The sequence below is a fragment of the Perca fluviatilis genome, chromosome 8 (assembly GCF_010015445.1).
Source record: "Perca fluviatilis chromosome 8, GENO_Pfluv_1.0, whole genome shotgun sequence".
In the NCBI taxonomy this organism is placed as follows: domain Eukaryota; kingdom Metazoa; phylum Chordata; class Actinopteri; order Perciformes; family Percidae; genus Perca; species Perca fluviatilis.
Window position 1 is genome coordinate 33,017,736 of NC_053119.1, and position 67,898 is coordinate 33,085,633.

Consider the following 67,898-nt stretch of genomic DNA (forward strand, 5'->3'; position numbering starts at 1 on the left):
TGCCCCTTAACAAAAACTAAATGTGCCATTACATCTTTGTGCCAGGAGCATTCAGTTACTGAACAGATCAGACACAGGCACATAGACATTTTATAATGTGCACTATTGATTATTTATTTAATTATTTATTGATTCATCTTAGCTATTGGACTGATGATTGCATATCACCACCATTGCTGTGTTGTGTTGTTGTTTATGTTCTGTTTTCGGTATCCTCTACGTCATCAGTGTTGTTGGATGTTTGGTGTGGTTTTTACTGTTATTGTTATTTACTGTTGTCTGCGCTTAATGTTCAACGTGGCTCCCTTGAGTGCAAAACAAATTCCCCTCAGGGCAATAAAGGTTTCATTCATTCAGCTCTTGGGGGGTGTCAACTCCACTTAGTGTCTCTCTGAAATTACAACACCATAAACCAGTTCAACTGGTTTGGGGAGTACCTCTTGCTACTGTGCTGTATTGATGGATGGTACTTCGTTGTTGTTTTAAATGCAGAGTGTATGCCATAGACTCGCCCAGGGTCCGTCATGTGGAGTGGAATGAAGCGTAGCCTACTGTAGAGAGGAGTAGTGCCTCATTCCGCCGCTAGGGGGCGGAAAAGGACAAAAGTGATGCAGACCTAGCCTATTGGTGAGGAGACGCCGACCCAAAGCAGGGGCTGGCCTTTACGGAGGAGGGACATCATGTCAATTTCAATAGTTTCTTCGTAAGCGGATGGAGTAGGGATACGAGAAAACACGCTGCTCTGACTCAAGCCAACAGACACACCGCGGACTCCTCGTGGTTGAGCCCGGCCGGCATCAGACCACACACCGGAGCGACACAGAGAAGAAGAAGAAGAAGAAGAGAACAAGAGAGAACAAGAGCCGGCAAAGCGGGAAGCTTTTTGTCCCCGAGTGAGTAAAAAGAAAAAAAGGAAACTCAGCCAACGATGTCAGGGTTGAAAAAGAGAAACTCAAATTCCTCGGCAGACAGGGATGAGGAGGACAAGCAGGCAAAGGAAAGGATGCTGTCCGGCGTGGAGAAGGTGGATTTCAACCTGGGTGGAGCACCGGGGAGCGACCCCGACAGCCCTAACAACAACGCCACCAGAGGAGACGAAGGGGGAGAAGGGGTCGCCCTGAAGAGGACCATCACCCTGTTGAACGGCGTGGCCATCATCGTGGGCACCATCATAGGCTCGGGCATCTTCGTCACACCCACCGGCGTGGTAAAGGAGGCCGGCTCGGTGGGTCTGTCCCTGGTAATATGGACGGTATGCGGGGTGTTCTCCACGGTGGGAGCCCTCTGCTACGCGGAGCTGGGGACCACCATCAGTAAGTCCGGCGGGGACTATGCCTACATCCTGGAGGTGTACGGCTCCCTGCCGGCTTTCCTCAAACTCTGGATCGAGTTGCTCATCATCCGGCCGTCCTCCCAGTACATCGTCGCCTACGTTTTCGCCACCTACGTTCTCAAGCCAGTGTTCCCTGAGTGTCCGGTGCCGGAGAACGGGGCCAAGATAGTGGCCTGCCTCTGCATCCGTGAGTACCAAAGCCGAGCCGAGCCATGCTGCCTGCTGATGCAACTTTAGGCGTTGTTGTGTTGTTGTGCCAGCAGTACAATATAAGTTACACTTCCTGGTATTTGTACGGACAGACGGACCTACTGACTCAACTCCCAGGCCTACATACAGTTTACATGGGCAGCATCGGTGCGAAATCCGGCCGACGTGAGATGCAATTGAAAGGCACACGCACACACATACACAAATGTATACCTATCCACGCGCGCAGCCTCAAACAATGGTGAAAAATGCTGCCTTATTACATCAGCTCCGGTGATGATAAAGGATGCTCGCGCGCATTATTAACTTGTCTCATAACGTGACACCCATTAGAAGCAATTTATGGCAATTAACGTTACTTATATTTATTACTTCTACGTGTTCTCGTTTACTTATTCATATTTAGTGATATGTTTTTTTTTCCGCGTGATTTTTCTCCTTTTTATAATAATGATTCTGTCTGTGACTTTCAAAACTGAGAAACGACGACGTTAAGAGCATCTTTAAGCCGAGAGGCTTAACTATGCTAGCTAACGTTAATATTTTGAAAACCTTTCTGGATTTGACAGAATTAAAAAGGCCACAAAAGTAAAATGTATTCAAAAATATCGTTGATGAACTTAATTAAAGTGAATTCGGTGGGCCTACACAGCACATTTGTTTGATGTAATAAGTTACATATTCAAATTTAACAAAAACCCTATTTCCATTAATAGTTATTATTTAATTGTCACCGGGTAGTTTGAGTTCCTATTACCTGAGACCACACTCCGTAGGCTACTTAATTATCTTATTGCATCTTTCTCTACATTTGAGGATAACTTGGGATATTTACAAAAACGAAAAGAAAAAAAAAATTTATTATAATATGTACGTGTAAGATACCAAAACAATTATAAGAATTCAACCAGGCTAAATGTGATGGAACAAACATATTTAACATATGTTTATTTTCACCCAAAGCAGTCCGTTAAACCTCAATTATAATGCTGTATTAGGGTCAGCACATTTTTAGCCTGTAGACAATAGCTTCACAGTTCAGCGTTGGCTAAAAGAAAATGCTGGTAAATTTCATTGCAACTTGTTTTCTATGGAGTCTTAACAAGATTAACTCTGGATTATTTGCTGCTTTAACTCGTTTGCACCAGTCTCTGGTTGTACATGTTTTCATTGACCGCCACACACAAGTATCCCCCCTTTCATCTCACACACTGCATATCTATCTGAATATATGGTTACACAGACATTGTGTATACATGTATATTAATACGTTTGTGTGTGTGAGTGTATGTGGTGCCAGCTAGTAACCCTAGAACCTAATCTTCAGATTGACTGAAGGCTAAATCCTGACTGAGACCACATGACAAAGCCGTAGACTGAGAGGCTCAGTTATCTGTGTGTGTGTGTGTGTGTGTGTGTGTGTGTTTCACGAGGATTGCTCGCTTCGGTGTGCATGCCTGCCATGTAGGTAGTGGGGTGGTCAGGGTCACTGTGGGGCTGAGAGCCAAATCTCCACACACACACACATTCATCTACAGCTCTGTAGTTCTATTTTAGTGAGAGGTATAGTTCCATTTGACCGGTTTCTGTGGGAATTATTTGTAGTTGAAATCAGTGTGTTTACTTGCAAACATGCTTACGTTTGTGCATACATGTATAAATCTATGGTTGCACACATACTGTATATGCCCAAGTTAGCCAGTGTGTGTGTGTGTGTGTGTGTGTGTGTGTGTGTGCTTGTGTGAATTTGGATGCCAGCCTCTGTGTGTATGCGTGCGTAAGGAAGTGTGTGTCCATCCCTGTACTGTACTCAGGCTCCCTCCCTCTTTGGCCTTGGTCTCTTTAACAGAGAGCCTCATTGTGCTCTGTCTCGTTTTCTGGTGTGGCCCCGACCTGATTTAGGAGCTTTGAAGGGACCTGCTTCTATAGTTAATCACTTTTAATGGCCTTCTGGGTTAGTGTTTGGTGTGTGTGTGTGTGTGTGTGTGTGTGTGTGTGTGTTGTGTGTTGTGTGTGTGTGTGGTGTGTGTTGTGTGTGTGTGTGTGTGTGTGTGTGTGTGTGTGTGTGTGTCAGTGTCACAGTCACAGGAGGAGGTGGTTACCATCACTGTACATGTGCGGGTAAAAAAAAAGAGGGGTATAGTGGAAAGCATTTTATTCCAGCAAGAATCTCTGTGAATTCTTCTCTATCTCCCAGCATGCTTTGAGAGCTGCAAATACACACATATGCATGCACACACACAAACGCCTACGTTACCTCAAATTTTAGTGAATGGTTTAAAGAGAAGTTAGTTCTTTGTGTGCCCCATAAGAAATCCTGTATTGCACACATTATCCAGCAGACTGAGTAAAGATGCCATGGTGGGATTCGGTGCATACACTTTGAGTCAAATAGTGTAAGGGGCCCTTTAATTCATGGTAGAGGCAAGAGAAACTAAAGTGCTGCTTCCTAAGGATGCCCCCCACTTAGTCTTTCTCTCTCTTCTTCTCTGTTTTTGTCACTCTCTCTCTGCAGTCTTGTTGACCTTTGTGAACTGCTACAGTGTGAAGGCGGCTACTAGAGTGCAGGACTTCTTTGCAGCGGCCAAGCTCCTGGCACTTGGAATGATCATCATCCTCGGCTTTGTCAAGATTGGCCAAGGTACTTCACACAAGCTCATATACACCTCCATATACATAAAAACACACACACACACACACACACACACACACACACACACACACACACACACACACACACACACACACACACACACACACACACACACACACACACACACACACATTTACAAGGTTCCATCCAAGGGTCATGAATGTCTTTAATGCCCCCTTGCTTCACCACTATTGACAACTAAGCAACCTATAAGATTTGTGCATCAGCCCTACAATAAAAAAAATCATGTTGAATTCACTGTTATCGGTTTTCAGCAGATTGACATTGTGATGATATGAAAAATTTCAATTTCAGTTCAATTTAATTATTTTAAATAAGTTGTAATAAAAAAAAGTGTGATCTGTATTAATATGCAGTTTGATTTCTGTATTCTGGCAACATTATTAATGAATCAGTCAATAATCAGCATTTTATCATTAAATTAGCATACCAGGTCTTACAGCCAAGTACTCTTATTAGGGGTTAATCCTCTTTGCAAATTGTTTGTTGTTTGTTTAAGCACATACCAGTCAAATGACAGTTGTCTTAAAGTACTGTTAGCACACAGTCAATAGATAAGGAGTGTATGCAGCATATGATTATGGAGCATACCATCGTTAACTGTGTAGTCTGTGCCACATGGCTTGAAACAGGAAGTGGTTTATTTGACTTAACGGTTCTATTTCTTTCTATGAAGTCTTCCCTGCTGTGTGTGCTTATCTCCTCCTCTGACAGACAGACAGCATCATGCTCTAATAGGGAATGCTTAACTAAAGTTAGTTTTATTAAAAGAGGCTGTTGAATTTTTTGTTTTGGCAATGTGTTTCTGTGAAGCTAATTTAACCATGACAACAATAATCTCATGTGCAAAACACAATTGCTTCAAAGTCAATATGAAAGATAATTTTTATTTTTTTCTTTAGCTAAGGAGATTTTATATATTCCAGGAGGCTATGATCGCACTTTTTTTCTCTATTTGAACACCTGTCACCCCAAATTTGTGTTTCACCGCTTCTGACTAGGGCTTTGACTTTTGCCCAAAATCATATTCGAAGTTTGTTTGTTTATTAATATTAATATTCAAATATATTTGAATATTTATTAATAATATTTTGACCATTAAATGCCTTCAGTAAGACCTATATTGGTATCAACTTAAGTTGTAGATGTTCTGTACACCAGAGGGCAGTGTATCAGTCAATGTCAATAGACAGGCAATGATGTTTTCAGAAGAAAAACACACTGCCACGACTGTTTTTAAAAAAAATTTAAAGTCAGACCCTGGATTAAACACAAACAGTATGCTTTTGACAGGAAGTTCGGAGCTTTCACCATAGCCTACGTAAGTGGTATGATGTTTATACTTGTGTGCTGGTGTGTGCGTCGAGCCGGTGTGTGTGTGTGTGTTAGAGTGAGAGAGTGACAGTGATTACCGGTAGCTTCAGAGTGAGTAGCGACTCTAGAGTCATAGTGAGAGGAACAAAGCGTCTCCCCTGTTCTTTCTGACCACGGTGAGACATCTGTAGCAGGAAAAGTTAACCCTCTCCTTGATTTCACGTTCTTTATGGAAATGCAAGCCACGGCCGAGCGACATGCGTCGCCGCGATGTGTAGTTACATTTTGAAATGTGTGAAAAAATTGAAAACGTTTACAAGCAAACACATTTACAAAAAATAATGCCCATAACAGGTTCAAATATTAAGGGCTGCCTAATATTCGTTTCAAATATTATTATTTTTTTAAATATTCGAATTATATTCGAATAACGAAGTTCGGAGTCAAAGCCCTACTTCTGACAATAGCTAAGTTTCCATCCACTTGTCAATCGAATTATCTGAAGTTCGGTAAAAAAACTCATGCCAATAAAGCTGGTGAAAGTGTGTTTCCATCCAATGGCTTTAAAGCGAATAAAAACCTGTGCGTAATGACGTCACATGCTGTTTTGCAGTCAAATTGGTATATGGAATTGATTTGTGACATTTTAAGGTGTTTCCATTCATTTGCGCACTGAATCGCACAACAATCAAAACATTTGCGAACAAAGTTTTGCTAGACAAAATTAATCGTGCCATCTAGCAACAAATTATCAATATTGCACAAGTTGTAATAGTGATTATGTGCCAGCTGATAGCGAAATATCAAGCTATAATAAGAAAACAACGACGCTATCAACACATTGCTATGATGATGCACATGCACGTAAATGCCCGACGACAACGGAGGCGGCCTGTGGTATGGGAAGGATACAGTTCTCCGATTAGATCCCCTGCTGAAGGCTACAGGGATTTTGTCAATAGTACTACAGGCTGTGGTAGATGATCGTTAAATTCAAAAAGTCTCTCGTCTCCTCGTTCGTCCACTTAGATCTGTCCTTGTTGACACCTGCCATGTGTGCAAACAGAGCGGAAATACTGGGCGGAAATGAACTAAAACTTCTTTTTTTCGTTTTGTGGCGGGTTGCAACCATAAAATGACCTAAATAAAACGCAAAAAATGATCGCAAAAAAAACTCGCAATTCATTATTTATTCGGAAAATAACGTTTCCATCAGCGTTTATCGCATAAGCCGTATATCGATCAAGATAAAATCCGATGAGATCGAACGTATTTCCTTTGAGTCGATATTCATGAAATTCAATCGAATTTTACTATTTCCATAAGGCATTTTTCATTTGATATCACTTCATTTGGATAAAAACGTGTGGATGGAAATTTAGCTACTATCTGATCAAATTCCAGCAGTGTAATCCCATTCTGGCCAAAGTAAATCTCAACCAGGCCTGTTGGATGTGAGCAGTGAATCTGTGGAAGTGGAGTAACTGGTGTTTAGCTTCCTGGAGCGGGGCCGACCCCTCATTAAGGACACAGGATTTTGTGAAGTGTAGCCAAGGATGGCAGGACAGCACAGAGACCAGACAATGGCTCTTAAGCAGAACACAGCTCCTTTCATTGGAAATCCACTTATTAGCTGCAAAACGTCTGAGTCACACAAACACTCGCCTGTCTCAATAGTCTGTTTGAAGCAAGCAAGGACTTGTGTCCATTCACTATAGGTCAACAGAACATTGAATGTTTTGTTACGAAGATATATATGTGTGTGTGTGTGTGTGTATATATATATATATATATATATATATTTTTTTTTTATTATTATTATGACAAACGCAGGCAGCAAGTGAGCTCAGGAAAACAAACTGCCATCTAGAGGAAGGCAGTGCAACTCATCTTATCATTTGATCTGGCTCATGTCATAGCAGTCTCGCTTTGCCAGACCTTCCTCCACAGTGCTGCGAAGGAGGGTCTGGTTAGTCCACACAGCACTTCGGGATGGGAAAAAAACATGCTCTGGTTTTATTATATATTATTTGTGTGTTTGCTGCCAAACCCTGTTGTGCTGCTATGGCTGGCTCTCTTTCTGGCTGCGGCGAAGTTGTGGGTTGCTGTCCTCCTCTGAGAGAACCACAGGGGTAGATAGGAAACAGGGGTACGGGGAAACACAATAAATGGGAAGTCAGTAAGCATGTGTGTTGAATGTGAATGAGTCTGTGTGAGCTGCAGACCAAGTCTTGCAAATTGAATATAATCACAAAGCAAATTGTGTTATAGATAAGGAGGGGGAAGCTGAGAAAAGTCTCCGGTTTTGTCAGATTTGTACTCAGTTGCAAAGAAAGATGCCTTTTGAGGAAAAAAACAGTTTGAACAGAAGTGGAGTTGAGACAGACTGAGGGGGGATTGTGGAGCTCAGCTGTGAGTTTACTCTGTCTGGAGCACTGAGCTTACCTATGACCTCTTGGCCTTTGTCCTCACACCTGACATGAACCACAGCCATTCAGCTTTGAAAATCAGCACTTTTCTCACTTGAACTCAAACTGCAACACCAAAGCTACAGTTTAAAGGTTAAAGCATCTGAGAAAATCTACAAAAATGCACGCACGCACAAGCACAAGCATAGTGGGTTATTTGTGCACAGGTCACAGGTCACAGATCTCAGACCAGCTGACTAGTGGGCAAACAGGCCCTCAACACTGACTGGAATTGTTCAGAAGGGAACCAGAAAGAGATGGAGCTGAGGGAGGAGGTTGGGAGGGAGGTTAGAGAGAGGGAAGGAGAGAGAGAGAGAGAAAAAAAAAGTCTTTTGAATTTATTTGATTTTAATGTGGACATCGGTCCCACATGATCAGAATGTGGCTAACTGACATACTTTTTTTTCTCTCTCTCTCTCTCTCTCTCTCTCTCTCTCTCTCTCTCTCTCTCTCTCTCTTACTTATTTATTGTCAAACCAACATATGTTATTCACATTAGACTGTTGTAAAATTGTGTTAATTTAACAGATTATTTTTCCGTTACAGTAATGTGAATTTATTGTGTAATGTTAAGTAATTTCATCATGTCCAAGATATCTGATTTTAGACTGTAACTGCAACTTGATTTCTTAAAGCTAGTATTACGTAACTTCAAGGCAATTTCATCATGTCCCTGGTACCCGAGTGGGGTCTCTAAATCTAACATGATTTGTTAAAGTTAACTCTATCCAAATGTATTGTAGCCATTGGTTTCTTGGTGTGTGTGTGTGTGTGTGTGTGTGTGTGTGTGTGTGTGTGTGTGTGTGTGTGTGCGTGCGTGTGTGTGTGAATAAAGTTGTATGTTGAAATGATTTGCAGTGACAAAAAAGGCAGAGTCAGAGTTCTGTACTCAAAATTGTTTTTCACAAACTCTTAAAATTGTTTTCATAATGGCTTCACAAGGGATGCCTGTTGGCCGGTTGGTTTATCGTTGACAGCTCAGTCTTTACTAAAGGAGCCTTTTTTCTAAAGAGCAAACTTTTGCTTTGTTTGCAAAAGGTTATTTCCATGCAGTTCAGTGCAAATCCTGTCCAGTTAATTCAAACAAACAAAACTAGTCCAAATGGTTTGCCATACCAACGATGCCTTTAGGGACAACTACACCGTTTAGCTGACGGCGCAGTCTCTCGGACCCTTTCACTGGAAGAGCCTGTTTTTTTTTTTTTTAGAGCAAATGCTTTGTTGGAAAGTTTCCCTCCATCAAGTTCCATGAAAATCATTTGGATTATTAGTGTTCATTTTTAATTTAGTCTTAGTCTTGTGCCAAATATCCTTGTTAGTTTTAGTCATTCACACATCTTTTTTTGTTAGTCAAGTTTTAGTCGACTAAAGGTCTCGTCATTTTAGTCTAGTTTTAGTCAAAAAAGAACTCAATATATCTTAGTCAAGTTTTAGTCAAAACATTTTAGTCTTTTTTTAAATTAAATTATTTCTGAGATTATTTCTGATAACCATTTCAGTCAAATAGTTATATAAAAATAAATTATATAGTTATATAAATATTGAGCCTCTTCCTTATTAAACGACAAAAACAACCACTGAATAGGAAAAGGGTATTTTACAATACACTGAGAGCACGAGAAGCGCAGGCATTTAAGTGGCACCGAAATCCGCGTTGCTATTCGGTCCGGTACATAACGGTCATTAAGGCACCGGTCGGTGCCGTATTAGCATTGGGTCTCGGTACCCAACCCTAGTAACAGTTGAATATTCTTTTTCATGATGGAAAAGTAGAGACGATTGGAGACGAAAATGAAGAGAGATTTTATCTTAGTTTTTATTTTATGCAAAACATTTTAGTCTTCGTCCAATCAGCTGCCGGTTTTTGGGCGACAATACAGAGTAGTGCCACCTGCTGTTATGGAGACGTATTACGTCTCGCGCGCGCAGAACGCATGCTCAAGTCGCCGTCGCTTCGGTGTGTTCTGAGGCACTTTTTGGATCTCGATTGATCAGTCCGACGTGCGGGCGTAACAAGCTCGCTGACTCGCTGTCTCTCTTTCACAGGGTTGCATTAGGGCGCATAGAACAGCACCCGGGCCATTTTCAGCCCAACCAATGTTACATACCCTATTTGGAGACCTTAAGGAACATTGTGAAATACCCTATATAACCATTCTATCACCCCTTTAAGAATTATGACCGTGTTATTGAAAAACATTAAGATTTTAGAATTGTTGGAATACTCTTAGAGAAATATGTACCCATATGACAGTATACACCGATAGTTGACTTCAAAATGAAGCAAAGCACTGTTCGGATTTATGTTCTTAAAGAACATGCTTCAAGTGATGAATCAGAGGACAATCAAAATTGTCCTTGAAGGCACAAAGGTGTTGGAAAATCTTGATAATGTAGCATTAGCTGTTGCTGTTCGGACTAATGTATGCCCTGAACTTCAGCTACCCTGCTGACCTTTTGTTATACCTTTGAGGTAATCCAAAAGATTTTCATGGAACTTGATGGAGGGAAACTTTCCAATAAAGCATTTGCTCTAAAAAAACAGGCTCTTCCAGTGAAAGGGTCCGAGAGACTGCGCCGTCAGCTAAACGGTGTAGTTGTCCCTAAAGGCATCGTTGGTATGGCTATACCGTTTGGACTAGTTTTGTTTGTTTGAATTAACTGGACAGGATTTGCATTGAACTGCATGGAAATAACCTTTTGCAAACAAAGCAAAAGTTTGCTCTCTAGAAAAAAGGCTCCTTTAGTAAAGACTGAGCTGTCAACGATAAACCAACAGGCCAACGGTCATCCCTTGTGAAGCCATTATGAAAACAATTTTAAGAGTTTGTGAAAAAAATTTCTCTTTGTGTTTATTCCTCAGGATTTTTTTTTTTTTACAGACAATTTTGAGTACTGAACTCTGACTCTGCCTTTTTTGTCAATGCAAATCATTTCAACATACAACTGTGTACACACACACACACACACACACACACACACACACACACACACACACACACACACACACACACACACACACACACTCTGTCGGGAAACACAATTATACATGCTAAACTAAGTAGTAAGCTAGTGGTGGTATTAGCTAGCTAACCTTAACTATTAGCAAACCAATTTATTTATATTTATAACGTAATGCCCAAACAACTCAACAGACTTTTTTAATTGTTACATAAAGTAACGTTACAACAGCATCAATGTAATGGAAATGTTGCAAACAAAACCCAACTACTTTACTAACATTCATTCTCCCCGAGGTGGAGGCGGAGGATCAAGCTTGGGGAAATTGAGGCTGACTGGCTCCTCTTCACCGGCTGCCATTACCGTTACGTTAGCTACATTGAAATACCATTGTTAGGAGCGGGACCGTCAGGGGTGTCGGGGGGGTGGGGGTTGATCAGCAGAGAAACACAATTATTAATGCTAAACTAAGTAGTTAGTGATGGTATAGAGCTCAACAATCCTGCCCCTCCTCTGAGAGACCTTGGGTTCCGGAAGTAAATTTCCCATTAATTTCTCCCATTGACATCTGGAAAAATCCGTACATAAAGAGTTTTAGACCATGCCCTAGGCTAACCAGATGGTACATGACTCATAAGCATACAACGTACCATTTCGAGTGAAAAAACGAACAGAAAATCCCAAAAAAGTCAAAGGTACAAGACTGTGTACATATCGTCATTTCAGAGCGAAGGAACTACTCATCCCATAAACCACCGCGCACCACTGAATAAAGGAAGCTACGTTAGTTTAGCTAACAGCTAATTTGGCTAACCGCTAGCTGAGACAGCATGTGATAACTTTAAAAGACCCTCAAAATAAAACCTGAAAATAACCGGTAAAATATAACGGCTGTTACATCAGCTGTAGCCTGCTTTCCCCAGTGTTTATTTTGAGTTAACGTTATTTTAGACTGACTCAAGCTGTCAGCTAGCGGTTAGCCGAATTAGCTGTTAGCTAAACTAACGTTAGCTTCCCGGCGGAGACTAACGGCAGAAGCGTGGAACAGATCACGATTCGTGCAGTGTCGTAAATCCTTGTGACGGATCGTGCAGGCAGCTCCCCGTTCTCCCCCTCCTCACCAGCATGAGTTCCACCAATCGGAGGCATCACTGTGGGATTGTGGGATTGTTCACTGTTGTGGGTAATTAAGTACTTATCCTAGACATCGCGAATAAAAGACGTTTATCTCAAAACAATTGATTTTTGGCGTCTATATGAGCATATAGAATCGCTTAGTCACGTCGGCATGCTGGTTTTGAGTCTACCATCGACGGTTACCATTTTATGGCTTATACTCCAATTTGTCAATGGAGAAATTGCATTGTATTTTTACTTCTGGAACCCGCTGTGGTTGGGACTGTTGAGCTCTATTAGCTAACTTAGTTATAAGAAAACCAATATATTTATCTAAATTTATGCATAAGTTGAAGGACTTTTGTAACTGCTACATGCAGTACAAAAAAACATAAATTTAATGAAAATGTCGCTTTTATAAACATGAACAAAAATTATTTTGATTGATGTTAACTTACTTTTTCGTGTCGGAGACAACACATGGCTGCTGTAGAATGAATTTAAAATGTTCAATTCAATCAATTTAAATCAACGCAAAAGGAATCCACACAGTTAACATTCTTCAAAAACAACTGAAGTCTACGTGATTGAACCATGTTCTTGAAAGGAATATAAATGAATTGTGTAGCATATTCTAAATTCATTTTTGTAAATTCAAAGACCTGCTAATTCACATTTTTTTCTGTGTAGTTTTCCCATTGATAAACTGCACTCAAGCAGTCGTATACTTCATGTTAAACATAAATATATACTGATTTGATTACAGCAAAGACAACATCGGCAGTATTGACGGCAAAATAGGCTACAGAATATTTTGTTCTGTATTGACAGGTGCAATATTTGAAAATTGATAATTATTTATTATTTTTAAATTACATTTATATCTGCATTTACCTGTATGTCAAAACCTAGAGACTTTCAAACATAAAAATGTCATTTATTTAATATATATTCGTGTCAAAATGACATATAAACGTCTTTTCCTATTCTATTTTTCAGCAGTGTGAAACATGCTGTTGGTGAGGGCTCAAGTTAGGAATTGGAATCAAACAGATAGCTGGACATTGTATGTTGACTTTTTTAATTCATTAATGCTACAACCAAACAATAAGGCCTTGAACATTATTAAGTATTTAAACAAAACAACAAAGTTTAGACAAAAGTAACCTTTGGTTATTTAAAATGTTTAAATGTACCTCATAGCTAATGTCTGAGGCCACAACACACCACTAACAGTGGACTGGTAGAGTGTAGCGTAGCAAAACCATCTAATTAAGTTCATTAGGGTTTCTTAAGATCACATTTGATTAATTTACAGTCATCCTCAGGCCAATGTACATCATATCAGTGACTGTAGAAATTAAAATGAACTTGAACTAATTTGTTGATTTTTTTTTTGTTAAATTGAGTACTTATTTATTTCTGAAACAGGCACATGAAATTCGCACCACTGTGTCCCAAATCTGTAGAGGGATCACCCTTTCCCATGATAAATTGCTATTAACTTTGTTTTTCAAAAATGTTCTTTTGTCTGTCCTCCCTCAATTCTAGCATCAAGCTGGAGCCCATCTCAACTAACTGATCCTTCTCCATTTTTTTTTTCAGTAGAAGCAGAGACTGTATCCACCTTTTTATTCTTTAAATCATCTTAATCCACATAAATTGAATGCAAACCCTGACTGCCTAATACCTGTTTAGGTGTATAGCTGCCTGGAGCATGAAGAGTAAATCTACTCATTTGTAATTCTAGGCCTTTAGTGTGCTATTTCAAAAGTGAGCTTTTCTAACATCTTTAGCCTCATGGCATTCCTAAATCTTTCACAACAATCTTTGTCATGATAGTGCCTCTAATAGCTGTTTATCCGAGACACCTCAGATTATCTAGCTTTAAACAAAGACTGGGTGCGTGGCTGTGATTACATCAACAGACTCACCTGACCGGTTGTCTTCCCTGCATTGCTGCCGTCCTCTCTGGCTGCTCCTTAGCAGTTGGAGTGGAGGGTTTTGAGTGGTTCATAGTTCTGTTTTAGAGTATTTATTGTTTAATCAGCCATGTGATTCAGAAGAAAGATATAACACAGGCTGTTTACTAGTTATTGAATATCTGAAATAAGTTCATCATTTGGAGTGTTGTTTCTAGACCGGAAAAGTTGGGGAATTTAATCAATGGGTTACATTACAGGAATAATCCTTTAAAAAAACATCATATCCATAATGTTACAATGTCGGATGTTCATATTAAATGTTGCCAAAGCTTAGAATAATGAGGTAAACATATTTTAAAAACCAAAAACCTCAGATTTCCCACTTTTCTGAACTCTCACTTTTCAATTTTTTCTAATATGACGTCACACATAGCGGCTTTATGGTCATCTTCTCCAGTCTTGTTGACAGTTTTAGGCCCCATTTTTACCTGATTGGAATCTGATCTGTGTGATCCAATCACATGTGGGCAGTTCTAAGTACAGTGTGATTGTACCCAGGATGCATTGGGGACGCATTGAGATCCGATCACTCACACCACATTATGTACGTGTTTATTTGCAAACAGAGCAGGGAAGTGAGATCTAATCAAAGTGCTTACTCAAGACTCATTTGGAGTCACGTTCTACTGCCAGGTGTGAACACACTTACAGCTGTCCACTCTAAGAGCTGGGAAAAGTTAGCTCAAGTTTACTTGCAAATCGGTTTGGCATTTTGGCGACAGTACAATCCTACGTTTAGCTAATTTAAAGTTTGTCTGGAGTCAGTGGGCCAAGCCGGTTCATTCAGCAAACGCTAGCCTATTTTTGTCCTCTGTTCTATTTTCAGTCCATGATCGCAGTTAAAATAAATGGCAGGTTTCTTACCTTTGTTAACTCCTGTGTTGATTGACAGCCAAAGCATGCACTGGCATACAATTGGCAACGGGTTTGACTGAACCAACTCAAAGGTTGGTCCAAAAATGTGTGAATTTTACTTTTTTGTCAGTTGCTAATAATTGTAAAATGATCATTGATGTACACTGCTGAAATATAATCACCTGATTGCGGGGACTGTATGACAATAAGTTTATTTTTAAAAAGACAAAGTGTAGTAGCAAAACTATAACTTTGCTCCCCCTTATTGAATAATGGGGATGCGTGCGTGCGTGCGTGCGTGCGTGCGTGTGTGTGTGTGTGTGTGTGTGTGTGTGTGTGTGTGTGTGTGTGTGTGTGTGTGTGTGTGTGTGTGTGTGTGTGTGTGTGTGTGTGTGTGTGTGTGTGTGTGTGTGTGTGTGTGTGTGTGTGTGTGTGTGTGTGTGTGTGTGTGTGTGTGTGTGTGTGTGTGTGTTGTGTTGTTTTTTTTTTTTTTTTTTTTCACGGAGCTCATAAGGTCAGAGTCTGCTGGTGTCTCAGATTAGAGAACAGTGTTATCTGATTAGCCTAGCTGCAGTAAACCCCTACCTTCTTAATCGGGCACTTGCCCACACTGTTTGGAAGTGAAACACTCACAGAGACTGAGCTTGTTGACCAGCCATGTAAACTTACCCCTGATTTACTTCAGTTTCTTCTCGTCACAGTCTATCTGTGATGCAGGAATTTGGTTCTCATTATTCTTTATCTATCTGATACTTACATGGTTTATTTGATAAAACGCACACATACACAGTTATACTTACAGAATATTTTCTGCCCCATGTAAAAGTTCTGTGCTTGTTCAGTGGGTCTGAAACGTGGAGAACTCCATTCATTTCAGTCTTAAGAGTAGTCCATGTAATGCCTTTGCCTTTACCTGATCTACGATCTCTTTGAACGGAATGTTAACTCAGTCATTGCCAAGCACCCCAACAGCCTTTGATTTGCTGTTGACTGAGCCTAATCCACATAAAGTGAGTTTCTTGTCCATATTCCCCATGTACACCCAATATCTTTAAAACATGAAGGGTAGTCATTTGTTATTCTAGCCCATTTCCTTTGTTTTTGCAGCAAGTAGGGAATTAGGGCTATGAGTAATCCTCTAAATGGTTTTCTTAGCTCAGCACAACCAATCACTGCTTCTCAATGCTACAAATGACGCAACCTTTCTTATCCTTTAAACTGTACATGTGATTTTTGTTTAGGTTCTGCTCTGTCCACATTTCTATTAAACCCTTTCCATCCAGGTATTTTCACTGTAATTCATAGGTGAATATTACTTTCACATGCTCAACATGGCTATACCTCTGGGACTGAGGCCATGACCATTCTATGCAAAGATGACAAAAATGAAAACACATTAGGAGAATGAGATATTGTTTGTTTAATAGAATAGTTAGGACATTTCGCGATTTCTTTTTCTGAGAGTCAGATGAGAAGATAAAACCACTCTCACGTCAGTAAGCATGAAGCGAGAGAAACAAGCCGATTAGCCCAGTTTAGCATACACACTGGAAGTGGGGGGAAGGGGCTAGCCTGGCTCACTTAAAAATTGTTTAAAAATACACCTCCCTGAACCTCGAGCTTACTATTTAACAAAATGTAAATGTATATTTAATTTCTACACGAACAGAAACTCTGAAGGAGTTAGAGGGATACAACTGTTGTTTGCCAAGAGATAGATAGAGCAGGAAAACCACAAATCATTATTCACATTCCGTTTCACTTTGGACAGACCTAGGCTAGCTGTTTTCAGTCCTTATGCTAAGCAAAGCTAATCGCCTCCCAGCTCTTGCTTTAATACTTATTGCACATCCATTAGGGTGGTGTTGATCTTCCCATCTGGAAAATATATAAAATTAATAAATAAAATATACAGGCTTGTACCTGTTGTGCCATTGTCATTATGTTCCATGCATTGTCCTCGATACAATCTGCCACTTTCTGGAACAGCTTGGGCAACCGAGACTTGTGCTTATGCATATTTAATTGTGTGTGTGTGTGTGTGTGTGTGTGTGTGTGTGTGTGTGTGTGTGTGTGTGTGTGTGTGTGTGTGTGTGTGTGTGTGTGTGTGTGTGTGTGTGTGTGTGTGTGTGTGTGTGTGTCTCACTTTCGCTGCCTGGCACTGGTATCATGTGACCTGTTCATCGCAGCTCTGAGTGTTTCCTGACCAATGTTGTGGAAAGTGATCTAGGAGTAACCGAAGAAGGAATAAAGCAGTAAATTGCAGTGCAAGCGTAAAGTTGACAAAAAGATGATTGGAGGATGACATAGTTGTGATTGTCTACCAGACATTATTTTCTAATACAGAGTCCTCCTCTTACAAAATAAAGGCTGGGCAGAACAGGGTTGAAGGAGGAATACAAGCATGAGTCAGCGATGACTCAGACTGTACCACCAAAAAAAAGCTATAAAGGTTAGGAACCAATCAGGCTCAAGCCTCACAGAGGTGAGGTGAGCTTTAAGTTTGGAGGCAGACAGCCCTGAACAATAGTTGTGTGTATATGTGTGTAAAGAAATGGGCAACCAAGGCATATTCATACTGAAGTGTACTATCATACACTTCAGTATGATAGTCACATGAGATCTTAAACAAACTTTATAAATCGTCACATACACAGTACAGTGTAGTGAAATTCTGTTGCTGCATTTTAACCCATCCTAAGTACTGTATTAGAAGCAGTGAACAGCTATTTTTACAGCATCTGGGGGGCAACTTGGGGTTCAGTGTCTTGCTCAGGGACACTTTGACATGTGGCCGGAGGAGCCTGGGATCGAACCGCCAATCTTGTGGTTTTAAGACGACCATTCTAACACATTCTAGTCACATGTCACCCCTTAGATAAACCTGCAGTGTGGGAAACAACTTCGATATTTGAATGAGACATCTAAACTATAAAATGATGTGAGTGCTTCTGTCAAACAGACGGTATAGGTATCGCAAATTTATTAACAATACCCAGCACTATTCATAAGTGTTTAGAGAGTATGTAGAGTTAAAACATTCAGAACATTAATCTGATATTTTGATAATTAATTAATTAATTAATTAATTAATTAATTGTCAAAGAATATTTTTTTTCCAGCAGAAAGGCCAAACATTCATTGGTTCCAGCTTCTCTGTTGGACTGTTGGTTAGACAAAACAAGACTTTTAGTATGAAGAAAACACCTTGGACTTTAGGATACTGTGACGATATCGCTCAATATTTTATTGACATTTGATAACAACAGATTAGCCAATAATAGCAGACACCCAACAACTCGCACTAATCTGGCCTTTGAAAAAATCTTTTTTTACATTGAGGAAGACGCCTTAATTACTTCAACGTAACTGATGGAAACCTTTTTGTGCTTGTATTAACAAGTTGAAACAACCATACGGAACCTCAGCTATAGAGAGAACACTTGTTGAATGATTTTATTTAATGTGCTGTTGGCCAATCAAGAATTGAGTCAGTGCTTGATGCTTTTTTTTTTTTTTTACATGTTTTTGACACTTTTTTTCCTCGCGTCTTTTCAACACATCTTTTTAATTTATTTTTTTACGCTTCTTTTTCGAAGTTTGACATTTTTTCAGATTTTTTTTTTGACGTGTTTTTTTTTTTTTTTTTTTGAAAAAAGAAATCAAAACCCATCCCATTCTGTAAAAGGCCCAGTAAAAACTGACTTTGGGCAAGTACAATTTTTACGTTGAACACCGTTAGAGATGGTACAGACCAGGACCCAGAGACCCCCAGCACAGCTCCCGTCAGGCTGGTATGTAGAGCAGCACTGACCGGGTGTGGCAACGTCATTTTAGGATGCTGTCGTCACACATCAGCCTGTTTGTTGTAGGAGGGCAGTTAGTAACACGGACAGTGCAGTAATTGGGCGCTTCCCACGCTACACACTGGCTTAGGGCTAACCCTCCCAGTAACAACATGGCCCCAGGCTGTTGGTTTAGCAACCGTTGCTGTGTCTGAGAATGTGTGCGCTTGTTGTGGGGAGCAGCTCCGTCAGGAATGTGGCACAGATCCCCCTAAAACCAGCAGCAATCTGGAGGTCAGCTAAGAGGGGCTGTGGCCAAAATGTCATAAATCAGCTGATAAATTAGTAGTCAAATAGTAATACTGTCCCATCCCTCGACTACTGTTGCTCTGCCCTTTTAAGCAAGGCAATAAAACTTGTATGTGTCTCTTTCTCTTTTTTGTAGTCCCTTTTGTTTGTCTGTTGTGTGCATGCCTCAGGTCAATCCGCAGAGCCGCGCCACAGTCTGGGTCACTTATTGAGCGTCTCAGTCTTACCTCCATTACATTCTGCAGTCCTTCCCTGATCCACATACCGAGACAGATTTAAGCTGAACGTTATCCCTCCCCTCCAAATGCTTTTTATTGTGTGTTGGGCAACTACAGATCTTTGTGTCCTTTATTGTTCCACATTTTGGGTTCTCCAGACTGACTGGTAAACTTGCCTGCAGAGCAATAATGCAGATAGATGGTTTTGGGGACTTTTGTTGTTTTCTTAACCGATTTTTTTCTCTCCCTGTTTTTCTCCAGGTAACACGGACCGACTTCTTCCAGAAAATTCCTTCAAGGGGTCCAAATATGAGTTTGGCAGCATCGGCCTGGCACTCTACAGCGGTCTGTTTGCCTACGGTGGCTGGTGAGTTAACACATCGACCTACCTGTGTGATCAGGTTGTAAGCCACTGCGCTGCTTGTTCACTATCCAGTTTCCAATATAGGCGTATACAAATGTTAGTCCTGCTGAGTTAGTGACCCCTCATGGTGGAATTATGGAAATGGACAAATGTAACCATTGATCATTACTTGACTACACCATTCTGTTAATCAATAACATAACAATATTCATTTATTTATAAACAATAATAAAGGACATTATCATCAAGGTAGGACTCCACTGAATGTCCATTAGCCATAATAATGAATTTTCACCCAGCCTGCTTCCTAGTATTTTTGCCTTCTTCCATCTTTCTTGTCTTTTCACTGTAAAAAAAAAACTGGATTGCTCCAACTAAGTTTCGTTGTGTAAATGTAATGACAATAAAGATTTATCTGTTTATCTAAAAATAGCTTTCTTTGTCTAAATAAAGTATAATTTTCTTGTTTTTAATGCAGTTTGGGAAAATTCAACTTATCTGCCATACTTTTCCACTCATAGATTAATATACAGTATACACTACATACGTTATATTTGCACAGTGGGCATTATGTAAGGGTTAATGCCCAACGATGTCCATTATCAGGAATTAATGGACGACGGGGAGGCCTGAACTGTCCGCCACGCAGTGTTGCGTCCGCCTGAGTCCATTAATTACCTAAAAGTGGACACCTTGAATGGCATTAACCCCCTTATAAAAATAAAAATGTTTTTTCCAACAATAATTCTGTTTCCCTGGTAACCCCTGAGGGTTTGACTATTACCGGGAACATTCATTCCCATCCTATAAGGTTCTGATGCAATGGAAACGTTGTTCACGACTCCAGTAGATAGGATGGACCTTAGATACGATCTGGCAACGGGAGATATTTCTGGTCCGCTCAGCTCATAGAACCCTTTGGCTCAGCTGCGAGCCAGAAAGCTAACGTTATGCTTGCAAGATTTAAAGTCACCAATCATTCACCATTTAATGTAGCGCATTCATTTTGAACGGTAAACAATCAGTTTCACCGGAACTCCTTAGTAGGTGTCCTATATCACTGTTCAATGCACACCCTGCAGCCAATCACAATAGAGTATTCACTCAGACCATGGTATAAATCTGTTTTGATACGTACTATGTCTCTGATTGTTGCGTCTTCTGCTTACAGGAACTACTTGAATTTTGTCACAGAGGAGATGATTGAGCCTTACAAGTGAGTATTAATGAGTGACTTTTATTTCTTTTATAATAAAATACAGACTTGTTTGCAGAAGAGTGATTGATTGAAAGTCTGTCATTGTAATCTGAGTTGTAACTAAGAATGTTTGTGCATCTTCCTCAGAAACCTTCCCCGTGCCATCATCATCTCTCTGCCCATAGTGACAATAGTGTACGTTCTGACCAACCTGGCATATTTCACCACCCTCTCCCCTGAGCAGATGCTCGGCTCCGAGGCTGTGGCTGTGGTGAGTGCACACACTTACTTTCTGCGACTACTACTTTCTTTGTATGAAGGCTGCCAAATGCAGTCGATAGATTTGTGCTGTTTTCTAACCTTTTGAAGTTTAAAACACAGACCCAGATATTGTAAATGCGTTCCTGGAACATCATTGATCAGTTACTTAAATCACAAGATCAGATGAACTTTTATTGATCCCTAGTGGGGAAATGCAATTGTTGCAGCAGCACAAAGACAGCAATTGTACAGGTAAATAAGGAAAGTAATATAAATCAAAATAGCTATATATATATATACAGCGTTTCCCACAGGTTGAGAATTTACTTGTGGTGGTGGGTGGCACAGGATGTGACGGCGTGGCGCGATTGCTGTGTTCAGTAAAAACTAGTCAAACGAAGGTATATGAACTATTTATTGAAAACAATGATAGGCTACATAACATCAAAAGATACTTTCGAAATAAATAACTATTTACATATTAAACATATCAGACTAAAAGGTGATACAGATGAAGTGTAGCCCTGATGTGCTTTTTCAATTAAATCTAATTGGTTTGTCAAATGTTATGGTTCAGCAGATTAAATACCTGAATACCTGGAGCCCAAATAGGCTATTATATGTAACTTAACCTTAATACCATGATCCATATAAAAAGTTACGTTAATAAAAATCTCAACACTGTCTCCTCCCAATTCCTGTTAAATTATATATGACTAAGGCTATCTAAAGTTCCTTTTTTTTGTTAGAGCTTTGTTCATTTTTTAAAGTGTTTTAATCAGTGTTTTGGGATCGTAAACACACTGTTTTGTAGGCTACTATAGCTATGTCCTTGTTGCATTCTTTAAGATCTAATCTGAAGATTTCTGTCATTCAAACAACTCTGAGTTGTAGTTTAAAACTTTTACAGCCAACTTAGTAAAATCTCGGGTTTTATTCGGGCTCAAGTCCATAAATACATGGATTCAGGCACGGAGAATGGGAACTGAAGGCTCAGTTAGCGACGATTAGCTCCATTATAAAGCTATAGAGTGGAGGAGACTACCGCGGACAGGGGTAACAACCGAACTCTGATAAATGACGTTCAGGGAGCTTTCACAGCAGTGTGACCGCGGCATTTCTACGACTTCATAAGGGGTTAGGGGCTGGAGGCCGCTGGTCTGGGTGCGCTGTAAAAAATACATTGTTGATTGGGAAAAAAAATTTAATTAGGATGTTATCTACCTGGGAGGTGCACCCAAGTAAAACCTATGTATGGGAAAAAACTGACAGAAAAAAAAACTGGGCGTTTTACTTGCCCTGGGCCATCGCGCAACCTTTATTGTTGAACCCTGCTTTTATTTAACACTCCTCTGTCTGAGTATAAGTCTTTCCACAGAAGAGCAATATTCTGTTGCAGTTACTAGACAGAAGTCGATGGGACAAATACTTATTTTGAATAAACTGTGTGAACCTGGAGTTGATGAATTTTGGTGTGCCACTTCCTGGTGTGACTGGACCTACTTTGTTGCTTAACTTGACTTAAGAGGTTTCACAGAGCTTTCCACTTGTGATCCAGTCACTCAGGACGGATGTTAATGCCAGATAAGAATTGGGCTGTAATGACATGTTGCAGGATTTTGGGAACTACCACCTGGGTCCGATGGCATGGATCATCCCGGTGTTTGTAGGTCTGTCCTGCTTTGGATCTGTCAACGGCTCCTTGTTCACATCATCCAGGTAACACACACTGCTAAACAACACAATCCAACCACAATTGTTTTGTGGTTCGTATCCTATCATCTACTGGCTTGTCCTCTGTGAGTTGATTCTGAAAAGCAGTGGCTAGCTCGGAAAACAAAGTGACACAAAGCAGGGTTCATTTAACAATGTTTTAAAGGTTTAATGAGACACACAAGGATATATACATTTTCTTTTTTTTTTATTGGCACATTCAGACATACAAAACAAATTCCACAACGTGTAACAGGCAATAGCAGATGGTGCACAGAACAGATAAACACAGATTGAACAAGAACAAAAACCCTCTCCCACCCCCCACCCTCTGCGGTCTCAAGAAAAAAAGAAAGAAAAACAAACAAACAGAAATCACACCTTGCCTAATCACTCTCCTCTAATTCTTGTGTAAGACTGAGGTCACTAAATCTGATATTTGCGCTGCTGCGCTTTTCCATAGGTTGATAGTTGATGATTTGGCTTTGTTAATCCTTGCTGTAGAGAGCTCAAGCATAACTATGTCTAGAAAATACGCCAACCACAGTTTTATACAAAGTGAGTGGGGGGAGGGGGGAGCCAGCATTGAGCTATCATTTTCTTGGTTGCAGTTGAGCCGGCTAGCCAGATTTTCCTCTGTCTCCCAAGCAGGTGTAATTTAGAGTCCTCATTAAGCAACAAAACAGTCGGGTCAGTAGGGATTAGATATCCTATCACATCAGATATTATTGATGTTGTTTTATTCCAGAACTCATGCACCTGTTCACACTCCCAGACCATGTGTAGGAAAGTTCCAGTTTGTTCAGGTTGACCGAACGTACAATAGGGAGTGGGAATGGCTTTCGAGATGCATCTCTTCTGAAGAGTCCAATATGTCCTATGACCTATGTTGAAGTGGATATACTGGTGGTTTGTGTTCTTGGAACAGTGGAAAATATTGTCCCAAACTGTCTCCCAATTAATTGCGTTCCCCTCACGGCTCAGCTCTCCTTCCCATTTCTTTACTATTGGGAGTTCTCCTATGGATACTTGCATCAGTTTAGCATAAATCTTGGACACTGATCCTCTCATAGGGAAATCAAAAAACCATTTAATGACTGGTTGCGCCTCAAGTCTGTTTCCCCATGGCACTCTATAACATTTTAGGGCTGATCTTAAACAAAGATACAAGTAGAAGGATGTCCTGGGGACCTCAAAATTAGCTCTCAGGTCTTCAAAACTCAACATACATTTCTCATTGAATAGCTGGTCTAAAGTATAAATACAGTGCCTTGAAAGTATTCCCCCTTGAACTTTTCGACCTTTTGCCACATTTCAGGCCTCAAACATAAAGATATAAACTGTAATTTTTGTGAAGAATCAACAACAAGTGGGACACAATCATGAAGTGGAACGAATTATTGGATATTTCAAACCTTTTAAACAAATAAAAACTGAAATATGAGTGCAAAATTATTCAGCCCCCTTAGTTAATACTTTGTAGCGCCACCTTTTGCTGCGATTACAGCTGTAAATTCGCTTGGGGTATGTCTCTATCAGTTTTGCACATCGAGAGACTGACATTTTGCCCATTCCTCCTTGCAAAACAGCTCCGGAGCTCAGTGAGGTTGGAGACTTTGTGAACACAGTAGTTCTCCACAGATTCTCGATTGATCAGTCACTTTACTTGGCCATTCTAACACCTGGATGTGTTATTGTGAACCATTCCATTGTAGATTTTGCTTTATGTTTGATCATTGTCTTGTTGGAAGACAAATCTACGTCCATCCAGGTCTGCAGACTCCACATTTCTCCAGAATGTCCTGTATTTGGCTCCATCCATCCCCATCAATTTTAACCATTCTCCTCTGAAGAAAAGCAGGCCCAAACCATGATGCAGCCACCACCATGTTTGACAGTGGGAGGTGTGTTCAGGGTGATGAGCGGTGTTGCTTTTACCCAAACATAACGTTTTGCATTGTTGCCCAAAAGTTCGATTTTGGTTTCATCTGACCACAGCACCTTCTTCCACATGTTTGGTGTGTCTCCCAGGTGGCTTTTGGCAAACTTTAAACGACACTTTTATGGATATCTTTAAAAATGGCTTTCTTCTTGCCACTCCCATAATGGCCAGATTTGTGCAGTATCACTGATTGTTGTCCTATGGACAGAGTCTCCACCTCACTGTAGATCTCTGCAGTTCATCCAGAGTGATCATGGGCCTCTTGGCTGCATCCCTGATCAGTCTCTCCTTGTATGAGCTGAAAGTTTAGAGGGACGGCGGGTCCCGTGATGTATTGGTCTGATACTCCTCCACAATATTATCGCTTGCACAGTGCTCCTTGGGATGTAAAGCTGGGAAATCTTTTGTATCCAACCGGCTAAACTTCTCCACAACAGTATCTCGGACCTGCTGGTGTGTTCCTTGTTCTTCATGATCTCTCTCGCTTTACACGCCTCTGAACTATCACAGAGCAGATGATTTATCGAACTTGATTACACACACTGGATTCTATTATCATCATTAGTATTTAGGTCAACATTGATCATCAGAGATCCTCACTGAACTCTGGAGAGAGTTTGCTGCACTGAAAGTAAAGGCTGAATAATTTTGCACCCACCTTTCATTTTATTTGTTAAAAAGTTTGAAATAGCCAATGAATTTTGTTCCACTTCATAATTGGGACCCACTTGTTGTTGATTCTTCACAAAAATTACAGTTTTATATCTTTATGTTTGAGGCCTGAAATGTGGCAAAAGGTCAAAACGTTCAGGGGCGAATACTTTCAAGGCACTGTACCTCTGTTACTCCACTGGTTACAAGCAAAGGGTTTTCTTACCAGACATTAAGTGTGCATTGTGCCATATTGGGATATTCAGATGTCACTTATTAGTGTAGCGTAGTTGCTCCTCCACCTGTTTAAAGTTGGTCAATGGGTTGGTGATAATAGGGCCATAGGCTAGCATACATTTTTTTGGACGCACACCTGCAAAGGCAAGATCTTGCAGTCTTAGACTTCCAGTGAGGTTTTGCTCTATTTCTCTCCATGGAACTGTAGATGAGGGATCCATCCACACTCTGAGGTCCTGTAGCTGAAAGGCTCTGTGATACATTTGATATATGCACATCTTCTAACAATCGCTCCATTCACTTCTTAAGACCTGAGAGTAGAACGATAAGAAAGAGGCTCCAGAGGAAAGGAGGGTTCCTCACAAAGGAAAACAATGTTACAATTTAAGATACAAAGTTATGATACCAATTGAAACACATGAGAGAGGCTTTGTCCAGGGTTTTTACTGAATGGAATGTGACACACACACACACAAACACACACACACACACACACACACACACACACACACACACACACACACACACACACACACACAAACACCCAAACGAAAAACCCAGAAACATTTAAGTATATGTAGACTATTTGACTAGGTTTTTGAAAAGATTGAGAGCTCAAAAACATCCATGTCCTTCCTTCCCTCTCAGGTTATTCTTCGTTGGTTCCCGGGAGGGTCACCTGCCCAGTCTGCTGTCAATGATCCACCCCACCCTGCTGACACCGCTGCCCTCACTCATATTCACTGTATGTACTATTTCTTTTCAAATTCAATCTACGCTAAAACACAGACATCTTACACTATGAGTCAAGCTAATTAAATAAATGTCTATTGAGTCTTTAAATCAGAAGGGTACCACTGCACTGGTATACAGTGATTATGAATTACTGAGACCAATTTATGCTCCTGCTGTGGGTAGGTACGTGGAGATACGGACCCTACGCCGTAGCCTGACGTGCACCTCTCAAAAATGTAACCACACGTTGCGGCGACGCAGACTGCAACAACTGCGATTGGTCCGCTTGGCCGTGGCTTGGTAGCACCACATTTCTCCTTCTCCATAAACAACAGAAAATCAAGGAGAGGGTCAACTTTTCCTGCTACAGGGGACAGTCGGTACTTGCTCCGAAGCTAATTCCCGTCACTCTAACACACACACACACACACACACACACACACACACACACACACCGGCCCTGCTATTCTCTTAAAGAGACGCTAGAATGACGCAGGCCACTTACGTAGGTTACGGCGAAAGCTCTGTGTAAAGCCCCCGCAGAAGCATAAATCCACCTTTAGGGCAATGCTGCTGTGGGATAGGGTAGATGTAAACATTGTACTGCACTGTAAACAAATAACTGTTTTGCTGCTGGGTCACACACAACAGTGATAAGTGGTTTTATTGCACTGCACACCTAATTGCTTCTCTTCTATTATCTCCAGTGCTTGATGACGCTGCTCTACGCCTTCTCCAACGACATCTTCTCCGTCATAAACTTCTTCAGCTTCTTCAACTGGCTGTGCATCGCCATGGCAATCATTGGGATGATGTGGCTCCGTTATAAGAAGCCGGAGCTGGAGCGACCAATCAAGGTGAGCCAAACGTGATGCAATCAATCAATCGGAACACGAGAAAAAGGATGAATATGTTTCTTTTCTACTGACTTTCTGATGATGTTCATAGAGGGACATGAACGGCCAGTTGAGTCCAAGGCGACATCAAAGTCTCACTTAGTGTTTGTCACCATCCACTTCTGGTCGAGTTAGCTTCGGCAGCAGGACATGTTTCTACTTTGTCTCATGCGGCCAACAAAGATCCATTCAGCAGAGCTCAGATGAATAGAGACTGATCAAAGATTAAAGGACAGAAGCGAAGCTGGATGCTTGTCAGCTGGTGTTGAGGCCTGCTTGTGTGTGTGTCTGTGTCATACAAGAGGAAGCGCACTATTCCTCCTGACTAGACCAGTTGCTGCAGGACTTCCCAAAACAGAATTGTGCCATTGTTGCACGTTGTTTGTGCATGTGAGTGTGTGAGCTCTCGTGTGTGTGATACTGTGTGTGTGTCTGTGTCCCATATTACGCATCTACTCGCTGGCACAACATTGTGTGTCAGAGGCGGAGTCTATCAGGACAGTGAAAGAGGCAGATATATCTATTGGCCCAGCAGTGTGTGTGTGTGTGTGTGTGTGTGTGTGTGTGTGTGTGTGTGTGTGTGTGTGTGTGTGTGTGTGTGTGTGTGGGGGCTGACTGGTGGGACAGTGGTGGCACTGTCTCTCTAATGACCTCTATCTCTCTTTCACTCTCCCTCTCTTTCACTCTGCCTCTCTATTTCTTTCTCCTTTCTTTGTCTGTCACATTCCTGCTGTTCAACAGATCTGAAGCAGAGCTGCCAGTGAATCACACGATTAGATTTACTAATTCATATCTTTGTTTAAGAGATTCTGTTCATCATTAACCTGGTAGATTCATAACCTCTTCAGTTCACGTTAGGTCTGCATAGCCAAAAGTATGTGGTCACCTGACCATACCACTCATTGGTGATTGTTGGTGGGCATTAGTCTGCTGCTATTGGACAGCAGCCCATTGGAACCTGGCTGCAGGGTTTTGCTACAGAGCAGTGGTGAGGTCCAAACACCAATACTGGGCAATAAGGCTTGGCTCACAGTCGGCATTCCAATTCATCCATGGCTGTAATGGGTTTGAAGTCAAGTTCTTCCACACAAAAGTCTGAAAACCATTTCTTTATAGGCTTAGCTTTGTGCATGGGGACAAATTCATGGTGACACAGGAAAGGGCCTTTCCCAAACTGTTGCCACAAACTTGAAAGCACACTATTGTCTAAGATATCATGGTATGCTTTAGCATTAAGATGTACCCTCATTGGATCTAACAGGTCTAGTCTAAACCATTTAAAACTGCCTCAAAAACATGTTGACACAGTACTTAAAGCAGCTATAATCAATATTATTATAATAAAAACATTTTTAATGTGTGTAATGCAGGCGCCTGGGTAGCTCACCTGGCAGAGCGTGCGCCCACATGCAGAGGCTCAGTCCTCGGCACAGCAGGCACGGGTTTGGTTCCGAACTGCGGCCCTTTCCTGCATTTCATTCCCCCTCTCTCTCACCTTTCAAGTCTAAGCTGTCCTATCAACAAGAAAGGCCTAAAACTGCCACACACAAAAAAAAGTGTGTAACGTGAACGGGATCGATCTTGGTGCCTTTCTAGTCATTGTTTGGGTTTTCTAGCGTGCAACTTTACTATTTTGCTTCACTTTTCATTGTGTCATTTTTGGCCCACTGCACACTACCTGCCTAGCCCCGAACAGCAGACAGAGAAGGTTAGCGACTACCTGTGGAACACAGTGGAGCATTTAGCTGCTAAAGATCCAGGTATTTCCCTCTGGAGTTGGAGGAGACCAAAAATGGAGCCAAAAGAAGACTTAATATTGGACATTCATCAGGTGGCATAACATAACTCCAAATTAATGCTAATGTTGCTCCTTGCTGGCTTATGATCGTATCAACGTTTGACATTTCTACACCTGTTTCCAATCACATTAAATTCAAATTTGTTCTTTTTTGCACTCTAAATAGCTTTTTCTTTAAAGAGCCTTGGGTTAGTCAGTTGTGACTTGGGGGCTTTTGTTGGGTGGGGTGTTAAGTAGCTGTTTTATCTCATTATAGTGTGCTAAGGCAAAGATAAACCTGTGTCAAGGGAGAACAGGATAGAACACCTTTTATGGCCTGTTTCAACAGAGGAAAATAAATTGTACAGTATATGAACAACTCCATCAGTGTTTTCTACAGGTTGAGAATACACTTGTGGTGGGTGGCGCAGGATGTGACGGCACGGCGGTGATGGCTGGGTTCAGTAATAAACTAGTCAAACAAAGGTTTATGAACAATTTATTGAAAACCATGACTACATGACATTAACAGATAATTTGGAAAGAAATTCCTATTTACATATTAAACAAATCAGACTGATACAGATGAAGTGTAGCCATGATGTGCTTTGTCAATTAAATCTGGTTGGTTTGTCAAATGTTGTCTGTTATGGTTCAGCAGATACAATACCTGATTACTTTGAGCCCAAATGTCTTAACAACTTAACCCATGAATCAAACAATCCCTTAAAACACCAAAGTGTAAAAACAACAAATTGTGGTTTTACGGGAGGTTATGTGCAAGAGTCCATAGTATCGGTCTTCTCATATAACTCCCAGCAAGAAGGTGATTAAGCTCATTCCCCCAAAATGTAGCGCTGTTCCTTTTTAAGAAAGGGGAGCTGTGGAACTCCTCGCCTTGTCTGATGATTCTGAATCTTTTAGAGTTTCTGTTTAAAAATCTCTTTTTCTTCTCGCTGCAGGTGAATATTCTGCTGCCGGTGAGTTTCGTGCTCGCTTGCCTCTTCCTCATCATCGTCTCCTTCTGGAAGACTCCAGTGGAGTGTGCGATTGGCTTCGGCATCATCGCTACCGGAGTTCCTTTCTACTTAATCGGCGTGTGGTGGAAGGGCAAACCCAAGTGGATGCTGCAGGGAATCTGTGAGTACAACACCTGTCTCCTTGCATGTTTGACTTTCTGAAACTGTAACTTTACTTGACATCGTGGGTAATCACCCCTCGTTTGTGTGTGTGTGTGTCTGTGTGTGTGTTGTGTGTGTGTGTGTGTGTGTGTGTGTTTTGCAGCCTCGACCACAGCCTTGTGTCAGAAGGTGATGGAGGTGGTGCCTCAGGCGACCTAAAAGGCCCTGCCCTTTACTTACAGCCGGGGACCAATCGGGTTGCACCAACATTGATCTCTGGGCTCTGACATCGGATGAAGCTTGATCTCTGTTGACCCCTCTCACCCCACTCTCTCTCTCTCTCACACACACACACACACACACACACACACACACACACACACACACACACACACACACACACACACACACACACACACACACACACACACTCTGCGGGGTGCGGTTAGGAACCTGATGAAGTATGGACAATGCTTAGTCACTAACTACTATATTGTAGGTTGTTATGCTTTGTTATTGGTTTTTTTACAATGAATTTCAATTGTTTTTTGTGAACAAATTAATGTAAAATATCATCCCTCATCAGAAACCTATTGAATTTTGCAAGTTGTGCCTTACTTAATGAAGGAGTAACTGTCAGCTGTAGCAGTATTTGTCGGTGGTGTCTGAGTCGGCTGTCAGCCTTGGCATTGACCTGCAAACAGCTGTAAACCAAGTCTAAACCTCTGCAACCAGGAGTTTTTTTTTTTATAATCCTGCAAGATTCCACTTTTAATCTCCTGGAACCAACTGTTGAGTGAAAGTTGGAGTTGTCGCAACCAGATTAGTTTTGTCAGATATTCATTAAGCTATGTATTGGAAACCTTTGGTCCTGCAGTCATTACAAAACTTTCGCACTTTTAGGTAAAAGTCTTGTGTTGTCTGTTGTTGTTCGTTGGTCGGCGGTGTGGCATATGGCACACTACTCAGTGTGTGTCGACTTTCAGCCCTGCTCTCTGTTGTTTTTGTGACCCAGTGTGGTTTTAAAGTCATCTATGCTGCTGTAGGATGTGAGTGAAGTTGATTGAAGATATTGGTGTGTTAGAGGTGTTTTTGTGTTTCTCATTTTTACAGTAAAACTAAAAGAACTAAATCCCTCAGAGAAAGGAGGAAGAACTATACATATAAGTTCCATTTTTCTGTTCAGGCATGTACTTGCATTACATGTTTATGTCTAAAGCAGAACAGACCAGCCGTGGTGGGAAACTTGATGTTCTTTTGTGTTTGTGTTTGTGTGTGTGTGTGTGTGTGTGTGTGTGTGTGTGTGTGTGTGTCAGTTTCTCATGTGTTCTTCTTAGACACAGACAGATGAAGCTTAACTGCCTGGACTAACAGGCACCTGTGACATTTACCTTTTAATGTTTCACTGTTCAGCACGTCGATCTTCCGTTATGTTCTGTCACATTTTGTGATATTTGTGTGTGGGTTTGGCAGTCAATGTGGGTGGAGGTAGGTGGGGATTAATAAGCAGACAGACAGACAATATGCTTCAGTCTATGGAGAGAGATGCTACAGAGGAAATGGGAAATAGGACATTTTTGTTTGTTTTTAAATGTGGGCGTGTATGTTGGTGAAGTACAGAAGGAGCACATGTGCAGATCACAGTCAGAACTGCTAGTGTCTATTTTTCATCCTCAGTTTTTTTTTTTCACACACAAAAATGAGTGCTGCATTATTAAGGTTGAGCCTCCTCCCGGCAACGGACCAAAAGTACACGTTACAGTGGCAATGCTGTTTCTGTATAGACAGCGTGACAGCTGTAGAGCCTGGCGGAGTTGTTGCCATAGAGACAGCGCTGGTGGATGCAGGAGGAGTTAATATGTCTGTTTTAGAGGTAGAACCTTTCTAACACTCCAGCCATCGCACAAAGCAGATGGGAAACTAACCTAAATAGGACTGTAGAAAGTTAATTTATTTATTTTTAGCAAACTTATTGTTTATTGTTAACAGTCCCTCTAACATGTTTACAGGGCATTTTGTGGAAAGTGCTTTACAAATAAATCTTGATTTTTTTTTTCCACTCGTTTTGTGTTGTTTGGTTTTGTCTCCTTTGTTCTCCTTCATTTCCTTTTTTTTTTTATTTAATTATTTTCAAGTGTGGCTAAATACCAGCTAAAGTCACAGCAACATGAGTAAATGCCAAAGAATAGTATACTACATAGTGATGGATTTGACTTTGGTTTATTTAAGCTGCTATAATCAATATTTTAACATTAAGAATGGATAAAATGAGTATGTGTAATGTGAAAGATGTCACTGGTAGTGACAAACGCAGAGAAAACGAGCAACCCAACTCTTCAGTTCCCTTCAACTACAGAGTGTTATAGCATCTTTTAGCTCATTGTTTTGGTTTCAAGGCTGCAAATTTACGGTTTAAGTTTAGGCTCATGTTAGCCTTGTTTTCAGTAAAACGGTTCTTATAAACCCACTATATGCTACCTGAACAGCACCAAACAGCATACTGATAAAGTTAGCAACTAGCAGCTAAAAAGCCAGATGTTTCCTTAAGGAACATAACTAAAACAGAACTAAAAGTAGAGTGAATATTGGACTTTTGATATTGATCAGGTGGCCAGAAACAGGACTCCAAATGAATGCTAATGTTGTGTTTAAATAGGTAATTGTTTGTTAACAAGTTAGCCATTAAAGCTTTACAAGCTTATTATACATACAGTACTGTATGTCAATGTTGTGTTGTACAGCTGGTTGCACTGTCCCACAAGTGTCCAGAAAAAAAAATTATACAATTAATACAACTTGTTCTTGATTTGACAGCCTCAGTGTGTACAAAAATGTTGTCTACAATGAATTTCATTGAAATAAGTAGGAAAATACAATGACTGCACCAAATGTTACGGACATAATATCGAGTTGCGGCTTCTTACAGACTTTCTTGGATTCTTACATTGTCCTTCAAGCTTAAAACTGTTATTTATCTCCCACTCTTTTAAGGCTTTAACCCATTTAATAAGCAATATCATCAAGGACTGATATTCTAGACCCACCTCACCAGTGTTTTTGGAATACCACATGTAGTAGGTCCTCTGCAGGATTTATTGTGTATCAAATCACCCTTGGAGTTACTTTAGTGAACAGGCACAATGAAAGACAGACAAGACACACCCTGCACAATATACAGTAGTTTCTTACAAAACAAGCTATGAAATGAATTTAAACCCAGTTATATCTACATTGTGACAGCCTCATGAAGTATATACACTCACCTAAAGGATTAATAGGAACACCCTACTAAGACCGTGTTTGATCCCCTTTCGCCTTCAGAACTGCCTTAATTCTTCGTGGCATTGATTCAACACTGTGCTGGAAGCATTCTTTAGAAATGTTGGCCCATATTGAGAGGATAGCATCTTGCAGTTGATTGAGATTAGTGGAATGCACATCCAGGGCACGAAGCTCCCGTTCCACTACATTCCAAAGATGTCCTATTGGGTTGAGATCTGGTGACTGTGGGGGCCATTTTAGTACAGCGAACTCATTGACATGTTCAAGAAACCAATTTCAAATGATTTGAGCTTTGTGACATGGTGCATTATCCTGCTGGAAGTAGCCATCAGAGGATGGGCACATGTTGGTCACAAAGGGATGGACATGGTCAGAAACAATGCTCAGGTAGGCTGTGGCATTTAAACGATGCCCAATTGGTACTAAGGGGCCTAAAGTGTGCCAAGAAAACATTCCCCACACCATTACACCACCACCAGCCTGCCCAGTGGTAACAAGGCATGACAGCACCATGTTCTCATTCTGTTTACGCCAAATTCTGACTCTACCATCTAAATGTCTCAACAGAAATCGAGACTCCTCAGGCTGGGCAACATTTTTACAGTCTTCAACTGTCCAATTTTGGTGAGCTTGTTCAAATTGTAGCCCCTTTTTCCTACTTTTAGTGGCAATGAGTGGTACCCGGGGGGGGTCTTCTGCTGGTGTAGCCCATCCGCCTCAAGGTTGTGCGTGTTGTGGCTTCACAAATGCTTTGCTGCATACCTCGGTTGTAACAAGTGGTTATTTGAGTCAAAGTTTATCTTTTATCAGCTGGAATCAGTTGGCCAATTCTCCTCTGACCTCTAGCATCAACAAGGCATTTTCGCCCCCCCAGGACTGCAGCATACTAGATGTTTTTACTTTTTCAGACCATTCTTTGTAAACCCTAGAAATGGTTGTAGGTGAGAATCCCAGTAACAGTGCAGATTGTGAAATACTCAGACCAGCCCGTCTGGCACCAACAACCATGCCACGTTCAAAGTTGCTTAGATCACCTTTCGTTCCCATTCTGACGTTCAGTTTGGAGTTCAGGGGCCTCATTTATAAAACTGTGCGTAAGATTTTAACACAATACTGAGCAGGACCCTGTAACATTGGTTGCTGAGATGACACACAGCTGATGAATGTTCAAGATTCAAGATTCTATTCTGAAAGATTTCGTGCGCAAAAAAGTCAGAATTTTCGTACGCAAAAACAATATTATGATTTATAACACCTTGGCGGCACCAACCGCACGCGCACTCTTTCTCGTTATAAATACGCCGAGCGCGTAACCTTATGCGCGGTCGCACGAGCCTCCAGCTCCCTCCCAAGGTCGTCCCATATTTGTCCTAATAAGGTCCTTGTTAATCAATCAATGAATATTCCAGCCTTGAAAGGAGCCCTTGATCACCAATCACGAAACGGAAAAATGGGGGAAAAAAACACGATTCAGTGATTGTGAGATCGATGTGCTCCTAACAGAGGTAGAACATCGAAACAAAATCCTCTTTGGAAGCCGTAACCCTTGTATAGTGTTCATATTGTTGTTACGCAGCCTTAATACTTAACAGATTTAGCTCAATTACCAATGATATACATCATTTATTGTTAATATTTGCCATTTACCTCTGTGAGATCACATTTATGATCATATAATTTTCGTTTTTTGTGAGAAAGGAAATTCAATTATTAAAAAGGTAAAAAATAGAAACAAGATTTTGGATCATTATTGGTGCAAAACCGGTGAAAGTGGTAATTTGGTAACTTGTATGGTAACTGTGTGGGAATAGCAGGTGCAGAAAGACAACATTCCCACACACAGACACCTACAATCAGACACGACCACATAAACACGCGCGCACACACACACACACACACACACACACACACACACACACACACACACACACACACACACACACACACACACACACACACACACACACACACACACACACACACCATTTCCCGGGGAGAGGCAGGGGAGAGCAGCGGAGGAAAAGCGCATTTCCTCCGCTGCACGGTGTGGGAGGAGCCCCTGCCTCTCCGCCGTTGCTGGCAGCCCCTCGCCGGGCGCCACGACGGCCTCACGCAACTTTTTCTTGCGTAACAGGTTTTATAAATGAGGCCCCAGGAGATTGTCTAGACCTGGACCACACCCCTAAATGCATTGAAGCAGCTGCCATGTGATTGGTTGATTAGATAATTGCATTAACGAGAAATCAGGTGTTCCTAATCAGTGTTCGAACTATACCGTGGCCTTCGGGGGAGCCCACTTTTTTTCCACGCGGGGGGGTCGTGCGCTTGCAACTTACAATGACTTACAAAGATACATAACAGCTACAAGTGTATGCACTACAGGATTTACCCTATCATACTTTATCGACAGGAATAGATAGGGCAAACAGCCAGCCACAAATATATAAACAAAGCATCAGGCTGTTTTTGAGATTTCACATGAACAACGGTGAAAGTTACTCAGGCTACCGAAGAATACCAGAATTCCTCCGTTCAATTAGACCTTAGCGACGCACCCCAAGCTTCCATCCTTAACAAACAGCCATGTATATGGGCTCTTCCAGGCTCTCCACTGCTGGCTGTTCCAATTTAACGGGAGAGAGGAGCGAGAGGGGTTAGGATCATCTTCAGCCAGAGACGACATTATTTCTTCAGCTTCTTCTTGCGTTGTCACCCCGGTGGGAGGTGTGCTAACAGGGCTTGCAGCAGGTGAATTAGTCGTGCTATTAACGTCATCGCTACACAGTTTCTTAGTAAAACCAAAATTAATTATACTGCCTTGTTTTCTTTTTGCCATGGCTATATGATGCTTACTGCCGAATGGATTTCAAGGACTTTGCGCACCGATTAATGGCCTCCAATGTTTATATTTTTTCTACGAATCTTTGAGTTAACATGTAGCCTACTAAACATGAGTTGGATTTGCACCGCAGCGCCGCCACGCCTTGATGCTCATAACAAGAATAGCATGCATAGTTTTCTTTATTGAAGTGAATTGGGTTTAAATCACCATCACGCATGGATTATATTTTTGAAGTTTTACACATTATAATCCACGATGATCACATTACACAAAACTGAAATTGCACGTCAAAATGACACATTGTCAATATTTTTAGAGACCCCCCAAAATTTCACAAATCACGTTTTCAGGGGAGCCCATGTCTTATTAAGGGGAGCCGAGCTCCCCCTAGCTCCCCCGTAGTTCGCACCCTGTTCCTAATAATCTTTAAGGCGAGTGAATAATGTACTGGATGGCAAAAGCTGCACTACAGGAGTTGAAACAATAGGGCCTGTGCCTACTTTCTTTTTAATAGAACTTTCCCTAGTGCCAAAAATAACACGCACACCTGTACAGCACTAAAGTGACTACAGCATTACATGTGTAAAAAGAAGAGGTTAGGTATCTTTTGGCAGATGTACTGTGATTTACTTTTGAAAGCTTGAGTGATGATACTGATATTAGGTTTTATTTATTTATTTTTCCAGGTGGAATAATACATTTTCAAATCAATGGCTGCAAATATAAAGCTTTAATTTCTCTTTTTGCGGCCAGTCTTGACACCAATTTCATTTTACACATTACTGTGACCATCAGTCTGCTCTGTGCCTTCATATACATGTGTGTAGCTGTAACTGTGTTGCCGTTGTACCTGTGTTAAACTGCCTCTCATCTTGCTCTGTAGCCTCTACAACACAGACAGGACGGATGCGTGTCTGACTTATCTTTTTAAGTCTTTCAGGGCGAAGTTGACCCGAGAGGAACAAAGGGTTAGGTTGTCAGATGTCCCCCACTACGCTGTGTATATGCCAAGTGCTTTTCTGTTCTCCTTCAAGCCTTCACATACTCTTCTCACACTCCTCCGAGCTCCAGATAGGAAAGTGCTGATGTTTGGGTACTTTAGTATCCATCAAAGACTCGCAGGCAGTCGCATATTCCTGCATCCCATTTCTGTTCCCACTTGTTGGTTACAACTCAATGGATGTGGAATGCCAAATCCTCTGAATTGCCTTGTCCTCAAAACTTGTACTGTGCAGATGTACCAGCAGTCTCAGATGCAGCCATGGTAACCGTGACATTTTCCTGTAACCCTATGGCACAATAGAAGCTAAGAGATTACTGCAAACACTGCTTGTTTTGGATCATTGTGTGTTTTGTGGTACAATATGACAATTTAAATCCATGTAAAAGTAACTTTTGACTTGTGCTGTTGACTCACAATTTAAAATGATGCTGTGAAGTCAGTTGCTCTCGGAGTAGACTGCACTGAGCCAGACTAAAACTGTGACGAGAGCATGAGAAGATGGCAACATTTAACCACTGTGCTGCTTTTATCTTTCTTTCATCTTGCTCATTGTAAGACTTTTTTGTTTTTATTCTGGAGAATAGAAATCAAGACTGAAATAAAACCAAACTGTGTTTCTCTCCCACTCTACATTAAGAAAGATTTTAACACAATACTGAGCAGGACCCTGTAACGTTGGTTGCTGAGATGACACACAGCTGATGAATGTTCATAGAACCAAACAAACTAATCATCTCAAGTATTCAGAGCATCCAGTGCAGCCAGGGTCAGTTTAACAGCCGCATGGTAAAGTTAAGAGGAAAAGAAAAGTTGAACCCCGAAAAACAAAAAGAATATGTTACATGAACTAAAAAGGCCTGATACAGGCTTTTGGACTTTTACTTGAACATATTGGATATTTCCATTTCCGTTTCCATTAAACAGTTGTGTCTCAGGCGCCTGGGTAGCTCACCTGGTAGAGCGTGTGCCCATTTAAAGAGGTTCACTACTTGACGCAGCGGCCGCTTTTAATTACACTATTAGAAAAGTCCGTAGAAATACAGGCTTATACGCTGTGTTAATATGAAGGAATTTTCTGTAATTAGATTTTTTGGATTAACAGAAATGTCCGTTAAAAGGTACAGAGGATATACTTCAAATCTACAAAAGTTTCAGTTTTTGGATTAACAGAAATGTCCGGAAATGTAACGGAAAAAGTACTGATAATTTTCTGCCATGACGTTTTTATTACAGTGGATATTGTGTGATCTTCATAATCAGATGAAGTTTGCAACACTGATTTTGAGCCAACAAATTAGCAGTTGGTATGATGAACAGTGGCATTATAGTACCAATAAAGGTAGTAGAACTATGAATACAAATAATAGTAGTAGCAGTGCAGGGCGTAGCAGGGCATCGAGCAGGACCACAGCAGCAGCTGCAACCAGGGTCCGAAGTTAACAGTCGCCAAATGCGGGTACATTTTTCGTTTGGCGAGTAAATCTCAGAGGGTTATCTGCCACATGGCAAGTGTTGGCAAATGTTTGTACCAAAATAGTTCTGTTTTTCAGTCTTTATTTTTGGGAAGCTGCAGCTATTTTCTTCTGTTCCTCTGCTGTCTGCAGGTTGGAGCTTCGCGGGGGCGGGCCGACACACAGACACACACAACACCGGCGCACACACAAGACGCTAGCCACCACGTCAATTTTGTTTACTGATAGACAGCGTTTACCTCAGGCTAATTAATTAGCTAGTAAGTGGCGATTTTTGGCAGCCAATCCGAAACTGAAATGGAGTCTCAGTTCACCCGTCCGAGAGGCTCTGACACACTTTCCGCACTTCGTGTCAGCGGACAGCTGCAGGCTTGTATCGGTGTTGATGTTCTGTGCATTGTGGTGGACACAGGCAGCCGCTTTCCTGAAACCGCATGCGTGACCAACACAAGCACACAGCGGCCTGCAGCATGTATGTCTGAGCCCGTCTTCCAACGCATTCCACCTGCAGGTTGTCAGCTGTGTGTCTGCCTGGTATAGCCTACTCTCGGACAGCCGATTTAACTCGCTGGTCCTCATCAATATACACTCAATAAAATTATAAATGCAACACTTTTGTTTTTGCTCCCATTTTTTATGAGCTGAACTCAAAGATCTAAGACTTTTTCTACGTACACAAAAGGCCTATTTCTCTCAAATATTGTTCACAAATCTGTCTAAATCTGTGTTAGTGATGTTAAATCCATCCATCTCACAGGTGTGGCATATCAAGCTGGCCACAATAAAAGGCCACTCCAAAATGTGCAGTTTTACTCTATTGGGGGAGTCCGGGGGGGTCCAAAAACCAGTCAGTTAAAAAAATATTTAAAAAGTTGCTGGATATTGGCAGGACCTGGAACATGCTGTCGTATACGCCGATCCAGAGCATCCCAAACAGGCTCAATGGGTGACGTGTCCTGTGAGAATGCTGGCCATGCAAGAACTGGGATGTTTTCAGCTTCCAGGAATTGTGTACAGATCCTTGCAACATGGGGCCGTGCATTATCATGCTACAACATGAGGTGATAGTGGTGGATGAATGGCACAACAATGGGCCTCAGGATATCGTCACGGTATCTCTGCATTCAAAATGCCATCAATAAAATGAACATGTGTTCGTTGTCCATAACATACGCCTGCCCATACCATAACCCCACCGCCACCATGGGCCACTCGATCCACAACGTTGACATCAGCAAACCTCTCACCCACATGAAGGACCGCAGGTTTCGGGGTGGGGATGGAGGAGGTCGGAGAGGTACTGTGGGGCCTGGGCATGGAGGGATTTGTAGGTGAGAAGGAGGGTTTTAAATGTGATGCAGGACTTAATTTGGAGCCAGTGAAGGTGGATGAGGGTTGGGGTGATGTGCTGCCAAGTCTTGGTGTGGGTGAGGACCCTGGCAGCATCCTTGTAGCTGGACTTTATTAATCCCAAATTTGTTCAGCAAGTTACAAGTAACCAAGGACATACACAAATACTACCTCACACACGTACAGAAAATACAAGAAATATAGTAGAAATAAGATAAAAAAAAAAATAAGATTACATAAAAGATAAAAAAAAAAATAAAAATGCCAGAACTACTGAACTACACTTAGGATGAATTTTTTTATTTTTGTCAGTTTCTCTTGACTCACTACTGAGAGATAGATCTTTATCATTGTGCTCAGAGTACAATGAAAATCAGTTCAGCAGCTCGTCAGCAGTGTGCATAAAAAGTAAATGACTAAAATAATAAGTTATCTTAAATACTAAAACACAAGTGTTAAAATGTGACCTTAAAAACAGTGGTAATGTTAGTTAGCAGCATAAAAATGGATTGTGCAAAACAGCGATTCAAGTTGACAAGCAAAAAGTCAATGACAAACAAAAGGAAACAGGATACACACTCGTACAACCGTGATGCTTGTCAGGAATTGCGAGGCTTGGAACCAAAATGCAGAGTTGAGGTAATTTATTAAACAAAAGACTTACAAAATACGGTGTCCTGAGGAAGGCAGGAAGGCAGGCACAAACAAAGATAACCAAAAGACATGACAGGGGAAAAACAACCAGGAAGGAGCGACGCAGGCAAAAACCAGGAAGGAAAGACAAGGAGGGAATACAATGAACCGACTCGAGATAAAGACAGCACACAGACTAAATACACAAGGTAACGAGGTTGAAACAAGGGACAGGTGACACGAGGGGTCAGGAACAGGTGAAACACATCAGGTCGGGGCAGACAACACGAGGCAGGAAGTAAAACAAGACATAGCAGGGGAAAAAAAAAAAAAAAAAAAAAAAAAAAAAAAAAAAAAAAAAAAAAAAAAAAAAAAAAAGAGAGAGAGAGAGAGAAAGAAAAAAAAAAAAAAAAAAAAAAAAAGAAAAAAAAAAGTACTACAAAATAAAACTACAACAGAAACCCACAATCATGACATGACCCCCTTAAGGGATGGCTACCAGACGGCCCACAAAAAACGTCCACAGAATAAGGCAAAAAGCCCAGGGAGGGCGAAGGGAGGACAAAAACGGGAGCGAAACAGGCGACAGTGGGGCTCAGGAACTGAGGACAGTTGGACCCGGGGACCAGAGGGCTGCGGGCAGCTAGGCTCGGGGACAAGGGGCTGCGGGCAGCGGTGAAGGCGGAAACCCTCTTGCGACAGGCGGCGAAGGCGTAACCCCTCTGGCGACTGGTGCTGAAAGCAGAACCACCCTGGCGGCTGGCGGCGAAAGCGGAACCCCTCTGGCGGCTGAGCAGGATGGCGGAACCCCTCTGGTGGCCGAGCACGACGCTTGTTTGTTATCTTGTTAGCTTGCAACTGGCAGTGGCTAACAGCTACGATGTGTGTGTTTTTCGCTCTCTGTGCTGACAATCCGCTCTGTGCTGGAGGTTTCAGGTTTCTTTGTTTGCTTATTGTGAATTAGACAGCAATTGGTTTACAGATTAGTGACGTACCTAATCAAGCCTGCTCAGGATACACTTAAATAAAAAATTTCAGGGAGGTCCACAGATATCTCCACCTTCAGGAGAGGCATGTGAAAACACATCTCTTGTGACAAACTTTGCACTTTGTGCTTTAAAAAGAACTTGCTGGTAATGTCATCAAAGAATCATTAAATCCCTCTACCACACACCAATGAGGAGTTGAAACTACATAACAGCCAAAAACTATGTAACTTTGAAGGAGTGTTTTAGGAAATTGCAGTATAGTGGAGGTTGCTGCAGGTTGCTGCAACATTTCACGGATAGGCCTCAACTACCTGTCTCTCAGAGTTTTCTTCGAACAGCCTTGGACATGCATGAGTGTGAGCTGATCATGAGACTGTTGTTGGAGGAATACTTTCATGTGTATGTGTTTTTGTAGGTACAGTATAGAGTGTGAAGTCCAGTAAGCGTACCAGAAAGTGTAAAACGGGGTGTTGTGGAAACTCCGTAAGCATTGCGTACTGCTGGACGGAGCTGACGTCACTCCTTGGACTCACACGATTTGGCGACATAGCGCAATTCAGCCATTTCCCTTTTGTAGTTCGCTGCAGACACGAGTACAGCTGCTCCTGAAGTTGCACGTTGCTTATATAACATTCTGTTGTGTTGCCGCGGTGCGTTATTGAGAACGTAAGTGCACAATTTTACAGAAAAAACTGGTTGTGCCACATCTAATTATCTTAAACGTTACAACCCCACGTATACCAGACAGACAAACAGACAGACAGAAAGAACATGGCAAAAAGAGCACTTTTTAGCAGCCAGGGGCAGCTTTTTGTAGCTTAAGGCCCTGTGACCACAAAAGCATTTTTTTCCTGAGGCCAGCATTTGTTTTTTAATGCCGCATATTTACGCTATGCTACAAATGGCAGCAGCGTGATGAGGCACTGAGCGTCTAATCTGCGCTAAAAAAAAAGTGGAGGAGTGGTGGGACTAATACCGTGTTTTTCCTCGTGTTTTTGCAGGAGCTCCCTGAAGCCTTGAGTTGAAAAAAACTTTGACCTCAATTTTATGCTAATAAGGATTAAATTTAATTTCAAAATAATAAAAAAGAAAGTGGAAATGACAGTCCACAGGGGTGTTTTTGGATGTGAGGGATTGCGTCGCTACCCAGCATTGAGCACTTGATGGGCAAGCCACTATGATTACTGTCCAACTAAGAAAACATACAGGATGGACGAATGCTTTCACTCGCGGGCTGTCTCCTCCCGGATTTCAAAAGGCACCAACATGGCGGCTCGTTTGTAAAATTCCTTTTATATTACGATCATCAGTTCACTGAAAACATTTGAGGCGAGAAATAAGCTATGCAGTTGCTGAATATGTCTACATGTAAGATCGAGAATGGTTAGTTTAAAAGATTTTTGGGAGTTTCGAGAGTCACACTGGAGGCCATGTCAAATTTTGTGCACAATTGTGTTCATTGTCTTTTGAAAATGTTGGAGGTGGAGATTGTGCAACTTAAAAAGTGTGTTTCCTGTTGTAATTGCGTGGGTGCTCAGTATTAGCGGAGCACCAACGGTATCGGCACCTATGCCCAGCAACCCGTTCGACCCAGAGGTGAACTTTCCCCCTCTCCCTCCTCCCCTTTCCCCTTCTCACAGCTTCTCTGTGCAGTGTGTGCACGGTAGGCTACCTTCTCAGCAAGCAGGGGCGCCAATTTGCTAATTCCCCACATGGTGAAATGATAGATAATATAGTAGAAAACCGCTTCGAGGATTTTTTTTTTAAGTGCTCGTGCCGCCCCCCATGTGTCATGAAAAAATGCCGCCTCGGGCGGCTGCCAAATTCGCCCATGCCAAAAATCGCTACTAGTCCAATGTGCTCCTGGCACTGTGGGTTTTCTCACCCACCAGAACAGCATTGGTAGGCAGGCTCTGCGTGACGGTGGATGTTGTTTTTTGAAGAAATTAAAATAATTTAGATGATTTTAAACAATTATTATAATTAGACCATAATTTTTAGTAAGGCTGTAACAAAAAAATTATTCTGCATCTGATTTTTGGGTGTGCCAGCTGCCTCTTTGGGTGGCATAGGCCATGCACACCCAGGGGTTACGCCACAATCATAGTCCAGCAATGGCTACAACCGGCTACAATCCAACACTCATTATTTGAGAAGTTCCTTGATTTTTTGTGTGATTCTTTATCTTACAATATTTGTTATGTCGTTTTTGTTAACAGGAAATAAAGCATGGAAATCAACACGTCATGAGAGAATGTTGGACCTCAGTAAAATTCATTATTTGGTTGTCTTTGTTTATCTGTGTTTTACCCCCAATGTCAGCCTCGAAGGCACTAGGATTAGGCAATGGTTATGGTTAGGATTAAGGTTAGGGTTAGGTGCCTTGAAATCAACGGTCGCAGTGCTGCCTGGAAGGAGACTTTGGGGGCTTAAAACACCATTGAGCGTTTTCTTTGCTTTTGTCATCCAAACTTGGATTTAGTTGCATCTGTAGACATAAACCTGCTGCTTTGATGCTTCTTTGATCAGTGAAATTAGGGGCCCTATCTTGCACTCAGCGCAATTGCCTTTGTACACGCATCTATCATTCCTATTTTGCACCCGACGCACAGCGGACTTTTCCCTCCACAGACGCACGTCGGTAAATTAGGGAATGTATTTGCGCTGCAGGGGGCGGTTCAGCGAAAAGAGGAGGTGTGTTCTGGCGCAAACGTTCTCTGGTGCTATTTTGCAGTTTCAGAAAACAATTCCGCCACTGACCAGGAAAAACCTGGTCTAAAGTCAGTGGCGCTAGTCTGAAGTCAGTAGCGTTATTCAGATGCTATTTTAGGAGCGCATGCTTGGCCATAATGTAGCATGTGCACAACGCGCATACACTTTGCTTCTCTCATCTCAACGGATGCAGCAGTTCCCATTTTTGAAAACCATACATAATTACAAAGAAAAATATTACTGAAAATGCGCTTCAGGTGTTTGGATAGATCAGGAGGCATTTTACAGTACAGTCCTCAAAAAGTCGCAGCATTCTTTGTGGCTTGTTGTGTTTTACACAAAATTTTCATGAATCATGCATGTGTTGATGACATAAATGAGGAAATATTAGAGGACTTAAGGAGACGTGCTGTTGAACTACGGTGGGATTGGACACTGCGGCGGAATCTGGTGAATCTGGAGTAATGCGCGATGCGCGCTCCTGGTGGAGCGGGTGGACGAGGATGGAGTGGGGGGGGGAGGAAGGGGCACAACAGGTGCAGGTGGTGCGTTTGGAGACCCACGCTCCAAGGCTGCAGCAATCCTCTCCATACTGTGGAGATGCGCCCGAGAGGCCGCAGCAACATCGCCACACGGTCAAGACGGGTATTTATTACTTTACCGCATCCCGGACAGCTCCCGCTGGCGTGCGCCAGGCAAATCCGCCGTCATAATAGCAATCCGCCATGGAACAAGCGCGCCTGCTTTTAAAGGGAATGTGAGATGACTATCTGATTGGTTATTTTCACGTTACGTCAAAACCACACCTAGCTACTTCAGACCAACCCATTTTAGATTTGCGTCGGGCGCAAGAGTCATTTATCCCGCCGTTATAATAGCAACAGCGCCCGAGATCCGCCCACAAAGCTACTTGCGTTTTGCGTTTCATACTTGCGTTTCAGATCGTTAAAATAGGGCCCTAAGTCTGTAAATTTGCCTGAACAATGAAGCAATGAAAGAGGAATGCCTCCCCTTTAAAAAGAAATCACAGAAAGAAATCAGAAAATCTAGGAACTAAAATAAATGTGTGCTGCAGACATTTCCAAGACACTTAGCTAGAGACTTAAATGCATGGACCTATTACCAGTGATCCCGTGATCACTTTTCACCACTAGTTAACAAATTATCGGATGTATCCGAACCCTTTAACCTGATTAGAAATGTTGAGCTGCAATGTGGAGAACATGTGTGACTGAAGGCCTGCGTTGGCTTGTTTGGCATGTCTGATGGAAACCATTAGAGCATCTTGTTTTCTATTTGAACCTGAGTTAATGGGGTCAACTCATAATTACCATCGCAATGATTCCATACTATTTTTCTATAATTAGTTTTAAGGTTTGTTACTGGGAGGTGAAAGCAAGCGGGCGTGAGCCAACAAACTGCAGCGTACAAACAACTCCTGACACCTCACTGATAATCGTCAGATCATCTGGCACAAGTCAGATTTACTGTAGGCAAGCTGACCAAGAGCAAGAATTAACTGTGGATATGTTGAGACTATTATGTTTAAAAGCAGGCAGGCTGAAGTCCAACTTGAGTATTTGCAAGTAACTAATGAGACATGCATAGGCGTAACATAGGTGGTGGTGGTGGTGGGGGGGGTTACAAAACTGGGCTTTTTCCGAAGTTTTTGTTCCTTTTCAATGTTATGCTGCTTTTTTTGGAGTGTTTGTGGACTTTTTCAGAGTTTTTTGTCACCTTTTTCAAGTTTTTTTTTTTTTAATTAACTTTCTATATTGGGAGCAAATTCACAGGCAACAGCATTACAGTTCCATGTAACAGAGAGGGCTTCCATTCTTTAATTTTTTTCCCCTTGATCTTTTTATCCCTCGCACAATCCCACCCCACCCGAGAGAGAACAATTCTCAAGGTAAATCCAAAATTGACATGTGAACAGTATAATATACATAAAACAAAACAGATACATACATAAATAAAGAAGGAAAATATTTAAATAAATAGATGAAATAAAAATGTTTCCAAATAAATAAATAAAAGAAAAAAGAAAATAAACTAAAAGGGGGGGGGGCCTCAGTCGTCACTGTCAGGCAGAGATGCTAAAGATTCAATACAATTTAAGAGAGGTCTCCAAGTTATTTCAAATGCATTTAAGGAGCCATTGAGGGAAAATCTGAGCTTTTCAAGTCTAACAGACAGGAACATCTCTTTCACCCATCTACTATGAGATGGAGATTGAGGGTGTTTCCAGTTAAGGAGTATGAGACGCCTGGCCAGCAGGGTGGCAAAGGCAAGAACGGTCTGCATGACTTTGGAAGAAAAAGGCTGCAAAGGGGCACCAAACAAAGCCAAGAGAGGTTCAGGAGAGATAACAGTGTTATATGCTGTGCCAAGAGTTTTGAAGATTTCTGACCAAAATGTGGCGAGCCTGGGACAGAACCAGAACATATGGGAATGGTCAGCTGGGGAATGCTTGCACCTATTACAGGAGTCAGATACATTGGGGTAAATCCGAGACAGCCTCAAATTAGTATAATGAACTTTGTGTATCACCTTACACTGTAAGAGGCTGTGTCTTGTACAGATTGAAGAGGAATGAACTCGTTTCCAATAATCATCAGGTAGAATGGTTCCAAGTTCTTGCTCCCAATTGTCCTTGGGACCGGACGCTGGGGTGTCAATAGTTGAATTGGTAAAGCTGTAAATGGTAGAAATTAGCCGTTTTTGTTCCGGAACAAGAGCCAATAATGAATCAACCATAGATTCCGGGGGTCGACTAGGGAATTTGGGGTTCTGACTTCGAACAAAATGCCAAATCTGAAAAAAACGAAATAGGTGGGATTTAGGCAAGTCAAATTCTTTGAGAGCTCAGAAAAGGACATAAAAGTTCCCTGGCTGTAAAGGTCCTTAAATTTAGTTATCCCTTTGTCAGACCAAGTCCAAAAAGTCAAATCAGTGCAAGAGGACAGGAATAGATGATTGTTTACAATGGGGGAGAGGATCTATGGAGGCCTAGGCTTTTCCTAATTGGAATCCAGATTTTAACAGAGTGAGCCACCACCGGGTTCAAAGTAAAGTTGGAGGCAGCCAAAGGGATTTGGGAGCAAACCAGGGAATGAAGAGAGGGTGTAGAGGATCCAAATTCCATATCCACCCATGCAGGCCACTCTTCATCTGCTGAGTTGTTAATCCAGTATAGAAGTTTATGAACATTACAGGACCAGTAATAGTGTAAGAAATTGGGCAATGCTAAGCCACCAAGAACCCTTTGGGAGCTGTAGCACTGATTTTCTGATGCGCGGATTTTTATTGCCCCAGAGGAAGGAGCTTATTAATTGATCAAGCGATCTAAAAAATGACATTTTAATAAGGATGGGGATCATACCTGTCAAGTATCCCGTTTTGGCCGGGAAAGTCTTGTATTTTACCCTTCTTTCCCGCCGTCCTCCCGTAGTAGTATTTTCCCGTAAATCTCCCGTATTTTAACCTGCGTTATTAAAAACTAATAATACCCCGGGCCCGAGCGGAGTAAAAAAAACAAAAAACATTCCCTATCTGAGCTCTGTCACTAGCCTCGCGATAACTGCCACCTGCAGTAGCCTACTACAGGTACTGTAGATGGCTGTTGATGCGAGGTTAGTGTGTGAGGTCAGATGATGAGTGACAACGCGGGGAAAAAAAAGAAAAAAAAACAGAGACAGATGATGGACGCTACGACAGAGACGGTGCGCTGCCAAAACTTATGAAGGCTTTACTATGCATTCCCCATAGCAATGCAAGTTCAGAAAGGGTGTTTAGCATGGTACGAAAGATTGTTACAGAGAATAGGATGACGTTAGACAACAGAACTGTTTGCGCTCTATTCTCATGTAAAATGAACCACTCTGGCCCAGCCCACTAATACACTCCTTCCAAAACAGTCTTAAAGAATGCAAAGTCTGCAACAAATTTGTACAATAACTCACTAAAGAAAAGTTATGTGAAATTAAAAGAAAAACTGTAAAAGAAAAGCAATATGAAATGAAAAGAATGTGTGGAATGAAAATAAAATGTAGGCTAAATGTAAAGACAAGCAATGTTATAAATTGTAAATGTTTTCAGCATTCTGCATCAAGTGGTGATTTTAGCTTTCTTGTACACCCGTCTTAAAATGTAAGGGATACTGGAGCTTGGTTGGGGTGGTGGGACTGCTCGAGGTGGGCACCGGAAAATTTCCCTTATTTTCAAATCCAAAACTTGACAGGTATGATGGGGATATGTGAAAAAAGGTATAAAAACTTGGGTAAAACAACCATTTTTACTAAATTAACACAACCTACTAGGGACAGTGGGAGACCAGACCATCTGTTGAAGTCTAGTTTACACCTCTCAAGGAGAGGAGAGAAATTTTTGGAGAAAAGTCGATTAATTGGATTAGTCACATACACCCCCAAGTATTTAAATCCGTCTGTAGCATATTTGAAAGGGAAAAAAGACGGGGGTATATTTTTGGCCAGAGAGTTGATGGGAAGAAGTTCGCTCTTGCAGAGGTTAAGTTTATAGCCTGAATAAGATCCAAATTTGTCACGATACTTAGAACCACAGGGAGAGAGGCAGCTGGATTAGACATGTTTAAAAGGAGGTCGTCGGCATATAACAATAATTTATGAATTTTCCCAGCTCTAGTAATTCCCTCAAACCCACCCTCCTGACGCAGCCAGATGGCTAGGGGTTCGATAGCTATGGCAAACAAGAGGGGGGAAAGAGGGCAACCCTGTCTAGTGAAGAGGAAATGGGGCAGATTGGAGTCCATTTGTGTGGACTGAGGCGACTGGGCCGGTATAAAGCAATTTTATCCAGGATATAAATTCTGGATTGAAACCAAATTTCTGTAGAACAAAAAAAAGGAAGCTCCACTCCACCCTGTCGAAGGCCTTCTCTGCATCTAATGAGATTATCACTTCCGGAATGTTCGAACTAGGAGAGCTAATGAAATTTAAGAGCCTCCTTGTGTTATGAAATGAGTGCCTTCCAAGCATGAAATCCGTTTGATCAGTTGTTACTATACTCGGTAGGACCCGTTGTAGGCGCTGGGCTAGGATCTTTGACAGGATCTTTAGGTCGACATTTAAAAGGGAAATGGGCCTAAAGCTACCACACAAGAGAAGGTCTTTGTTATTCTTAAGCAGGAGAGAAATGTAGGCCTCCGACAGGGTGGGAGACTGATGACCCTCAGCAAAGGATTCATTATACATTCTCTGTAGGGCTGGAGCAATAGTGTCGGAGAATAGCTTAAAAAACTCAACAGTGAACCCATCAGGGCCTGGACCTTTACCATTCTGAAATGACATAACCGCCTCCTGTGCTAATAACCTTCCCGCTTTAACCCCAGACTCAAAGAAATGTTGTTTAGCAAGGAATAACTGCTTCTGTGTTTTACTAGTGGAGAACAAGTCTAATTTGGATTGAAACTGAAGGCGTTCTTTATAAATAGCAGGGGTGGGAGCCAAGGCAATAAATTGTCGATTCTAGATATCTCCTTGGTGAGTGCCTCTGACATGTCCTTTTCTGCCTTCTTTAAGTTTGAGACATATGATATAATTTGCCCACGGATAAACACCTTAAACGTTTCCCATAGAGTGCGTCTAGAGATCGCTGGAGAATCATTAGTGTCAAAGAACAGGGAGATCTGCAAATGGAGGAATTCTTTGAAAGAAGCTTGGGCTAGCAAAGAGGAGTTAAGTCTCCACTGTCTGGAGGGGGGGACACGGCTAGAAAAGCCAATCTCAATAGATACGGGGGCTGAAATAACGATGCTATGGTACTCACATGAGTGAACTTCTGATAAAAAATAATTATCCAAGAGAAAAAAATCTATCCGAGAGAATGAATGATGGACATGTGAAAAAAAGGAAAAAGCTTTGCTTGAATGGGATTTAGCTCTCCATGGGTCAAATAAACCTAAACTGATCTTATATGTATCAAGGACTTTGGATGACTTGGATAGTACCTGAGGATTAGAGGAAGACCTATCAAGGGAGGGGTCTTAAAAAGTCTAAATTAAAGTCGCCACCAATAATTAAGTAGTGGTCATCAACTTTAGGGAGGGAAGAGAAAAAGCTTGAAATGAATTTATCATCATCCCAGGTAGGTGCATAAACACAGGCCATAACCACAGGCATGCCACATAGTCTACCAGAAATAATTACAAATCAAACACTCTTATGTATGAGAATAGCCGCACCCCTTGCCCTTACTGGGAATTTAGAATGAAATACATCCCCTATCCAGGGTCGCTTGATATGGTTAACCTCTGAGGAGCAGAGGTGAGTTTCCTGTAGAAAGAAAATATCACCCCTGAGTTGCTTTAGATTAGTCATTACCTTGTTATGTTTAATGGGCAGGTTGGCGTCCTTCAGGTTCCAGGAGATAAAGCAAAGATTCTTACCCTGAGTTGTCATGTCATAAAGAAACAAGGAGCAAAAACTCTGCCAGGCCTGACGTGACTCCTGAGCCAAGGAAAAAGGGGAAAAAACAAAACAACAAAAAACAAAACACATAACAAAAACAACATATGCATATAAAAATGGACCTTAAGGCATCCCTCCACATCTTTCCCACCCCCCATTCCCTTATACAAACCAAACACATCCATATCTCCAATCCCAACAGGATAACACTTTCTGCTTCCATAAACTGAGCAATTTGCAAAGATATACATCACATTTTTTAAAGAACTTCATGATCACAGAAAAACAACATTAGTCTTAACATTTAACTAAGGTAAACAGGCTATCAGTAAGTTTGCCTCAATATATACCTCAAGTAAAAAAAAAAAAAAAAAAAAAATCCCACTTAGTAAACCCAACTGCAGGACAGCGCATAGTACAGATAAATAAAAACAAACAAAAAGATAGTGAGGTTGGAAAGAAAAAATAAATAGATAAATGATTAAATAAAGTACCTAATAAGGCAATGCCTAATATAAGATAGATATGAGTGCATCAGAGGCACATCAGCCAAACTGAGGTCTCACTGAAACCAACTTAACAAGTTTACCATCATACTCAGGACAAAGAAAAGATTGTAATAAAATCAAAAATGGTACCCACATTGTACAATCGGAAGTAAACAAAGTCCCCAAATTGGAATATGACAAGTCTATGCACATCACTCCTGGGGTCCATTCCAGGTAGGAGGTTTAACAAACTCTGAGTCTAACCCTGATGTCTGAGTTGATTTACCCTGAGATGGGAAACTCAGAGTTTTCGGTTTCAGAACAGCTGATTTGAGTTGGTTCAATCAACTCGGAGTAGGTTCACTCAGGGTTATGCGCGTGCACAACCACTATAAAAAGGCAGCATGAATGGAGCCATGATTCTACGATTCACCATGGCAACAACCACAAACAAACGGGTCGGCGGAAATACTCATGCGCACAAACAGCGAGTTTGAACATGCATTTCGTTAATAAAGCAAGACAGCGGTTGCTGCTACAAAAGAGAGAGAATTGGTGTGGGAGAAAATTGCCGCTCGAGTCAATGCGTACGCATTAACAGTGTATTAATTTCATATTTAATCACAGTTAACTTATAATATTACTGGTGAAAACTGGAATTGTATTACACCTATAATTTCATTTAGGTGCAATCCTGCGGGCGAAAAGGTAAACTATAGGCTACTAATCCCATTCTGAGGCTGCAGCACCATATCATTAACAGAACTATAATGTATAATCATTTATTTCTTTTTAATGGCTCTTACTGGTTTGTGTCCAGGGAACACTACAAAAACGTTTCAGAACGAGTCACACTTTTCTGACGGCTCTGCATACAGTGGCTTTACTATTACAGTATGATCCGCTACACTGTTATAAAGAAAACTGCCGTTTGCAAAAAACGTAATGCGACACAAAGAATCTGCTTGGATGTTAAAGCCTGTCCACTATGGTTGATTTTAGTGATATGAGGACGGATAAGGTATCTACATATCTAATGGACTGTGATAAAAAATACCTCTCAAATCGGTTATGTGGAAATGAAAATACATCTATAGTCTAGACTCAATATCATCTCCCGACGTAAACTCTCTGTGAATTAATACAGCTTTTTCATCAACGGGATCGTCGACAAAAGGACATGACATGTTTGAGAAAAAAACGTTTTATAGTCTGCCTAACATAAACCGATACGTTTTTTTGTATTCATGCAGATAACAAACTGCATTAAAATGCGCCTGATACACATACTGAATGAATGAATGAGGAAATGAGTTTCTCCTCCCTCTCTCTCTTTCTGAAACGGAAAACCCAGAGTTTCCCTCATCTCAGGGTTGACCAACTCAGAGTTTTCACTAAACCTGCTTTCTGGAACAGGCCTCTGGTGCATAAGAAGAGTAAACACAGCCACACGCCTACCCGTTTCCATGGTCACCATGACGCCCGCCGAGGACGTCCGCAAAACAGTAATTCTTCAGGCAGCATACAATGGCAGGAGCAAGCGACCTCATCCAAACTGGCGAGGCATAGGATTCCAGGTGTGGATGACAGCGGTGGACATTATACAATGCCCTATTCTTTATTCATCACTCGCTCGTTATATAAAATGCTTAAGTGTCTTCCGGGGTCTCAAAAGTGAATGTTTCACCCTCATACGAAACTTGCAGGCAGGCAGGGAAGAGAAGCCTGAACTTCACTCCTTTCTGGTTGAGAGGGCTTGCTTGATTTTGTTGAAACCGGCTCGTTTCTTTGCAGTGTTGGTGCTGACGTCTGGGTACACCCGCAGCGTAGTTTCGCAGTGCTTAAGCTCATGTTGTCTGGCCCAGTGAAGCACCTTCTCCCTCTCTTGAAAACAATGAAAGCATATCACAAAGGGCCTGGGTCTACCTCCCGGTCCAGGATTAGGAGCTAGAGAGCGATGTGCCCTCTCAAGCTCTGGGGGTTTGGGGAGGACATCGGATCAGATATGAACCTGGTCGGGTCCTTTTTCACTGCCCTCCGGAATGTTAATTATCCGGAGGTTGACTCTACGGGACCTGTTTTCAAGATTGTCAAGGAGGTCTTGAAGAGACTTATTCTGAGCTTGCAGTGTCTTTAGTGTTTTTTCTGTGATTGTTATGCGCTCAAAGTTGTCCCCCGCCAGGGATTCTGCAGCGGCGAGGCCGTCTTGCGTAACACGTCCACAGAAGTCTGCAGTGGCCCAACGGACTCCCGAATTAACGCAGACATGTCCTTCAGAAGCGATGCTCGTTGCTTCTCCAGTTCGGAAACCAACTGGCTCGTTGATAAAATGTCCGGCGAGTCTTTGACGGGCTCGGGTGTGCTGCTGTCGTCCGAGCTCGCGGCCGCCATTTTAGCAAGTTTGCTAGCTACAGTAGCCAACACTTGTGTGTTACTCGCTCTCGATTTAGAACCACTCATTTCGCGACTTAGTTGGAGCTATAACTGTTATCCGTCACTTCTCCGAGTCAATTGTGATGTTTACAGGAATATATTAACAGTTCAACCGGGAGCCCTCTAACAAGCGACTATCCCCTACATCGTTACCACCGGAAGCCTCAAGTTGTTTTTTGACCATTTTTTCGAGTTTTTTTTGCCTTTTTCAAGGTTTTTCTGGGAAAATTTTTTCGTTTTTGTCACCTTTTAAAAAAAAATCCCTAGATAGATGGAGATCTAAACCCCCCTCCAATGTTGAACCCAAAGTTACGCCCTTGGAGACATGTTTGACAGGGTGAACTGCAATAATAATTCACAAGCACACTAATGCATGATAGTAAATCAAGTGCTCTATTAGCTAACCTACAACAATTGTCTTTGTGTATTGGTAGAATTAATGCAAAACATATCAGAGCATTCTTTATACATAATCTTCAGAGTTAACATAAATATTTGTTTTAACAAATAAACCACTTGCTTAGCATTAATAAAACATAGCTCATTGATCATGACAATTCGGCAATTATGCAATTCAGCAATCAGAGGAGAGATCATAAAAAATATTATATTTCAGACATATTAAAAACCTCTTCTGAAAAAAAAGTTTCTTAGCAAACTATAGACATATATCTAACCTTCCCTTTCTCTCCAAGATCCTTGAGAAGGTAGTTGCTAATCAGTTATGTGATTTTCTCCATAGCAACAGTTTATTTGAAGACTTTCAATCAGGATTTAGAAAGAATCATAGCACAGAGACGGCACTGGTGAAAATTACTAACGACGTTCTAACTGCTGCAGACAAAGGACTTGTCTCCATACTTGTTTTACTAGATCTTAGTGCTACTTTTGACACTACTGACCATACAATCCTGTTACAGAGATTGGAACACTTAGTCGGAATTAAAGGAATTGCACTAAGCTGGTTTAAGTCTTATTTCTCTGATCGATCTCAATTTGTTAATGTTAATGATAAATCCTCTAAGTACGCGAAAGTTAACCATGGCGTTCCACAAGGCTCAGTGCTTGGACCAATTTTATTCTCCTTATATATGCTTCCTCTTGGTAATATCATTAGGAAACACTCAATTAACTATCACTGCTATGCAGATGACACCCAATTATACTTATCAATCAAACCAGACAAAACCAGTCAGTTAGCTAAACTTCAAGCATGTATTAAAGATATAAAATCCTGGATGACCTATAATTTTCTGATGTTAAACTGTAACAAAACTGAAGTTATTGTGCTGGGCCCTAAACACCTCCGAACTTCATTATCTAAAGATATAGCTACTCTGGATGGTGTTGTCCTGGCCTCCAGCACTACTGTCAGAAATCTAGGAGTTATTTTTGATCAGGATATATCCTTTAACGCCCATCGAAAACAAACATCGAAAACAGCCTTTTTTCATCTTCGTAACATTGCCAAAATTAGGAATATCCTGTCTCAAAACGATGCTGAAAAAATAGTCAGGATTGACTTTAAAGTCCTTCTCCTGACCTACAAAGCCCTAAATGGTCAAGCACCATCCTATCTAGAACAGCTCTTAGTACCTTATTGTCCCACTAGAGCACTGCGCTCCCAGAATGCAGAGTTACTTGTGGTTCCTAGAGTCTCTAAAAGTAGAATGGGAGCCAGAGCCTTCAGCTACCAGGCTTGTTTCCTTTTGTATGCATCCTGTCCCAGAACTGCTTGTTACTAACCAAGCTCTGGGGAGTTTACTCCCCGGGTCCTTATGTTTCTTCTTTGCAGAGCTATGCTCTGCAATTCCCTGCAATGTCCAGCCGCATCCCGCTGCGTCCGCCGCATCCACCCATGCTCTGCAGCGCCACGTTTCATCCCACAACGTCCTGCTGTTCATCACTGTTCATCACACCCCCAACCGGCCCCGTCAGACACCGCATACCAAGAGTCTGGGTCTGCCGAGGTTTCTTCCTAAAAGGGAGTTTTTCCTCGCCACTGTCGCAATAGCCACTGCTAATGCTTGCTCTTGAGGGAATTACTGTAATTGTTGGGGCTTTGTAAATTATAGAGTGTGGTCTAGACCTACTCTATCTGTAAAGTGTCTCGAGATAACTCTGTTATGATTTGATACTATAAATAAAATTGAATTGAATTGAATTGAATTAAGAATGCAGTGAAGACAAAAAGGTTAATAAAAGACTTTTGCATTATGTCTAAAGGCTGTTGGTGCCTTGGTGGGCAATGCCGTTTTTGAGGAACAGTTTCAGTTGCATGTGAGCATCATGTGCTTACTATAAACATAGAAAAACTGCCAGCGGCCATGCTAAAAAGAATGATCTCTTCTGCAGGGTGAGTAGATTAATAATCCTCTACTGAACAACCCAACAGTCTAGTTTTGAATAAGAAGAAAGCTCCAAGTCAGTTGACCCACAAATGTATATTTAGTAAACACTACAAACCAGTGAGACTGAATGGAGATGTGTTCTCCAGAGAGACTTGTTATGACTAATAATCAGAGTAAAAGCTGCCAAAAGCCGTTTCTTGTACTCAATATTCTTTAATCTGAACATTTTCATTCTCACAGCAGACACACACACACACACACACACACACACACACACACACACACACACACACACACACACACACACACACACACACACACACACACGTCATTGTCATTAAAGTATGGCATTGTAGCCCTGCTTTTAAATGAGACACTGTTAGGGCCCTATCTTGCACTCAGCGCAATTGCCTTTGTACACCGACGCATGTATCATTCCTATTTTGCACCCGACGCACAGTGGACTTTTCCCTCCCCAGAAGCACATCGGTAAATTAGGGATGTATTTGCGCTGCAGGGGGTGGTTCAACGAAAAGAGGAGGCATGTTCCGGCGCAAACGTTCTCTGTTGCTATTTTGCAGTTTCAGAAAACAATTCCGCCACTGACCAGGTAAAACCTGGTTTAAAGTCAGTGGCGCGTTATTCAGATGCTATTTTAGGGGCGCATGCTTGGCTTTAATGTAGCGTGTGCACAACCCGCATACACTTTGCTTCTCTCATCTAAACGGACACAGCAGTTCCCATTTTTGCAAACCATACATAATTACAAGGAAAAATATTACTGAAAATGCGCTTCAGGTGTTTGGATAGATCAGGAGGCACTTTACAGTACAGTCCTCAAAAAGTCGCAGCATTCTTTGTGGCTTGTTGTGTTTTACACAATATTTCCATGAATCATGGATGTGTTGATGACATAAATGAGGAAATATTAGACGAATTGGAGGAGATTGAGTGGGGGGAGGAGGAAGGGGCACAACAGGTGCAGGTGGTGCTTTGAAGGCCCACGCTCCATGGCTGCAGCAATCCTCTCCAGACTTGAGGAGATGCGCCTGAGAGGAGCAGCAACATCGCCACCCGGCCAAGACGGGCATTTATTACTTTGCCGCATCCCGGACAGCTCCCGCTGGCGTGTGCCAGGCAAATCTGCCGTCATAATAACAATCCGCCATGGAACAAGCGTGCCTACTCTTAAAGGGAATGTGAGATGATGCTCTGATTGGTTATTTTCACGTTACGCCCAAACCACACCTAGCTACTTCAGACCAACCCATTTTAGATTTGCGTCGGGCGCAAGACTCATTTATCCCGCCGGTAAAATAACAACAGCAGCCGAGATCCGCCCACAAAGCTACTTGCGTTTTGCGTTTCATACTTGCGTTTCAGATCGTTAAAATAGGGCCCTTAGTGTCAATGGGCTCTATCTTGCACCCAGTGCAATTGCCTTTGTACACCGACGCATGTATCATTCCTATTTTGCACCCGACGCACGGTGGACTTTTCCCTCCACAGACGCATGTCGGTAAATCAGGGAACGTGTTTGCGCGATTCAGTGAAAAGAGGACGCGTGTTCTGGCGCAAACGTTCCCTGATACTATTTTGCAGTTTCAGAAAACAATTCCACTACACAGACCAGGATAAACCTGGTCTAAAGTCAATGGCGTTACTCTAAAGTCAGTGGTGTGTTATTCAGATGCTATTTTAGGGGCGCATGCTTGGCCATAATGTAGCGTGCGCAACACACGCATACACCTTGCTTCTCTCATCTACACAGACGCAGCAATTCCCATTTTTGCAAACCATACATAATTCCAAGGAAAAATATTACTGAAAATGCGCTTCAGGTGTTTGGATAGGTCAGGAGGCACTTTACAGTACAGTCCTCAAAAAGTCGCAGCATTCTTTGTGGCTTGTGTTTTACACAACATTTCCATGAATCATGGATGTGTTGATGACATAAATGAGGAAATATTAGAGGACTTAAGGAGACGTGATGTTGAACTACGGCGGGATTGGACACTTTAGGGTCCGGGAGTGGTATTGCGCGATGCGCTCCTGATGGAGCGGGTGGACAGAGATGGAGTGGAGGGAGGAGGAAGGGGCACAATAGGTGCAGGTGGTGCGTTTGGAGGCCCACGCTCCATGGCTGCAGCAATCCTCTCCAGACTTGTGGAGATGCGCCCAAGAGGCTGCAGCAACATCGCCACCCGGCCAAGACGGGCATTTATTACTCTGGCAAATCTGCCGTCATAATAGCAATCTGCCATGGAACAAGCGCGCCTGCTCTTAAAGGGAATGTGAGATGACACTACTTCAGACCAACCCATTTAAGATTTGTGTTGGGCGCAAGACTCATTCATCCCGCCGGTACAATAGCAACAGCGCCCGAGATCCACCCACAGAGCTACTTGCATTCTGCCTTTCATACTTGCGTTTCAGATAGTTAAAATAGGGCCCTAAATGTCCTGTTTGAAAATTTGGTGACTTCAAGAGAATAGACAAAACTAAAATATGATAATAAAAATGTAGACATTTGAAAAATAAAACAAAACACTTGGTTTAAACAATTTCTGGTTTAGACTCTGATAACTAATGTTTCATCCATCAATTACATAAAAAATAATCAAACAAGTTGTGACTAATTTATTACATTAAACCAGGCGTGGATGAGAACGACGTAACAATATCCAATTTTTATCACACACGGATATTTGGCCTCATAGCCAATACACTGACAAATGGACTTCCCCTCTCACTCACAAACCTACTCTATTACTAGGTAACTACTCTTTTGTCAGAACAAAACAAAACCCATTTACAAGCTCGCACTTAAACAAGATGAGATAAGCCAGGCTCTGTAAATGTCAGACACCTTTGTGTAAAATGAGTAAACATTGAGTCATTTCTCAGAGCCCAGCAGGGGAAAAATGTTTCCGATTGCTTAAAGCACTATTTTGAAAGCAGGGACTGCTTTTTCACAACACTACACACAATCAGCATAACCACACATCCAATTAGCAGAACACCTCGGACCTTTGCAAAATGAAACACTCTTGCAAAAACTATACACTAATTTATAAAAAAGCATATTTTGTTACCATATGAAACATACACGTTTCATATGACTTAATTCAGTTTGAACCAGTTACACACTGCTGTTGCTAACCTAAAACACTTTTAGCAATTCTACTTCTCAGTGATTAGAGTACTGTAAATCAAGTACACAGAGAAAGTGCAAATATCCTGTACAATAAGTTCACCAAACACTACACAAGACCAATGCTGCAGACTAAGGAAAATATAATTTATTTCTCTCCATATAACCAAATCAGTCAACATGTCAACATGGAGAATCACAACAATGTCCCAGTTTTCATACAGCTACTACATTAGTGTCCACGACAATGTTAGCTCAGCAAACAACAGACAAACATACAATATTGTATCCAGTACAGGTTACCATTACAGAAAATCTCTTCGCCTAGCTGGATCTGGCCAGAGAATTTCATCAACATCACAGGCGATATACTCATTGGCAAGACAACGTGGGAAGAACCGTCTTGAATGTTGAATCCATCCTTACACAGCTGCAAGTAAACCTGTTCACAGGCGTCCTCCATGGCCTGAATCAGGGGTACCTCTTCTTTTACCTCCTTCTCCTTCTCTGTGGATTCCCCCTTTCACCCTCCCTCTTCTTCTGACCCCTTTCACTTTGGTTGAATGGCAGCTGAACTTACCTGGTGCATTTTTATCATCATGTGGCAGAGCGACAGGGTGGACACACAAGTTGGAAATGTTTTTTTGTGCTAACTTATTGACGTGACTGTTTTACAGTAATTAAATATATAATGCTATGTAACAATTTGTTCAGTCATTAAAATACATTATTCTGCTATTGTTTTTGAACTAGTTTAAGTTAGCTGCGTTTGTCATGTTCAATGGGTACTGTATGTTAGGTTGCAACATTGTTTTTTGTATTTACTGTAACACACATTTCTGACAGCTACACAAAATAGACAAAATCACAATGTTTCATTCCATTTTCCTTCAACTATTCCCTCTGTTTTCACTTGCTGCTGCAGATAAAGGATGTATGAGAGGAAACCTGACTGCAGTACAACAAACAGTCTAAATCCACACTACAGGGAACACAAACAGGTTTGAGCTCTGATTTTCACTTCCCTACATAAACACACACACACACACACACACACACACACACACACACACACACACACACACACACACACACACACACACACACACACACACACTGCAACATCCACATGTAGGGGGACATACTAAACACAGATGTGCATGGATGCTAACACAAACACAAAGACACACAATGGGTGGTGCACTGGGATCAATCAGTCACGGCTTACTTGTGCTTGTCCTTCTGTTGTTTTGTTATTGAGGTTTAAAGGAGCACAGAGGAAGAAGACGTGAAACACAAACACACACACACACACATTTTGTTTGTATCGCTGTGCTGCTGATTGGTTTTGACAAAACTGGGATATTATGATAGAGATGTATTTTCACAACCAATACATATTCCACACAAATATATGATCCTCACAAATATCTTCTAGCATTTTCATACTTGCATTAATGAAAACATTTTAACTTCAGAACAATTTGATAATTTCTTATATTGCTGTTTATGTGTAAAGTCACTTTGCACTTGGTATATGCACTTAAAAAAGGGGCAGAGAAAGTTGGAATCTGGTCAGGAGGTTTGAGAAGGACAAAGAAGTTAGATTAGTAGAGGAGGAAACAGGCAACATGAAAGAATAAAAAGCAAATATTGTGAGGGAAAACTGTAAAAATGACATGGGCTCAGAGAGAAAGAGTGAGGCTGGGCTAGGCAAGGGAGAACAAAGAAAAGGGAAATGAGTGGGAAGGCATGTGTCAGCTATTGCTTTATAAATTAGTGCCTTAAAGCTGTGTGTGCCAGCTTAGTGTTGACAGGTTAAACTAATAACAACAAAGAGGATGAATAAAAATAGAAGGATGAAGGATTGTTGAACACACTAGATGTCCAATCTGAGTTTTCTCTTTCTCTGCTTTCCAAAGCGTTGCTTTCGAAATCTCTGAAAGCGTATTTCCCAAAATGTTGAAATAGGTGAATTTATTGCCAGCTCTAGTCTTAAAAATCTAAGAAACATGCAGATTAAAATCTTGATGGTTAAATTAATGTAAAAAACAGATGGTTAACACCGGGGGCTCAAAATAAAATTGAATTTGGGATTAGATTGATGTTGGGCTAACAGTTAATTATGAAATTAATATTGTACTGTAAATGCAAGGTTTTCACAAAAAAAACAATGATAGAAATATACTTGTGGAGGTGTGGGGAGGAGGTGGTGGCTCAGGTGAGCATGCAGGGAGGAACTGATTGTTACAGCTGCAGTGAGTTATCTAATCATGCTGTCCCTTTAAAGCAGTAGTGAGCCGGAGCAAGTTTTTGTTGGCCGATTGTGGAAGAGGAGACGTGGACGCTGTGTGGTGGGCTGGACAGCGCAAAGTTTTTGCCCTCGCGACCGAGAGCCTCGGGCCAAGTGGGAGTGAGGGAGCTCCGGACAGATTGTGTTTTTTCATTGCTGATGCGATCATCAAATAAAGAGCTGTGGCAAATATTCCTCCCCCCGTGTTTTGTGGTTGTTGTGTGAGAGTTACAGTCAGGTGTACATATAATATGATGTGTGAGATGATGTCATTTCTGCTCCCTCGCTGTTGTTTCTTCCTGCCTGTGTGTGTGTGTGTGTGTAGCAACAGCATCTATTTCAAAAATCTTGATAATCACTAATTGCCTATCTTTTCAGTTGTCAACATCTCTGCTCATCTCATCATCTCTGTCCTTTATTCTCTCCCCACAGCTTCAGTCACGACCAGATGTTCAGGCTAACAGGCAGACAGCACGGTGCTGAGGGCTGTATTGACGCAAGGATGCTGAGTCACAAAAGCATTTGTACGTGTGTGTCTGTCTGATTGTCTCTTTGTGTGTGTGTGTGTATGTGTGTTTTATTGCAGAAGGCCACAGGTGTAAGCCAGCAATTTGTTCTTTTTTCTTCATCAAAACAAACAACAGTTGTTCAAAGAAGATGTCCATGTTCCCTTTTGGCTCACTGATTGGGTACCTGTGTTGTCAAGTCCAATCCAAATGATCTTGAATCAACTTGAATCTGATCAAGGCAAGTCAAACTAGGTCATGCCAAGCAAAGCCAAGTTATTTCAAATCAAATGGAGTTAACCATTCTTGTGTCAACATAACTGAAGAACCACAAAACTTAATCAATTCAGGTCAATACAAGTCAAATCAAAAACTGAAACCATGTAATGTCATGCCATGCCATGTCAATTCCATTTATATAACCCAATATCACAAATGTGCCTCAAGGGGCTTTACTGTAAGTCAAGTCAGTAAAACAAACAAACTCAAATATAGTCAAGTCAGTTAACTCCTGCTTTTTGAGAAGAGAAAATGACAGGAGCAACTAGTTCAAGTCAGGGTTGATAACTATTTCCATTATACACTTTTTTATATATTGTTTAAATGGTCTTTACAACCCGACAGAAATAAATAACTCATGGGCTCTATAAAAGGACGGATGAAATAGATCCGTCATCTGTAGCTGCTGTAATCCTGTAAAAACGCCCACTAATCACTGCCTTGCGGTCCGCTTGGAAAGAACCAATGAAATGCCTCCTTGCCCCACTGCATGTACTCTACCCCTCCCGTGTACGAGCCTGAGCCCAATGCGTGTCGCCGCTGCATTGCTTACAGTAGTTACACTTGTTTTAAACATTCAATATGATAATGTTAGATGTTCGCTTCGCGGTGAAAGAGACATTCAGTCAAATTGTGGTCCTTTCTCCGCTCTGCTCTGAAGCAGCAATGCAGCGGCAGGGCTGTAGTACTTGAGACATCTTTCTACTGTCATAGACTTGTCATTGGACTCGCCAAATATTCTTGTTGCTCTCGACCGAGTCCAGCACTAAATGCTTTTTTTTAGTAAGTAAGTAACTTCCTCCCACAAAACAAAACATTGATGAAGCGCGCTTGTTCAGAAAACGGGTATTAGTTTAAGTACAAATCTATCTAAAACGGCATTGACATTGGTCGCCTGGTATACGCCTGGCTGCGTCACATACCTCAATCCTCAGGCATCAATCATTTTAATTTAGGCCTCAGACAAAATGTCAGTGAGCACTTTGTTCTATGGATTCTTCAAGAAAAGTGACAGGTTAAAGAATGGGAACATTTCAGTGTTTTTAGTGACACCTGTGTTTTGCTGTTTTTTGTTTATTTGTTACATTTTCCATTGGCAGTCCAGAATGTTCTCGTTAGTCCAGAATAAGGACTCAACATCTAAAATGTGAAGTTGCACTTCAGCTTTATGTGAAATTGCTCCACTTAAAGTAAATAATATGGCCTAATTTGATCCTAAAGTGTTGAACTTGCTTTTTTATCATTACAAATAATAATAAAGCAAAATGATCATCTTAAAATAAAAGATATACCGTGTCTCACATCACATAAATTATGAACAGGTGATAATTTTTTTTTCTGTCTTGGTCTTGACTCGGTCTCTACTAGTCCTGGTCTTGGACTCGACAAAGGTGGACTTGACTACAGCCCTGCCCAGCGGTGTGTGGGTCGGAGCCCTGAGGGCAGAGGGAGGGGTTAGAAGGAGCCCCAAAGATATGCTACTTTCAAATCTTGCTAGCTTTTCAACATTACCAACCCTGCCTTTAATGTGAGGAACTGATTCAGACACCATTCACATTATTGGGTAAAGCCTGTGCAGGCTACCTGAAAAGTTGCATAAACTAAATCTAAAATCTCTCATCTTTTGCAGTTCAGTGTAAAATGTATCTTTGACATTGCGTCTCATTTAAATGCATGTTGGCTCTTACTTTATCTAAATGTCCCACACACATGGACAATCAATGCAAGACATCCAACTGAAACTGGGTTGACGGTGTGGGCAGAGAATTGTCTTCCCTTGCATTTCAATTATAACATGCTTCCTAGAGTAAGTGTAAGTGATAGTAAAATCAACACCTGCACCTGTTGGAAACATTCACCACCATGTGAGACAGCCAGTAATTTCACAGAATGGCTTTTTCAGTATTTATGTATTCACCATGTCTGCTGATCAACAGTATAACTTAGTCCCCGTGACTTGTGTGCCACTTTTGTTGCATCCTGCATACATTATTACATCTGCAGGCTGGTCTCTAAGACAATCGTCTGGGAACCAGTATTGCTCATGGGCCCCTGTCCTGATCCCCACATGACTCAAATTATATGTATTAGTGGGTCTGGCTTCCAGGAAAAAGGGTATGTCCGTCTCCCCCCCAACACACACACACACACACACACACACACACACACACACACACACACACACACACACACACACACACACACACACACACACACACACACACACACACACACACACACACACACACACACACACAAAGTAGCACATACCCTGGGGCGCCTCCAAAAAGCTCCAAGGGTTCGCAGTCAGGAGTTAGTTGTGGGCAAAGCAGTCATGTGATGTTTGTGTGTGTGTGTGTGTGTGTGTGTGTAGTCACCCAATGTGTGTGTGTACATGTGTGTATGATCTTTTGCAAGTGTTTGTAGATGCTGGGAAGGAAAATTAATATTACAATATGCTGACAGATGGTTGGAAAGAGCTGACACCCACAACAGAAACTGGCCTTGATAAATTCATAAGTGAAAAAAAGACATTGTCTCCTTAATTGCTGATCACTGTGAGCTGATATGAAATAATAAGGATTGATGGGGATGAAGGATAAGACTTCCATTTAACCAGAGAGGGCTGATTGATTCAAAAGACCGGAAGGCATAGATGAGACACTGATATAAAAAAAGCAATACATAGCAATCTTGTTCATCATTTGACTGCCAAATTTTATTCTGCAGTTGGCAATATATATCTTTAAAAATAGCTTCCTTCCACAAAGCAGACATTACTCAATTTCTGGGTGTTGCTTTAGTTGGACATTTTATCTCTTTGAGTGTCAGGCACTAAAATATTTCTCAACCTCTCATTATCAAAGGAGATTAACATAATGCACCCTGAAGTTGCTGTGCTATTGTAATGCTGTGGTTCAAGTCATCTGTAAAGGTTCTGAATGACTGGGTCTAAAGGAATATCCAAGTGCCTCTTTCTGGTTATATGTCCTGTCATCCATCCAAAGAGTGCTTACATCTTTTTGCTGCATCTCCATGGTGTTCAATTCATCTCTGAATAAGAGGTTACCTGACTTTCAGCATCAACGCATCATATTATAGCTGAAATTTGACACATGTTACTGTTGCAACTGTAGTTAACAGCAGCGTGGGAAGTGACAAACAAATGCCATATCATAAGACCATAAGACACTTTCCTGCTCATTAGCACCTGCCGTTTCTCTTTGTGACATTCCACACACACTGAAGATAAACGGACACGTGTTTTCAAACACGCAATGCACATGGGAACACAGAGTGTGTAAATACCCATACTACCACTCAGTACTAATCATCATCATTATCATCATCATCATCATCATAATCTGGGATCTTTGTCTGGTTTAATGTGTTTTGTACGTCCATTAAAAGAAAATACATTTCATAAATTAAAGGTGCTGTAGGTAGGACTGCTCCAGGGTGGTATTTCAGAAAGCAGGTTTAGTGAAAACTCTGAGTTTGTTAACCCTGAGATGAGGGAAACTCTGGGTTTTCTGTTTCAGAAAGAGAGGTAACTTCACCTCAGAGTCAGTTACTATGGTAACTGAGCCTGTGAACCTAACCTGGTCGGGAGCAGGTTTTATTCGAGAAACCTCGAGTTTGTCTCAGTCTCCTCCATAGACAGTATGGTCTCCTCCCTCTGACAAAGCGCCCTTTCATTTCCTCATTCATTCATTCTGTCTGTATCAGGCGCATTTTAAAGTGATGGTTCGGAGTAATTTCACCCTAGGGTCCTTTGCACCATGACCTCGAGCCAAACACCCCCCCCAGAAGCTTTTTTCACCTGGGTCGAACATTGGGAGAGTTAGCGTAGAGTAGCGTTATCAGCTGAATAGCTTAGCGCAGGGGCTAATGGACCCACGTTTGAATCTCGTAAGTTATCCCAATAATAATGCCCGAAATAATACCAAACTTCTACACTAGTACAAATAGGTTATGCACTCATAAAACGATGGATTGGAAAGTTTGTAAGTACACCAGAAGTTTATGAACACTTGCCTGCTCTCTTCTGCTAGCTGCTGCTGCTGCTGCTACCTGCAGTTAGACGAGTGCTTAGGGACGTCTACAAATTACAACACCGAAAAAAGAAATATTTATTAATTTAATGATTAAATAAGGTAATGTCTCCAAACTTACCTCAATTATTACTTGTCTCCTGTTAGTTATACTACAGAACTTACTTAAAAAAAAAAGTTAAATTAATAAATATTTTTCTCAGAGTTTCCCATCTCAGGGTAAATCAACTCAGACATCAGGGTTAAACTCAGAGTTTGTTAAACCTGCTTTCTGAAATACCACCCAGGTCTTAGGATCCAGGACTTAGTAAAAAGATTTGAACATTGACAACTTGTCAGTCCCTCCCCCCTTTCTGTTAAAGCCCAAAACAGTCTCCTAAGCCCCTCCCCCCACAAGGGAGAACGCGTGCATGAGCAGTGATTGACACGCAGTTAGACACCCCCCCCCCTGGCCATGATTGGTGCATCTGAACAGGGAGCTGTGGATTTTTGCAAAAGCGCACTACAGGCTGCAGGTGGTGCCAGAGGAGCCGGATATTTTTTTAAATTACCTGCTTCATGTAGTTCTACTCGAACATAGGGTCAGTTTCAACAAATATGACAGAAAGTTTGTTTTATAAGTCTTACCTACTGCACTTTTAAATGTATACTTTATCTCCGATACATTTCCCTTAAGCGTCTTTGTTATTTCTTTGCTACAAAGTAAAATCAGAAGGAATTTGTTAGTTAGTTGTTGTTACTGCAAAAAAGAAGGTTTGGAGAATGGGGTGCTGACCAAGCATCCGTATTTTACGAGATGGTAGTGAGAATGTGTTGCAACAACCCTGATGCTTTACTATAAGGAAGCCACAAAGTTGATAATCTAAGTTTTTAACTTTTACTTTTAATAATTAAGCACATTTAATATTAGAAAATTACTTTTGATACTTAAGTACAATAAATATCAGTTACTACTTTCACTCAAGTAGGCCTACTATTCTAAAAGCTGACATTAACTTCTACCAAAGTAAAAAAAAAAAAAAACTTCTACCAAAGTCATTTTCTTGATACTTGTACTTTTACTCAAGTACTTTATACAAGCCTTTGTGTAACTGTGTGCAAATCCCTTAAACGGAAATGCCTAAGGATGCAAAAATGATTTTCAGTGTAAACTGACAATAAAGTTGTATCGTATCGTATATAGTATCGTCATCTTCCCTCCCTGCTACAATTGTTTCTGAACTGCAGAACTAACTGGTTAATGCCGCAGGAGCAAGCAATATGATGACACATAGATTTGCTTTACAAAGTATAACAGGCCCAAGTGAAAAACTGCCCCATGGAAAACCAGGTTGTTTGTGTGCCAAATCTGTCCCTACATAAATTTATATGCATACATATTAACATGAATGTGTGAAAGCTATATGTGTATATTATGTAATAAGGTGAAACATGCATTGAAGCAAGGGAATACTATTAACAAAGTAAAACGTTCCCTTTTTCCTTGA

The 67,898-nt window shown here is 41.4% G+C and overlaps 1 protein-coding gene across 1 annotated transcript; it reads left to right on the plus strand.

Moving 5' to 3' along the window:
• The first annotated feature begins 659 nt into the window (after positions 1 to 659).
• Positions 660 to 32,182, plus strand: slc7a5 (solute carrier family 7 member 5). Its single transcript, XM_039809022.1, has 10 exons — positions 660 to 1,520; positions 4,059 to 4,184; positions 19,490 to 19,595; positions 20,764 to 20,808; positions 20,938 to 21,061; positions 22,667 to 22,770; positions 26,243 to 26,339; positions 27,037 to 27,186; positions 29,965 to 30,142; positions 30,287 to 32,182. The coding sequence occupies exons 1-10, from the start codon at positions 929 to 931 to the stop codon at positions 30,340 to 30,342; spliced, it is 1,578 nt and encodes a 525-aa protein (XP_039664956.1). The 5' UTR covers positions 660 to 928; the 3' UTR covers positions 30,343 to 32,182.
• The last annotated feature ends 35,716 nt before the right edge of the window (positions 32,183 to 67,898 follow it).

What these genes read in the sequence shown, in the direction of transcription:
- slc7a5 (XM_039809022.1), top strand. Translation starts at nt 929, where the DNA reads ATGTCAGGGTTGAAAAAGAGAAACTCAAATTCCTCGGCAGACAGGGAT. An exon ending in GAGATGATTGAGCCTTACAA is followed by an intron (nt 20,809 to 20,937) that starts GTGAGTATTAAT and finishes CATCTTCCTCAG; the next exon opens with AAACCTTCCCCGTGCCATCA. An exon ending in TCCTTGTTCACATCATCCAG is followed by an intron (nt 22,771 to 26,242) that starts GTAACACACACT and finishes CTTCCCTCTCAG; the next exon opens with GTTATTCTTCGTTGGTTCCC.